Genomic DNA, 72,089 nt, shown 5'->3' with positions numbered 1-72,089 from the left:
ATAATTTAGAGTAATTATAGTAAAAAAGATCTCAGAAAAAGAATGGAGGCACAGACTGAGAAGTTATGAGAGATGTTTAACAAAGAGATAGAAGATTTAAAGAACAATCAGAGATGAACAATACAATAACTGGAATGAAAAATACACTAGAAGGAATCAATAGCAGAATAACTGCCAGAATGAATATAACTGCTAGATAGAAGAATGAATAAGTGAGTTGGAAGTCAGAATGGTGGAAATCACTGCCATGGAACAGAATAAATAAAAAAGAATGAAAAGAAATAAGGACAGTCTCAGAGACCTCTGAAACAATATTAAACACACTGACATTCACAATATAGGGGTCCCAGAAGGAGAAGAGAGAGAGAAAGAGCCTGAAATATTTGAAGAGACTACAGTTGAAAAATTCCCTAACATGAGAAAGGAAACACTCACTCTAGTACAGAAAGCACAGAGAATCCCATACAAGATAAATCCAAGGGGGAATACAATGAGACACATTAATCAAACTGACAAAAATTAAAGACCAAGAAAAAATATTTTAAAAAACAAGGGAAAAGCAACAAATAACATACAAGGGAACCCCCATAAGGTTATCAGCTGATTTTTCAGCAGAAACTCTGCAGGCCAGAAGGGACTGGCATGATATAAAGTGAGAAAAGCGAAAAACCTACAACCAAGATTATTCTACCCATCAAGGCTTTCATTCAGATTTGAAGGAGAAATCAAAACTTTTACAGATCAGCAAAAGCTAAGAGAATTCAGCACCACAAAACCAGCATTGCAACAAATTCTAAAGGAATTTCTCTAGGCAGAAAAGTAAAGACCAAAAATAGAATCAAGAAAATTACAAATGGGGAAGCTTACTGGTACAGGCAAATATAAAGTAAAGGTAGGAATTCATCCACACACAGATACGACATCAAAACAAGCAATCATGGAAAGAGGAGAGTTCAAATGCAGGATATTGGAAATGCATTGGAAACTAAGAGACAAGCAACTTAAAATGATCTGATACATATAAAGACTGCTGTATTGGGGCTTCCCTGGTGGTGCAGTGGTTGAGAGTCTGCCTGCCAATGCAGGGGACACGGGTTTGTGCCCCAGTCTGGGAGGATCCCACATGCCGCAGAGCGGCTGGGCCCATGAGCCATGGCCACTGAGCCTGCACGTCTGGAGCCTGTGCTCTGCAATGGGAGAGGCCACAACAGTGAGAGGCCCGCGTGCCACAAAAAAAAAAAAAAAAAGACTGCTGTATTAAAACCTCATGGGAAATGCAAACACAAATCTACAATAGATACACACACAAAAAAGAAAAAACAACCCAAACACATCACGAAAAATAGACATCAAATCACAAGAGAAGAGACCAAAAGAGGAAGGGAAGAAAAAAGACCTACAAGAACAAATCCAAAACAATTAAGAAAATGGCAATAAGTACATTCATATTGATAATTACTTTAAATGTAAAAGGATTAAGTGCTCCAACCAAAAGACATAGATTGGCTGAATGGATACAGAAATAAGACCTATCTATATGCTGTCTACAAGAGACCCACTTCAGATCTAGGGACACACGCAGACTGAAAGTGAGGGGATGGAAAAAGTTATTCCATGCAAATGGAAATCTAAAGAAAGCTGGAGTAGCAATACTCATATCAGACAAAATGATTTTAAAAGAAAGATTGTTTCAAGAGACAGGGAAGGACACTACATAGTGATCAAGGGATCAATCTAGGAAGAAGATATAACAATTGTAACTACATATGAATCCAACAGATGTTCTCCTCAATATATAAGGCAAATGCTAACAACCATAAAAAGAGAAATTCACAATAATACGGTAATAGTGGGAGACTTTAATACTGCATTCTCATCAATGGACATGTCATCCAGACAGATCAGTAAGCAAACAGAGGCCTTAAATGATATATACAGAACATTCCATTGACACACAGGCAAATACACTTTCTTCTCAAGTGCACATGGAACATTCTCCAGGATAAATCATATCTTGGGCCACAAATCAAGCCTCAGTAAATATAAGAAAACTGAAATCATACCAAGCATCTTTTCTGACCACAACACTATGGGATTAGAAATAAATTACAGGAAAAAAAGAACTATAAAAATCACAAACACATAGATGCTAAACAATATGTTACTAAACAACCAATGGATTACTGAAGAAATCAAAGAGGAAATAAAAAAATACCTAGAACAAATGACAACAAAAACACTGCAGTCCAAAACCTTTGGGATGCCGCAAAAGCAGCTCTAAGAGGGAATTTAATAGCAATATAACCTTAATTGAGGAAACAAGGAAAATCTCAAATAAACAACTTAACCTTACACCTAAAACAACTAGATAAAGAAGAACAAACAGAACCTAAAGTTAGTAAAAGGAAATAAACCATAAAGGTCAGAACAGAAACAAATAGAGACAAAGAAAACAATAGCAAAGGTCAATGAAACTAAAAGCTGGTTCTTTGAGAAGATAAACAAAATTGATAAACCTTTAGCCAGATCCATCAAGAAAAAGAGGAAGAGGACTCAAATCAGTAAAATTAGAAATGATAAAGGAGAAGTTACAACTGACACCACAGAAATATAAAGGATCATAAGAAACTACTACAAGCAAATGTATGCCAATAAAATGGACACCCTAGAAGACATGGACAAATTCTTAAAAATGTACAATCTGCCAAGACTGAACCAAGAAGAAATAGAAAATATGATTAGAGCAATCACAAGTACTAAAATTGAAACTGTGATTTAAAAACTTCTAAGAAACAAAAGTTCAGGACCAGATGGCTTCATAGGTGAATTCTATCAAACTCTTAGAGAAGACTTAACACCTATCCTTCTGAAACTCTTCCAAAAACTTGAAGAGGTAGGAACACTCCCAAGCTCATTCTATGAGGCCAATATATCCCTGATTCCAAAAACACAAAGATACCATCAAAAAAGAAAATTACAGGCCAGTATCACTGATGAACATAGACACAAAAATCCTCAAGACAATACTAGTGAACTGAATCCAACAATACATTAAAAGGACCACACACCATGACCAAATGGGATTTATCTCAAAGATGCAAGGATTTTTCAATATCCACAAATCAGTCACTGTGATATACCACATTAACAAATTGAAGAATAAAAACCATATGATTATCTCAGTAGATGCAGAAAAAGCTTTTGTCAAAATTCAAGAACTATTTATGATAAAAACTCTCCAGAATGTGGGAAAGAGGGAACTTACCTAAACATAATAAAGGCAATATATGACAAACCCACAGCTAACATCATTCTCCTTGGTGAAAAGATGAAAGCATTGTCTCTAAAATCAGGAACAAGGTGAGGATGCCCATTGTCACCACTTTTATTCAACACAGTTTTGGAAGTTCTAGCCATGCAATCAGAGATGAAAAGGAAATAAAAGGAATCCAAATTGGAAAAGAAGTAATACTGTCACTGTTTGCAGATGACATGATACTCTACATAGAAAATCCTAAAGATGTCACAAGAAAATTACTAGAGTTCATCAATGATTTTGGTAAAGTTTCAGGATACAAAATTAATATACAAAATCTGTTGCATTTCTAGACACTTACAATGAAGTATAGGAAAGAAAAATTAAGGAAAAAATCCCATTTACCATTGCATCAAAAAGAATAAAATACCTAGGAATAATCCTACCCAAGGAGACAAAAGACTTCTATTCTGAAACCTATAAGATGCTGGTGAAAGAAATCAAGATAACACAAACAGATAGAAGGATATACCTTTGTTTGGAAGAATCAATATTGTCAAAGTGACTATATTACCCAAGATAATCTACAGATTCAATGCTATCCCTATCAAACTACCAATGGTCTTTTTCACAGAACTAGAGCAAAATATTTTTAAATTTATATGGAAAGAAAAAAGACCCTGAATAGCAAAAGCAATCTTTTTTTATGTGCATTATTTATTTATCTTTTAATAAATAAATTCCTAGAAATAGAACAATTCAGTCAAAAGATAGGACTATTTTTGATGCAAAGGCCTTTTGATGCATATTACCAAATTATCTTCTGGAAAAGGTATATAAATCACTGTCAAGATAGGCTGTAAAAGGTATCTTGTTTGTGTCTAGTGTGTTTCTTAAATTACCTACAAGTGAATTGGGAAATTTCATTGGGGGTTTTAAATTTAAGAGGTGATCTAGAGGAGAGTGCAGTATGGCTATTAAGAGAAGAAAAAAGAAGAGAGAGAATGGAAGAACAAACAACAAGATCTCAAGTTTTACCCTTTTCAAAAGGTGTGTAGGCTCTGATGCACTGATTTGCAGACTGTGTCCTGGGCACTCCTAGGACTCTGCTGCAGGAGGTGGAGGCCTGAGAACAGCTTGGTTTCTTTTTATGTATTTTTAATGTTTATACTTTTGGGTAAGATTTCTTTCAAATTAATGGTTCAAAACGTAAAAAGTTTGAAAGCTACAGATTAGTAGACCTCTAAGTTCACTAGTACTATTTTCAGACAAGTGATTCAAAATGAATCTTGTTCCTGCCTCTGCTTTTTTATTTGAGAAGTAAGTGTCCTGATTCACTGCTGCTTTCTTAAAAGAACCATCTTGCTAGCCTAAATGAGAGAATGAGTAACCTCCTGAGTTAGGGTCCCTCCTGCGCTTCACGGCTCTCCCGATTCCTGGTTGACATCTGTGTGGTTAAGGCCATGTGGCGTCAGATCACTTTCTGGTTCCAGCTCCAGAGGAGGAGCTGGTAAATAGCTGTTTTAGACAAGGAAGAGGTTGAGGCACCTTAAGGTCAATGACTTCTTATCTTGCTTTTATTAGCAGTGGTGTCAACATGCACTAAAATGTTTAGCAAAAGCAATCTTGAGAAAGAAAAATGGAGCTGGAGGAATCAGACTCCATGACTTCAAACTATACTACAAAGTTACAGTAATTAAAACAGTATGGTACTGGCACAAATACAGAAACATAGATCAATAGAATTGGATAGAAAGCCCAGAAATAAACTCACACATCTATTGTCAATTAATCTATGACAAGAGAGGCAAGAATATAAAATAGAGAAAAGACAGTCTCTTCAATAAGTGGTGCTGGGAAAACTGGTCAGCTACATGTAAAAGAATGGAATTAGAACATTCTGTAACACCATACACAAAAATAAACTCAAAATGGATCAAAGATCTAAATGCAATGCTAGACATTATAAATCTCTAAGAGGAAAACATAAGTAGAACACATAAATCACAGTAAGATGTTTTTTGATGCACCTCCTAGAGTAATGAAAATAAAAATAAACAAATGGGACCTAATTAAACTTTAATACTTCTGCACAACAAAGGAAACCATCAACAAAATGAAAAGGCAACCCACAGAATGGGAGATGATATTTTCAAATGATGTGGCTGACAAGAGATTAACCCCCCAAATATACAAACAGCTTATGCAGTTCCATGTCAAGAAACAAACAACCCGATGAAAAAATGGGCAGAAGATCTAAATAGACAGTTTTTCAAAGACATACAGATGGCCAAAAAGCACATGAAAAGATGATTAACATCAATACTTATCAGAGAAATGTCAATCAAAACCACAATGATGTGTCACCTGGCACTATTCAGAATGGCTATCATCATCATCAAAAATTCTACAAACAATAACTGCTGGAAAGTTTGTGTAGAAAAAGGAACCCTCTACACTCTTGGTGGGAATGTAAATTGGTACAGTCACTATGGAGAACAGTATGAAGGTTCCTTAAAAAACTTAAAATAGAACTACCATGTGATCCAGCAATCCAACTCCTAGACATATATCCAGAGAAAGCCATGGTTCAAAAGGATATATGCACCCCAATATTCATTGCAACACTATTTACAATAGCTTAGACATGGAAAAAATATAAATATTCATCGATAGAAGAATGGATAAAGAAGATGTTGTACATATATATATAATGGAATATTACTCAGCCATAAAAAAGAATGAAATAATGCCATTTGCAGCAACATGGATGGACCTAGATATTATCGTACTAAGTCAAGTAAGAAAGACAAATATCATATGATATCACTCATATGTGGAATCTAATTTAAAAAAAGATACAAATGAACTTATTTACAAAACAGAAGCAAACATAGATATTGAAAACAAACTTATGGTTATCAAAGGGTAAATGTCAGGGGAGGGACAAATCAGGAGTTTGGGATGAACACATGCACACTACTATATATAAGAAAGATAACCAACAGGAACCTACTGTATAGCCCAGGGAACTCTACCCAATATTCTCTGATAACCTATATGAGAAAAGAATTTTAAAAAGAATGAATATATGTATGACTGAATCACTTTGATGTACACCTGAAACTAACACAACATTGTAAATCAACTATATGCCAATAAAATTAAAATATTTTTTAAAACTAATAAATAAATAAATAAGAAGATTTAAAATGTCCTTGACCATATATCCAAAGAGAAGCGTGCAGGTGATGAAAGTTACAAGGATAAATTTGTGGAAATAACATCATTGATCTGTGGTCTGGCTGGAGATACAGATAATCCAAGTGTGGGAGGCTTGTGGTCAGGGTCTTGGGATCTACTTCCTAGGACAATGAAACTATCAGTCAAAACAAAAGTCAGTGTGAGGAACTTGGTTTCTTTAGATTTGCAATAGGTCCTCAGTTACCAAAAATTGGTTCTCAAAGCCACTTCCTGGAGAAATTAAATAGAGGGCATAGATAAATTTACTGGAAACCTAGGTGAATAGTTTAAACCAAAATGAACAGCTGGACTAACTGAATGAAGAGAGAAAGATTTGCACTTTCACTCCTCTTGGCCTAGACAGGGAGATGAAGCAGGTCCCACGAAATAGCCTGAGACCCCCAGAAATAAGGACCAAAAAGATTTTATAGCACATATGGAAACCTTCCAGTTATAATTTTACCACCTAAGTTTTCATCTAAGTTTTGTTACTTCTGACCATAGGACATTTATGCTACCAAACTAAATAAGTAAAGGACACACTTATTTTAATATTTAATTTTGTTATGAATTCTCATCACTTAACAGACCTGCCAATCTCACCTTTCCATTAATATTTCTCAAAATTCTCAATATTATCGACTGTAGACAAAGAAAGAACAAAATATACAAAAATCAAGCTCAAACAGAGAAATAAAAGAAACAGATGACAAAACAAGATTTATTGTGCAAGGATTTTCTTGGGGATGCCTCTATGATGGAAAATAGGGAAAGACCCAGGAAAGGCTGCAAGTGCTGTAAAACTATGATACAAATCAGATGCCAAGTGAAGTATAGAGGAAGGAAATACTGGGTGGAAATATGTTAGACTGTTATGCCAATCTTTCTTTGCCACAAAGAAATTGTGGCAAAAGCATCAGGGAATTCCCAAGCCAAAGCCAGTTATCAGGAGGGTCCCAAGTTTCCAAGGAACAGGTCAGCCTCAGTATAGTCCTTTTGAGGTGCGGTCTTTTAGCAACTGCAGACATAGATTCCAGAATGAAACAGCTGCGGCTCTTGGTCAGTTATACTCCATAGAGTTGGAAGTCAGTGAAGAAGGAGAGTGAATTCTCAGGGCTCCCACATAATGGTTTATTTATATATAAGTTTCCCTGTGCAAAGTTTTCAGACTTTAAAGGATCCTTTTTGAGATCATAGGGACGTCAGAGGTTCTTCATCACTAAATTCCATCTTCAACAAAGGAAAGAACTACGGTTGAAAGATGTTACTTAATTTTCTCAACAGCACACCATGAGCTAGTTTTAAACCTAGGACATGAACCTCATGCCTGGCTTCCCATGTTGCCTCATTTCCATGCCAGCTGCCTCACTTTATACCTGACACATGAAATTCTGATTTCTGGATTAAAACGTATACACCCTTCACTCCTACTCTTTAGCAGAGTAATCAAGCTCGACATCATTAACCATTAACCTTTTCTGTTTGCCTGGTAGAGCAGGTGAGAGAGGGTAGCAGGCAATGAGCTCCTAGGATGCTGGATAGGTGCCAATACAATTATGCTCCTCTGGCTCTCTGAACCGGCAGCTGTGTCTGAGGTTGACAAGAAGTGTAGGTGAGGCATCCCTGGGCACCAAGCTGCATGAAGACTTCACTCATCTCCTGGTTAGCCGGGGCTGGCAACCTGACAATCAGCACAGTGAGTTCAGCCTGTTATCCTTTTGTGTAGAGGACAGACTTATTGGGAAGCCCCAGTCAGATGAGAGCTACCTTCCTGAATCCTACATTTGGAGTGTTGTCCTCCAGCTGTCTCTCTTCTTATTATTGCGAGGAGTATTGTGGGGATGATTAAATAGTGATTCAAGGCTGCCACTTCCATAATCACATCTTCTGACCTCTTGATGAGACGGCAATGATTGCAGATAGATTCCCACAAACACAAACAATGTGATAAGATATTTTTAAATGTGATATTGTCTTTCATGAATATATAGATTAATCATATTATTTTTTCTATTATATAAATTTTAGCTGAAAATTAGAATAACTTGCCTATTCTACTATTCTATTTCCACATACTGAAATAAATATCTCTGTACTAAATGCAGTCTTGTGATAGACTCAAATCCACACAAATAATGATATGCTGAGAGTTCTGACCTGTTCTAGGAGCAGGTTGGTTTTAATGTACCATATATTTGTCTGCACTTAACATGTATAAAACCTAACTGAGATGTTAGAGCACAAATGATAGGAAAAAATGAAGTAGAATATCATAAAGTATTAAACTAAATATACAGATCCAAAATATATAGTAATAACCACTAAGATAATGTTATAATAATAGTATTATTTGTCATATGTATAATGCTTAGGAATGTCATGGCCATTTCACATAATTTTCTTCACTAGAGCTTTTGGAAATGAATAGAGCAAGAATTATTATTTTTACACTAAAGATAAATTAACCTGCTCTTAATACAGGTTAAGAGATAAATAATTTTGTGAAATTTCATATAACTACAACATAAGAGACTTTGGACAAGAACTTTGATTCCTATTCTAATAATATATTTCATGGTCAATCATACAGTTACTACTGGATGGAGTTATCAGAATTTTTCATGTCAATGTTAGGAGTTGAGAAAGTAAAATCAATCAAAAAATATTACAGAACACTTTTACTCTGGGTCATTTCTGTACAAAGAACACTACAAAACACAAGAGAAAGAGAACATAGAGAGGATCTCCATTGGCTGTCACTGAGGTGGCTTCCCATAGAAAGCACACCTAAGAGTCATTTTCCTAGAGGTAGTAGGTTATTATTTGCCCTAACTTCCTAATAGGCTTGTTCACAATGCTATTTCTTGACAATTCCACAAGTTCCTGATAGGATATTTTAAAGGTATAAAAATCTGAGTTTCCTAGAATTCTAGTGAGACTTTAACTAAATTCCATAAAATAATTAGAAAAAAAAGGAGAAAACATGGTTTATTCTTAAATCTTAAGTTTGTAGTCAGGAATGTGGAGCTATAGAAATCTAGATAATCCATTGTTTTGTATTCAATAAATGCCTCATAAGAGATGTGATGTCGATTTAACCTTAAACAATAGGTAAAATTTAGACAGGGAGGAAAAAAAAAGGTATTCATGAGAGAAAGCTGTGTTCATGAGATGTGTTTGGTACCTGGTGTGTGCTGGGTTTAGGAGATTATTTAAGTTAGAAAATTTTAGAGAAAGTCATCTTCTGAGGGGGGAACATCAATTCTTACTACTAATCTTAGAAATACAACTTTTTCTTCCTTTAAAATATTCTATTGAAATCCTGGGCAATTGTCAAAGAATATCTCTGTGGTTGGCCTATCAGAAAATTAGGACCAATAATCAACTCACCACCTCTAGGAGAATGACCTAAATGTATATGCTCTGCCTGTGTGGGGAGTTACCTCAGCAAAGGCCAATTGAGAGAGAAAACCTCAATACTAAGAGCATTCCTCTTTCATATTTCTGTACATGATTATTTTTTCCAAAATAAAGGAGAAAAAACAAAAAAGGGAAGGATAGAGTACTAGCCCCATTAGTTAATACTAAATATAATAATTGTGTAATAGCCATATGTTTGATTCAAAAGCATCCCACTTGCACTGGTCACTAACTTACCACTCTAGACTAGATGCTTAATGTGTTCTACATAGCTCTTCTCCCAACTGCAGAAGTCATGGTCTCCTTTTATATCTTGTAAAGAATCTGATAAACAAATTACTCCATAGGTAGCTCTGTAAGGTTGTGGGAAAAAGTTACTGGAGTTAAAAATCAAAGGTATAAGATCCAGTATTACTAACTACTTATAAGATTGTGAAAGAAGAACAAAGAGCATTGCTCATCACTCAGTTCTGCAAGGGTTAAGTCACTACCCACTGACAGTACACCTTGAGAGGAATTCAGAATGAAAAACAAGATGAAGCACTTTGTGCTTTGGATAAATGGACCCCTAGGTAGTTAAATGCATATCTCAGGAAGAATTTTAATGACTCCAGATTGTTGCATCTTCCCATACATAGAAAAGCACTAAAATAATTAAATTAAGATGTCAGTTCATTGTGATTAGCAGTAATCTTTTACCAAGATGTATGCTAGACTACATGTATTTCCCAGCCAAAAAAAAAAAATATACATAAACTCTCCCTTATCTCTTCAGAGCAGCTCTTTGGGGCTGAGTGCCTGTTTCCCAATCTATAGTCCTCCATAAGAGCCTGAATAAAACTTAAATTCACAACCCTTATATTGTGTGTTTTTCTTTAAGTCAACAGGATTTTAGCTAAACTAAGATCTCTTTGGATCTTAGTAAATGCAGGTGTTGAAGAAATGATCTCTAAGTAATTTTCCAACTCTAATATTTTATGATATTTACTTAGAGATGTAAGTTCCAAATGAGTGAATAAATATAGAAGTGCTCTGAATAGTAAACTGTATTCAATAAATTAATATTATGAAAATTATCCCATGAAGTGTACTTGCTATATTCTGAGAGGAACAGAACCCTGGGAAAAGAATGGTCAGATATTTTGTTGCTTGTTGGCATCGTTTGCTCTTTGGTTTTTTGCATTCCACCTGCCCAGCTGTGCATATTTCTTATTTCACCCATTTCTGCCTTCTGAACTTGGGGTGTTAATCCCCATGTTAAGGTCTCATGTGGCCACAGAGCTCTACCTCCAAAGAGACTAAAGCAGGAGTTTTTGACAAACTACCACCAGCCATGGAGATTATAGAGCAATCCTCAGACTGATTTGCTTTTCAATACAAAAATGGAAATTCAAGCATCATGTTACAAGCACTATGTCTCCACACCACCACATACACTACCTCCTTCCTTGTTATCTGTCTCTGTCTTGCCTGTTACTTCCATCATAATTAATCAAGGTTAACAATGCAGGCATAGTGCCAGCTCTCATCACTGTCAGGTGTTCTAATGGGCTTGGATGTATGCACATGTTGAGGGGATATTTAAATGATGTTTGTGTGCTGCACAGTCAGAATAAACATTTCTGCACTGGCTTCTTTGGTCTCCTAAAGGCCAGCTATCACAGTACAAGAATATTTTTTAAGTGGATATAAATAAATCCAGGTGGTTCCACCCTATCCCACAAGGCCTCATGTGTCTCAATGGCTCATCTCAGTTTGTCTTTCAACAGATTTTAGTGGGCACAGTTATCACATTTCAAATAAGCTTGGGTTCCAACCACAGAATTAAAAACAAAAATGAAACCCTTTCTAAAAGTATTGTAAGGGGTTATTGCTAGAGTTGGGGAAAAAGAAAGAAAGGGGAATCAGTTTCTCCCATCAGAAAAGTCAAGGAGAGATTTCTGTGTCATGCATTATTAGCAACTTTAGGGTAAAACAATAGATGTTCTTGACTTTAGTTTGAACCTGGTGTCAGTGTCAAAATGCAGATAGAACAAGTTGTAAATACTTGCAAATTGCCAAATTTATTTGAAGCAAATTGGAAGTGGGGGTAATTCAGAAGGGAGTTAGAATTAGAAAAGACTTCTCAAACAAGGCATTTGACATGGAGGAAAAGAACATTTTAACATAGGAGAATCCATATAAGAAAAGGAAAGCAAACAAATCCACAACATATTCTGGGAATTGTGAAAAGATAATATGCTGGAGCACATATTGCATGAGGTGGGGGTGAATAAAGAAGAGGTAAAAGAAACTAGTAGGAATATATGGAGTCAGACTGAGAAATGATGAGGACCTTCAATAAAGATGTCCTTGAGAATGTAGATGACAGAAGAGTAAATCATTTGATATTTCTGTGAGGAGTAGGATCAGTGGAACCCAAGTTACAAATAAATATAAAAACTCTAGCTGGAGTTATTGCATGAAAGATAAGATCAAAATTACAAAAGAAAGTGATTTGATGAAAAGTTAAGTTTCATGTATACTGCATCATATATACCCATAAGACATAGATATAGAATATCTAAGCAGTTGTTGGAAATACAGGCCTGGATGTGAGGAGAGAGAAAGGAGATGAAAATTTGGTGACAAGAGAAATACAAGGATTGGAATTTAAAATTTTTATAGTTTGGAAAGTGTTGGGAAGTCCCAAGTATAGATTAGGAAAGTGATCAGTGTGGTAGGAAATAAGTCAGAAATAAGTAAAAACCAGAGTGTGTAGGGCTTGAAACCTAAGACAAGAGTTCATGTTGTGTACTGGACATTGCAAAAGTCAAAAGGATTACAGTATGAGAAATAAAGAGGATTGTTGGAGTCGGCAATTAAGTACAAGTGTAAGTAATTTCAGAAGAGAAGGAAAAGCAAAATCCCAGAGGGAGAGTAGACGAAAGGTTAACTATGGATTTAGAGTGTAACTAATCGAAAAAAAAAAGTTTCAAAGTAAAGAGGACAGCAGTAGGATGATAATTCTGTGGTTTGAGAAGATTACAGGTGAGGGTAAGTGAAAGGTAAAATTGAAGTATATCACAAGTGTCAGTTCCAACCGTCAAGTCTGATCACCTCTATGCCGATATTTTGGAAGAGAAGGTGTCTCAAGGGTTCTAGGTTATCACCTGGCTCCCATTTATCAATTGACCCTTTTAGCAGTTAGAAACTACCTAGAACTCTTGAGCACATTTCCCCTCTATATTATGCTGCAACTTTGGCCCAACACTTAAGGGGGGAATGATGCAATTTTTCTACATGGCCAGAGGCTAAATGGGTGAACCAGTCTCCATTAAGATGTTGGAGTAACAAAAACAAAAAGCAAAAACCAAAAAAACGCCACTAAAAACAGGGAAACAAGGAGGGAAATCAGAATCTCAGCTGATGGGAGCAAGTAACATGACTGCTAAGAAAATTAATGTTACATCTGAGTTGCCACGGTGTACTCAATAAAAACAGAATGGAAGAGAAGAAGAGAAGATATATAGAATGTAGGGTTTGGGATTGAATTAGGATCCTAGAGCCAGAGAGAGGATTAAAAACCAAGATGTCTGGCAAAGAGAGAGACAGACAGGCAAGACTGGAACAAGCAGGTAGAAGACTGATTTTGAATCAAACAAGTGGGTTTATTAGGAAAGGGTACAAAATCTCTATGGGTACCAACCCAAATGAGGAAATAAGTAGCAATTAACACAGGTATCCAATACATTTTCTTCTGTAGAACTGTGGTTGGTCAAAACATCAAGAAATCATTTAAAGTTGCAATCATGGAGTCTCTAATTATAACTCTAGAAGCAAGTCCAATATACCCAAAGTAAGTTAGGAAAAGCTGGTAGTGGAGACAAATACAGGCAAGATGGGAATTAAGATGGATGAACTTTGAATACAAATACTTCTGTGCTTTTCAAGAGTGGTGACACAGACATGACCAGTGGTGGGGTTTTTGTAATAACATCACCTTTAATTTGTACACATTTTATTTAGTTAAGCTTTCCTCTCAATTGATCCACACAACAACATTAGCAAAAGCAAGGTTAGAAATAAGAATCACCACTTGTAGATAAGAAGCATATTAAAGTAATTATCTCAAGGTCTTGAAATTACTGGCAAAGTCAAACCGAGAACTGGTGAGTCTTAGTCCAGTATCTTTGTGTGTGTGTGTGTGTGTGTGTGTGTGTGTGTCCTATTTCTTTATAAATTCCAATAATTTTTTAAATTTCAGATTAAAACAAAATGATTAAGGAGGCTGATGATAATTCTAATAATTCTTTTAATTCCTTTTTTCTTGGCTCCTTTCTTTCTCAGGTTCAAGACGTGAATGTGAGAGATAATTCTACATTTTGAAAAAAGTGAAAAACAATTTCCTTTCTTTTGCTATCTAAGCTTCTTAATGAAGGCCTATGGGATCAGGATATAGTTGAAAAACTGAAACAAACCTCATGAGAGTAAGATTTGACTGCTTTTCTCCCTGAACACTCTCTCCTTGATCTACAAGCATTCCACACACAAGGACAGCAACTAAGCCACATTTCTCCCTTGTTCAGCCTCACTCCCTCCTTATTTTTTTAGAGTCTTTTGTCATTTAGGAAATTAGACTAAAATAATGAAGCATTCCTTTGTGAATAATCTTGTAAAGCTGTTGGTCTAGTTGCTTAGGGTAATAGCTCTTCATCTCTGTGGAAAAAATAAAGAGTGAGTTGAACAGGTGTTGAGGAGACAATGAAAGTGACCAGTTAAATCTCAGAATTTTTTTTCATTACCAAAAAGAAAAGAAAAAAATAAGATTAACTGTTCTCTGGATGGTGGAGTTTTCCAGGAGACCAAGTAAGTCTTCTATAGACTGTTTTATCTTCCTGACTGTGATTTACCAGACAGATACCAAATTTGTTCTGAGCACCATTGATGCCTCAGACACAATGGTGGATGACAGTCCACATAACCTCTCTTTCAGCTTTCATCTCATATATTCCATTTGAAGTTGAGTCCTGACAAGAGAAAGGCATGGAATTAATATTACCTTGTATCAGCTCAGTCTCCAGAGGGAACAGCAAGGTTTTTCTGGAAACAATAAACCCTTTAAATATGACAGGGGAAATGGAACCTTAGGAGGTCTCTAAAAGTATCCATTATTAAAGAAAAGGGAGAAAAAGTCCTCATGGTGACTTTGATTCTTTTTTTCTTTTCAACAAAAACAGTGAACTAGTGCCAGTTTTACATACAAATTTAAAGATGTGGGATGATTTATGTTAAAAATCTCTCTTTCCCCTCCCCTATAGCACATGCAGTGGAGAGAAAGAATTCATTATGCCTGTATTTCTTATGACATTGATATTCCTTTCTTTTTTAAACTTTACCAAATAAAATTAAAATAAAACTGATGACAACTTTGAAAAATAAAGTCCAGAGGAAAAACATTATATCTGATCACATATATAAAGGTCAGATTTAATAGCCCAAATATGCAGGCAAGAACATATGTGTCCATCTCAAGCACTAGAAAAATTGTTAAATGAAACTTAAATGTGTGGATTTCCACAAGATTTAAACAGGGAAAAAGAAATTAGATACATGCACACACAATTGCATATGTGTATGTACATATGTGTATATTAATACAATATCTTACTGTAATAATTTATTACAATTAAAAATACATATGTGAACTGTATCTCACTAAATTTTTTTAAAAAATGAAAGTACTTAAAAATAAGAACATTCCATCTGTATGCAGCAGAATACACATTCTTCTAATGTACACATGGAATATTTTCCAGAATAGATCACATGCTATGCCATCAAAGAAGTCTCAATAAATTTAAGAAGATTGAAATCATAGCAGGCAACTTTTCCAAACACAAGGCTATGAGCTAGAAATCACCTACAAGAACAAAACTGAAAGAAACCACAAATATGTGTGAGGCTAAAGAGTATTCTGTAAACAAATCAAAGAGTAAATTTAAAAATACCTGGAGACAAATGAAAACAAGAACACAATGATCCAAAACCTATGGAATGTGGAAAAAGCAATTTTAAGAGGGAAATTTATGGTGGTGTACGGCTACCTCAGGAAACAAAAATATCTCAAATAAGCAACTTAAACTTACACCTAAAGGAACTAGGAAAAGTAGAACAAAGCCCAAAATTAGTAGAAGGAAGTACTGTAAATAATAAAGATCAGAGCAGAGACAAAAGATATGGAGACTATAAAAACAGTAGAAAATATTATTGAAACTAAGAGCTGGTTCTTTGACAAGATAAACAAAATTGATAAATCTTCAGCCAGACTCATCAAGTGAAAAAAAGGGAGAGGTTTAAAATCAATAAAATCAGAAATTAAATAGAAATTACAGCCAACAAACAAAAATACGAATTTAATAAGAAATTACTATGGTAATTTTATGCCAATAAAATGGACAACCTAGAAGAAATGAACAAATTCCTAGAAATATGCCCTCTCCCAAGACTGAATCAGGAAGAAATAGAAAATAGGAACAGGCCAATTACCAACAATAAAACTAAATTTGTAATAAATAAATTTCCAACAAACAAAATTTGAGGACCTGATGCCTTCACAGGTGAATTCACCAAACATTTAAAGAGTAAACACCCATCTTTCTCAAACTGTGCCAAAAAAATTAAGGAGGAGGGAACACACCCAAACTCATTCTACAAGGCCAGAATCACCCTGATAATAAAATCTAATACATTACAAAATGAAAATCACAGGCCAATATTACTGATGAACATACATGCAAAACTTCTCAACAAAATATTGGCAAACAAAATTCAAGAATACATTAAAAGGATCTTACACCATGATTAGGTGGGATTTATCCCAAGAATGAAGGGATGTTTCAATATCCACAAAGCAATCAATGTGATACACCACATTAAAAAACTGAATAATAAAAATCATGCAAACATATCAACAGATGCAGACAAAGATTTTGACAAGATTCAACATCCATTTATGATAAAAACTCTCAACAAAGTGGGTATAGAGGAAACATACTTCAACAAAATAAAGGTCATATATGACAAGCCCACAGCTAACATCATACTCAATGGTAAAAAGCTGAAAGCGTTTCTTTTGAGATCAGGAACAAGGCAAGGATGCCATATCATTCCACTTTTATTTAACATAGTATTGGAAGTCCTAGCCACAGCCATCAGACAAGAAAAATAAAAATGATCCAGGTTGGAAAGGAAGAAGTCAAACTGTCACAGTTTGCAGATGATGTGATACTATACACAGAAAATCCTAAAGATACCACCCAAAAACTATTAGAAATTATCAATGAATTCAGTAAAACTGCAGGATACAAAATGTACAGAAATCTGGTGCATTTCTATACACTAACAATGAACTCTCAGAAAAAGAAATTTAAAAAAAGTCTCATTTACAATCACATCAATATAATAAAATATCTAGAAATAAATCTAACTATGGAGGTATACAACCTATACTTGGAAAACTATAAGACACTGATGAAAGAAATTAAGGACAACACCCAAAAATGGAAAGATATACTGTACTCATGGATTAGAACAATTAATATTGTTAAAATGACCATACTACCCAAGGCAACCTACAGATTCAGTGCAATCCCTATCACAATCCAATGGCATTTTTCACACAAGTAGAACAAATAATTTTAAAATTTGTATGGAAACACAAAAAACCCCAAATAGCCAAAATGATCTTGACAAAGAACAAAGCTGGATGTATCACACTTCCTGATTTCAAACTATACTACAAAGCTACAGTAATCAAAGCTATATGGTTCTGGCACAAAAGCAGACATGTAGATCAATCAAACAGAAGAGATCCCAGAAATAAATCCACACTTATATGGTCAATTACTCTATGTCAAAGGAGGAAAGACTATACAATGGGGAAAAGATAGCCTCTTCAATATGTCGTGTTGGGAAAACTGGACAGCTACATGCAAAAAAATAAAACTGGGTTACTTTTTTACATCATGTAGAAAAAATTAACATGAAATGGATTAAAGACTTAAATATAAAATTTGAAACCATAAAACTTCTAGAAGAAAACATAGGCAGTATGCTCATTGACATTAGTCTAGCAATGTGTTTTTTGTATCTGTTTCCTCAGGCAAAGTAAACAAAAGCAAAAATAAATGACATAGATACATCAAACTAAAAATCTTTTACACAGCAAAGGATACTATTGGGTTAGCCAAAAATTTTGTTCAGGGGCTTCTCTTGTGGTGCAGTGGTTGAGAATCTGCCTGCTAATGCAGGGGACATGGGTTCGAGCCCTGGTCTGGGAGGATCCCACATGCCACGGAGCAACTAGGCCCGTGAGCCACAACTATTGAGCCTGCACGTCTGGAGCCTGTGCTCCGCAACAAGAGAGGTCGCAATAGTGAGAGGTCTGTGCACCGCAATGAAGCATGGCCCCTGCTTACCACAACTAGAGAAAGCCCTTGCACAGAAACGAAGACCCAACACAGCAAAAATTAATTAATTAATTAATAAACTCCTACCCCAAAATCTTAAAAAAAATTCGTTCAGGTATTTCCATAAGATGTTACAAAAAACTTAATGAACTTTTTGGCCAACCCAATGTCAACAAAATGAAAAGTTTACCTACTGAATGGAAGAATATATTTGCAAATGATATATCTGATAAGGGGTTGATATCCAAAATATATAGAAAATTCATACAATTTAACATCAAAACAAACAACTTGATTAAAAAATGGACAGAGGAGCTTAATAGGTATTTTTCCAAAGAAGACATACAGATGGCCAACAGGCACACAGAAAGATGCTCAAGATCACTAATCATCAGGGAAATGCAAATCAAAACCACAATGAACTCTCATCTCACACAAGACTGAACTCTCATCTCACACCTGTCAGAATGGCAATTATCAAAAAGTCAACAAATAAAAAGTGCTGGCCAAGATGTGGAGAAAAGGGAACCCTCATGCAATGTTGGTGAAAATGTAAATTGATGCAGTCTCTATGGCATAAATTGATGCAGCCACTATGGAAAACAATATGGAGGTTCCTCAAAAACATTAAAAATAGTACTACCATGCAGTCTATCCAAAGAAAACAAAAACACTAATTCCAAAGGATACATGTATTACTATGTTCATTGCAGCATTATTTACAGTAAGCAAGATATGGAAGCAATCTAAGTGTCTATTAATAGATGAATGGATAAAGAAGATGTAATATATACATGTAAAACCCTTCCAAAGTCCATACAACACAGGTGGACCTTGGAAGAATTATGCTAAGTGAAATAAGTCTGAAAAAGAAAGACAAATACTGTATGATTTCACTTGTATGTTGAATCTAAAAAACAAAAGAAATGAGCAAATATAACAAAACAAAAACTGAGTCATAGCTGAGTCATACAGAGAATAAACAGACGGTTGTCAGAGGGGAGGAGGGATAGAAGAGGAGAGAAATAAGTGAGGGAGATTAAGAGGTATAAACTTCCAGTTACAAAATAAATGAGTCATGGTTATGAAGTGTACAGTGTGGAAATATAGTCAATAATTATGCAATATCTTTTTATGGTGACAGATGGTAACTAGGTTTATCTTGGCTATCATTTTAAAATATATCAAAATATTTAATCACTATGTTGTGTACCAGGAACTAACATAGTGCTATAGGTGAACTATACTTCAAAAACAAACAAACAAGCAAACAGAGAAAGAGATCAGATTTGTGGTTATCAGAGCCAGAGTGTTGGGGAGAGCGAGAACCAGATAAAGGTAGTCAAAATGTACAAACTTCTCTTTATAAGATAAATAAATACTAGGAATGTAATGTATAACATGATAAATATAATTAACACTGTTGTATGTTACATATGAAAGTTAAGAGAGTAAATCCTAAGAGTTTCCATCACAAGGAAAAAATAATATTTTTATATTTCTTTAATCTATATGAGATGATTGATGGTCACTAAACTTATTGTGGTAATCATTTCATGATATATGTAAGTCAAGTTATCATGCTGTACACTTTAAATTATACATTGCTTTATGTCAATTATATCTCAATAAAACAGGAAAAAAGAGAAAAAAGTACATTTACTCACTTGGCATTTAGCAAAGATGGTCTGATATTTTTCAAATCTCTTTTTGTTGAGTAACTTGTAATATCTTCTCTAACTAGATATTGAAGAAAATAAATCTGAGGCAACACTGTATGTTGAATCTGGAGTCCAAAATACTAAACTTCCTACTTGTAAAAGTAGCTTATTTTTTCTGTGTGATAAAACCATTATCTGTAAAATGGGTATAATAATATTTATCTCACAACATTCTTTGGAGGGCCAATCAAGTGGAATCATTTACATGAGTAGTTATAAATAATAAAAATCCCTTCTGGGAATGCTGAGAAGCACTGGGACTCCAGTTTAGGATGTTTACAGAATAAGGCTGAGCATGGGATTGACTAGGACTAAAAGAGAGAACAAGTAAGTCTTGAATTCCAGGTTCATTGGTGCTCATCTAGGATTGTAAGGATGAGGGCCAGCACTGGTGTCCCACTGGAATTAGGGAGACTGTTTTAATTATCTATTGTAGTATCACAATTTACCTCAAAATTCTTTGGCTTACTATCTCACAATTTTTGTGGGTCAGGAATCCAAGCAGTATGTTGCTGGGAGCCTCTAACTCAGGATCTCTCATAGTCTGTAATCAAGGTAATGGCCTGGGCTGAAGTCATCTCAAGGCTGGGATGGGAAGGATATGTTTCTAAGCTCTTTCATTTGGATGGCGGCAGGCCTCAGAAGATTCTCTTCCAAGTTCATTCAGGTGACTGTTGACCTGCTTTAGGAGCGCTGCAAACAAGAAACATCTGTTCCTAGCTACATGGGGCTCTCCATAGGGCTGCATAACATGGTAGCTTGTTTACGAAGAGCAATAGCTCAGAGAAGAAGCCAGTCTTTTTGTAACTTAATCTCCAAATTGACATCCATAACTTCTTATGTATTCTATTTCACAGAAGGGAATCACTAGGTCCAGCCTATACCCAAGAGAAAGGAGTTACCCAGGGCCATAAATACCAGGGACAGGGATCTATGGGGTCCACTTTAGAGGCTGCCTGCCAAACTGGGAGAAAGATCTGGAAAGATCTGTAAGAACCTGATGGAAAGCACCCTAGAAACCCCAGGAAAGGTCTACTCACAAAAGAAATGGAAAGGTTCAGAAGTTAGGGCTTGGGAAATCCCCTGTCACCATGGTACACAAAGGAAGAAGGGTGTTTTGAGCCCCTGGAACTCAGAAGGACATATTAACAATTTTACATTTCCAGGGTCCCTCGCTCTAACTAGAAGACTTGATGTTTGGGGATCTTTTTAAATTTGATATTTAAGTTAAGTCATGGAGATATGTATTCCCTAATTGAAAGCTGAGGAGAGAGTCTCTGAGTTATCCAAACACTGGCATACGGCCCTGGTCAGTGGTTAAACCAGGTCTGGAACGAAGTGTTATGATTTCCAACCTGTATTCTTCTGAGGTTGCCACATTCTCCTTGGTGTAAAAGACACATGACAGTACAGAGCAGAATATTCCATGGCACGTGTGTCTGTGCTGGTGATTGGTGTTTATTCATCAAGCAAAGGGGATCATAGCAAAGATGCTTTTAAGATCTCACGTATCTCGTTTTCCCCATGGGACAGGTAATTTAATACAAAGAGTTGCTCCAAGAAAAGCATTGCAATTTACCTTCACTTACCAGGTGCAAGGAAACTGCAATGAACAGGAACACAGCTGAACTCAATTAAGCACTCTTTTCCCCCCCCCCCTCCCACCGCCAACCACCACCACCACCAGAATGTTCCTTTAAGAGGGAAGAGGCGAGCTACGGTAAGTGACCTAATGTTTGTTAGCAATTTCTCTAAAAATGCCACATCCTAAGTATGTCCTGGGTCAGAACACACTAATCTGAAATTTGTATACATTGTTAATTGATGTCCCTGAGGGATCACAAACTTATTTATTCGAGGAAGATTCAGTGATATTCATCAGACAGGAATTAATGAGGTAAGCACATAGAACCACACATTAAGAAAATTTTCCACAGCCAAATGGGATTAAAAGTAACTGGGATCTGGGGGTAGATCTTTGTGTCCCAGAATAAAGTGAAATAAAATAACCGGAGACTACTATAACAAATGGCCTGTATGTAAAAGTTTGATCTCTTAAATATATTTAATAGTTTAATTTCTATAGGTTAAAAGTGATATCATTAAGAATTAAAACTTTAGTTAAATTAAATTAATGACTTTTTTTTAAAACCACACCTTCCATTTTATAAAACATTTTCACACACATTATCTCCAGCTAACTTCAATCATTTGTATTTGCTCATTGCAAAAAACTGCCCCAGGTGAAAAGCTTTATCTAGATTTCCCTTTCTCAATACTATATGTTGTTGTTGTTGTCAACAACAATACTAATGTTTTTACTACCTAACAACATTCCTCCCAACACATCAATAAGCACACTTCACCTGACCAACTCCTCCTTATCTCCTCCTTTGATCTCAATTTAACCTTCACTTCCTCTAGGGTCATTACCATCCTAGACTGAATTTTATAATCCATTGAAGGCCATACCCACACCAATTACTTCAAGATCACTTGAGACAGGGCCAAGTATCCATATAGTTTTAAAGCACTCCAGGTGATTCAAATGTAATCATGAATTTGAGAAAATAAACCAGAGTTAAAAGGTTTTGCATGGGAACAGTGTTGGTTTTAGTCAGACCCAGGCAAACAAGAATTCAAATATACTCTATGTTGTGACAAGTATCCAGAGTCATTTATCTGGACTGTGAATAGCGAGAAGATAAGGATTTACTGTAAGCCTTTTTGTTTTTAATATCCCTATAGCATGTAGCTCCTACATAGCTATGCAGTGAGCAATAGTAGACCTTAACAAAACTATCTGTACATCAGAATCTCTAGGGAAGTTTATGAAATGTGGAAATTCTTAGGTCTGACTCCACACCTATAGAATCAAAGTTTGTGGATTTAGATAATTCTGATACCATAGATTGAGGAGACATTAGTCTAAAGTGAAGGGACCTTGGAATTCATTTTCTTTGAAAATATACCCAAGAGCAGTAATCGCAAGTAAAACCTCACGACAGATGCTTGAACATTTCTAGTGACATGATGTTCGCTATTTCTCCTTCAAGTCCACTTCACTGTTAGACCACTATGGTATTAGCCCATTCTTGCTGATCGATATCTTTCAAAGTCTTTTTCTTTATAATGAATATTTGTTAGTCCTTGCTGTCTCTTTCAAAAATGTTAAGGAGTATGAGGTTATAGTAGTAAACATAATAAATTGCCTGGCCATAGAAACTGAGGGGTATAAACAAGTAAAAATAAATTAAGATAGTATGTTAAGTACTACCAAAGGAGTTCCAAACAGGATGATGACCTGAACTTGTACAACAGGCATATAAGTCAGTCTTGCGGGAGTCCAGGAAGGTTTCCTAGAAAAAATGTGGACTAAGATGAGGCCTGGAAAGTTAGTAGGGATTATCTAGGGGAAATGTGTGACTAGAAGGGGAAGGGCAGAACACTATATAAGAGTATTGTAGAGCCGTATTCTAGGCAAATACTTTTTCCAGGGATTAAGGTGACCAACTATCCTGGTTTGTCCAGGACTTTCCTAGTTTTAGCACTGAACGTTTCATGTTTTGGTAAACCTATTAGTCTCAGGTTAGTAACCACAGGGGTTTAATGGACATTGCTGTGGTGAGATGGCCAAAATGATTTCATTTAAAAGAAGATGGTTAATAAAGTTTATCACTGATGCTCAGTCTCCAGTGTGCATGCAGAGTTTAAGGAAGGACTTCAGAAAGTATGGAAAAGATTATTAAAGAGATTATAGAATGATAATAAAGACACATAACCAATTTTACAATTTTTCTTGCATTATCCTGTTCATATTTTCAAAATGACTCTGTGTGTCATCTCTAATACATGTGTGATAGATACAGACCTGACTCCTATGCTAGATAGTTATGTCAGGCCTTAGTCTTTGGACAGATCTTAGAGAAATACTCATCATATAGGAACTTATCAAGTCCAGAAATTGGTTTCACCAATATCAACTGATAAGAAAAGAGTTTTTTAAATTGCTTGGTCAATTTGAAGATTTAAGAGAAAAGATTACCAGGAAAAGAATACTCTGATCTCAGACTTAGAAAGAAGGCAGATATGATGTAAGAAAGAAGACAGATATGAAATGATGTCCTAGAATTTCTTGGAACAGAGTTTAAGGCAAAGTTCTCTTTTAAGTGAACATGCTAGTGGAATTTTTTAAGTTAACTAGTTGACAAGACTACTTAGCATATTAGAACATTGTATACTCCAAAGTTAAAAGATTAAAAATAATTTTTTCTCCTACTGTCTCACAATCAATTGCTTTCTGCAGCTTGCCTGAAACAGCTGTTTCCTTATTCTTTCTTAATGAGGCTTGACCACTGGCATGTAATATTCAATGCCAGTTTTCAAATGTGATTCGTGGAAAATTAAAAATCCCCTTTTCTATATTTTTTTTCTGGTTTGCATGAGGAATTTGGAGATATTAGTCCAAGAGGAAACATTAGGAACTCACACTTACCTGGGAGCTCCATGCCCTAAGAGAAAATGAGAATCTCTTTGTACAGCTTAGCATTAAAGCAAGAGGGACTTATTCTTTTATTCCTTTAATGGATATTTGCATTTTAAATGAGACTTACAGACTTCAACAGTGTTTAATCTAAAGGAATTGTTTTCATACTCTAGCAAGTTGGGAAGCGCTGAAGAAACTATTTCAGGTGTGGGGGCTACATTATGTCATAACAATATGGTATGACTAAAGAAGAGGTAAACTTAGAGTCCATTATATTTATGATCTTTGCTGTTACTAATGTATAATAATAATAATTGCTATTATCACTAACACTCAGCATTGGATATGAGCCAAGCACTATTCAAGGTACTAAGGATGCAACAGGAACAAAGTCCATGCACTCATGAAACTTTTAATCTAGCAGATAATTAATGAATGAACAAACCAATACTCAAACAAGAAAAATGCCAGTTGATGATAAATGTTAGTGATGGAGAGGGACTGGAATACTACTATTTTATTTATCGCCATAATTTTGTTGCCATAATCATAATTATGTTTACTCAGGATATCTGAAATCAGATAAACTGAGAATAAAGGAATACATTATCTCACCATTCAACAAATATTTGTAGAACTTTTTCCATATTGCAGGTAATGTATTAGATGCTAGAAACAACACTTTCTATTGAACTGTGCATCAATGATTCAGGTCCTCACCTCCTTTTGGGAACCAATTATTCTGGCAACATATGGAGGTGGTATGAGACTCTCCCTCACACTATCTCATGCTTGTTCCCTATATCCTTATTTTCTCTTTCTTTTTTTTTTCTTTAACATCTTTATTGGGGTATAATTGCTTTACAATGGTGTGTTAGTTTCTGCTTTATAACAAAGTGAATCAGTTATACATATACATATGTTCCCATATCTCTTCCCTCTTGTGTCTCCCTCCCTCCCACCCTCCCTATCCGACCACCCCAGGCTTTCACAAAGCACCGAGCCTATATCCCTGTGCCATGCGGCTGCTTCCCACTAGCTATCTACATTACGTTTGTTAGTGTGTACATGTCTGTGACTCTCTCTCACCCTGTCACAGCTCACTTTTCCCCCTCCCCATATCCTCAAGTCTGTTCTCCAGTAGGTCTGTGTCTTTATTCCTGTCTTACCCCTAGGTTCCTCATGACATTTTTTTTCTTCTTAAATTCCATATATATGTGTTAGCATACGGTATTTGTCTTTTTCTTTCTGACTTATTTCACTCTGTATGACAGACTCTAGGTTTATCCACCTCATTACAAATAGCTCAATTTCATTTCTTTTTATGGCTGAGTAATATTCCATTGTATATATGTGCCACATCTTCTTTATCCATTCATCCGATGATGGACAATTAGGTTGTTTCCATCTCCGGACTATTGTAAATAGAGCTGCAATGAACATTTTGGTGCATGACTCTTTTTGAATTTTGGTTTTCTCAGGGTATATGTCCAGTAGTGGGATTGCTGGGTCATATGGTAGTTCTATTTGTAGTTTTTTAAGGAACCTCCATACTGTTCTGCATAGTGGCTGTATCAATTCACATTCCCACCAGCAGTGCAAGAGTGTTCCCTTTTCTCCACACCCTCTCCAGCATTTATTGTTTCTAGATTTTTTCATGATGGCCATTCTGACTGGTGTGACATGATATCTCATTGTAGTTTTGATTTGCATTTCTCTAATGATTAATGATGTTGAGCATTCTTTCATGTGTTTGTTGGCAGTCTGTATATCTTCTTTGCAGAAATGTCTATTTAGGTCTTCTGCCCATTTTTGGATTGGGTTTTTTGTTTTTTTGTTATTGAGATGCATGAGCTGCTTGTAAATTTTGGAGATTAATCCTTTGCTTCATATGCAAATATTTTCTCCCATTCTGATGGCTGTCTTTTGGTCTTGTTTATGGTTTCCTTTGTTGTGCAAAAGCTTTGAAGTTTCATTAGGTCCCATTGTTTATTTTTGTTTTTATTTCCATTACTCTAGGAGGTGGGTCAGAAAGGATCTTGCTGTGATTTATGTCATAGAGTGTTCTGCCTATGTTTTCCTCTAAGAGTTTGATAGTTTCTGGTCTTACATTTAGTTCTTTAATCCATTTTGAGCTTATTTTTGTGTATGGTGTTAGGGAGTGATCTAATCTCATACTTTTACATGTATCTGTCCAGTTTTCCCAGCACCACTTATTGAAGAGGCAGTCCTTTCTCCACTGTACATTCCTGCCACCTTTATCAAAGATAAGGTGTCCATATGTGCGTGGGTTTATCTCTGGGCTTTCTATCCTGTTCCATTTATCTATCTGTCTGTTTTTGTGCCAGTACCATACTCTGTTGATTACTGTAGCTTTGTAGTATATTCTGAAGTCAGGAAGCCTCATTCCTTCAGCTCCATTTTTTGTTCTCAAGATTGCTTTTGATATTCGGGGTCTTTTGTGTTTCCATACAAATTGCGAATTTTTTTGTTCTAGTTCTGTGAAACATGGCAGTGGTAGTTTGATAGGGATTGCATTGAATATATAGATTGCTTTGGGTAGTAGAGTCATTTTCACGATGTTGATTCTTCCAATCCAAGAACATGGTATATCTCTCCATCTATTTGTATCATCTTTAATTTCTTTTATCAGTGTCTTATAATTTTCTGCATACAGGTCTTTTGTCTCCTTAGGTAGGTTTATTCCTAGATATTTTATTCTTTTTGTTGCAATGGTAAATGGGAGTGTTTTCTTGATTTCACTTTCAGATTTTTCATCATTAGTGTATAGGAATGCAAGAGATTTCTGTGCATTAATTTTGTATCCTGCTACTTTACCTGATTCATTGATTAGCTCTAATAGTTTTCTGGTAGCATCTTTAGGATTCTCTATGTATAGTATCATGTCATCTGCAAACAGTGACAGCTTTTCTTCTTCTTTTCTGATTTGGATTCCTTTTATTTCCTTTTCTTCTCTGATTGCTGTGGCTAAAACTTCCAAAACTATGTTGAATAAGAGTGGTGAGAGTGGGCAACCTTGTCTTGTTCCTGATCTTAGTGGAAATGCTTTCAATTTTTCACCATTGAGGATGATGTTGGCTGTGGGCTTGTCATATATGGGCTTTATTAAGTTGAGGAAAGTTCCCTCTATGCCTACTTTCTGCAGGGTTTTTATCATAAATGGGTGTTGAATTTTGTCAAAAGCTTTCTCTGCATCTATTGAGATGATCATATGGTTTTTCTCCTTCAATTTGTTAATATGGTTTATCACATTGATAGATTTGCATATATTGAAGAATCCTTGCATTCCTGGAATAAACCCCACTTGATCATGGTGTATGATCCTTTTAATGTGCTGTTGGATTCTGTTTGCTAGTATTTTGTTGAGGATTTTTGCATCTATGTTCATCAGGGATATTGGCTTGTAGTATTGTTTCTTTGTGACATCCTTGTCTGGTTTTGGTATCAAGGTAATGGTGGCCATGTAGAATGAATTTGGGAGTGTTCCTCCCTCTGCTATATTTTGGAAGAGTTTGAGAAGGATAGGTGTTAGCTCTTCTCTAAATGTTTGATAGAATTCACCTGTGAAGCCATCTGGTCCTGGGCTTTTGTTTGTTGGAAGATTTTTAATCACAGTTTCAATTTCAGTGCTTGTGATTGGTCTGTTCATATTTTCTATTTCTTCCTGATTCAGTCTTGGCAGGCTGTGCATTTCTAAGAATTTGTCCATTTCTTCCAGATTGTCCATTTTATTGGCATAGAGTTGCTTGTAGTAATCTCTCATGATCTTTTGTATTTCTGCAGTGTCAGTTGTTACTTCTCCTTTTTCATTTTTAATTCTATTGATTTGAGTCTTCTCCCTTTTTTCCTCGTGAGTCTGGCTAGTGGTTTATCTATTTTGTTTTTCTTCTCAAAGAACCAGCTTTTAGTTTTATTGATCTTTGCTATTGTTTCCTTCATTTCTTTTCCATTTATTTCTGATCTGATTTTTTATGATTTCTTTCCTTCTGCTAGCTTTGGTTTTTTTTGTTGTTGTTGTTGTTCTTCTTTCTCTAATTGCTTGAGGTGCAAGGTTAGGTTGTTTATTCAAGGTGTTTCCTGCTTCTTAAGGTGGGCTTGCATTGCTATAAACTTCCCCCTTAGATATTAAGTAGTGTATTGTTTAGCCTCCATGTGTTTGTATTTTTTACAGATCTTTTCCTGTAATTGATATCTAGTCTCATGGCATTGTGGTTGGAAAAGATACTTGATACAATTTCAATATTCTTAAATTTACCAAGGCTTGATTTGTGACCCAAGATATGATCTATCCTGGAGAATGTTCCATGAGCACTTGAGAAAAATGTGTATTCTGTTGTTTTTGGATGGAGTGTCCTATAAATATCAATTAAGTCCATCTTTTTTAATGTATCATTTAAAGCTTGTGTTTCCTTATTTATTTTCATTTTGGATGATCTGTCCATGGGTGAATGTGGTGTTTTAAAGTCCCCTACTATGAATGTGTTACTGTTGATTTCCCCTTTTATGGCTGTTAGTATTTGCCTTATGTATTGAGGTGCTCCTATGTTGGGTGCATAAATATTTACAATTGTTACATCTTCTTCTTGGATGAATCCCTTGATCATATGTAGTGTCCTTCTTTGTCTCTTCTAATAGTCCTTATTTTAAAGTCTATTTTGTCTGATATGAGAATTGCTACTCCAGCTTTCTCTTGGTTTCCATTTGCATGGAATATCTTTTTCCATCCCCTTACTTTCAGTCTGTATGTGTCTCTAGGTCTGAAGTGGGTCTCTTGTATAGAGCATATATAAGGGTCTTGTTTTTGTATCCATTCAGCCAATCTGTGTCTTTTGGTGGGAGCATTTAGTCCATTTACATTTAAGGTAATTATCGATATGTATGTTCCTATTCCCATTTTCTAAATTGTTTTGGGTCATTATTATAGGTCTTTTCCTTCGCTTGTGTTCCTTGTCTAGAGAAGTTCCTTTAGCATTTGTTGTAAAGCTGGTTTGGTGGTGCTGAGCTCTCTCAGGTTTTGCTTGTCTGTAAAGGTTTTAATTCCTCCATCAAATCTGAATGAGATCCTTGCTGGGTAGAGTAGTCTTGGTTGCAGGTTTTTCTCCTTCATCACTTTCAGTATGTCCTGCCACTCCCTTCTGGTTTGTAGGGTTTCTGCTGAGAGATCAGCTGTTAACCTTATGGGGATTCCCTTGTGTATTATTTGTTGTTTTTCCCTTGCTGCTTTTAATATGTTTTCTTTGTATTTAATTTTTGACAGTTTGATTAATATGTGTCTTGGCGTATTTCTCCTTGGATTTATCCTGTATGGGACTCTGTGTGCTTCCCGGACTTGATTAACTATTTCCTTTCCTATAATAGGGAAGTTTTCAACTATAATCTCTTCAAATATTTTCTCAGTCCCTTTCTTTTTCTCTTCTTCTTCTGGAACCCCTATAATTAAAATGTTGGTGTGTTTAATGTTGTCCCAGAGGTCTCTGAGACTGTCCTCAGTTCTTTTCATTCTTTTTTCTTTATTCTGCTCTGCAGTAGTTATTTCCACTATTTTATCTTCCAGGTCTCTTATCCGTTCTTCTCCCTCAGTTATTCTGCTATTGATCCCATCTAGAGTACTTTTAATTTCATTTATTGTGTTATTCATCATTGCTTGTTTCATCTTTATTTCTTCTAGGTCCTTGTTAACTTTTTCTTGTATTTTGTCCATTCTATTTCCAAGATTTTGGATCATCCTTACTATCATTATTCTGAATTCTTTTTCAGGTAGACTGCCTATTTCCTCTTCATTTGTTAGGTCTGGTGCATTTTTATCTTGCTCCTTTATCTGCTGTGTGTTTTTCTGTCTTCTCATTTTGCTTATCTTACTGTGTTTGGGGTCTCCTTTTTGCAGGCTGCAGGTTCGTAATTCCCACTGTTTTTGATGTCCATCTCCAGTGGCTAAGGTTTGTTCTGTGGGTTGTATAGGCTTCCTGGTGGAGGGGACTAGTGCCTGTGGTGTGGTGGATGAGTCTGGATCTTGTCTCTCTAGTGGGCAGGTTCACGTCTGGTGGTGTGTTTTGGGGTGTCTGTGGCCTTATTATGATTTTAGGCAGCCTCTCTGCTAATGGGTGGGGTTGTGTTCCTGTTTTGCTAGTTGTTTGACATAGGTTGTCCAGCACTGTAGCTTGCTGGTCGTTGAGTGAAGCTGGGTTCTGGTGTTAAGTTGGAGGTCTCTGGGAGATTTTCACCGTTTGATATTATGTGGAGCTGGGAGGTCTCTTGTTGACCAGTATCCTGAAGTTGGCTCTCCTACCTCAGAGGCAGAGCCCTGACTCCTGGCTGGAGCACCAAGAGCCTTTCATCCACATAGCTCAGAATAAAAGGGAGAAAAAGTAGAGAGAATTAGTTGAAGTATGAAGAAAGAAAGAAGGAAAGGAGGGAAGGAAGAAAGAAAGAAAGAAGCAAAGAAGGAAAGAAAGGAGGGAGGGAGGGAGGAAGGAAGGAAGGAGGGAAAGAAGGAAAAAAGACAGAAAGGAAGAAGATACTGTAAAATAAAATAAAGTATAATGAAGTTATTGAATTAAAAAGTACTTATTTAGAAAAAAAAATAAAAAAGGACAGATAGAACCTTAGGACAAATGTTGGAAGCAAAGCTATACAGAAAAAAATCTTACACAGAAGCATACACATACAACCTCACAAAAAGAGGAAAAGGGGAAAAAATCATAAATCTTGCTCTCAGAGATCACCTCCTCAATTTGGGATGATTCGTTGTCTAAAGGAGGGAAGGAAGGAAGGAAGGAAAGAAAGAAAGAAAGAAAGAAAGAAAGAAAGAAAGAAAGAAAGAAAGAAAGAAAGAAAGAAAGAAAGAAAGAAAGAAAGAAAAGTATAATAAAGTTATTAAAATTAAAATTAATTATTAAGAAAAAAATTAAAAAAAAAAACCATGGACGGATAGAACCCTAGGACAAATGGTGGAAGGAAAACTATACAGACAAGATCTCACACAGAAGCATACACATACACATTCACAAAAAGAGGAAAAGGGGAAAAAATCATAGATCTTGCTCTCGAAGCCCACCTCCTCAATTTGGGATGACTCATTGTCTATTCATGTATTCCACAGATGCAGGGTACATCAAGTTGATTGTGGAGCTTTAATCCGCTGTTTCTGAGGCTGCTGGGAGAGATTTCCCTTTCTCTTCTTTGTTCTCACAGCTCACAGGGGCTCAACTTTGGATCTGGCACTGCCTCTGTGTGTAGGTCGCTGGAGGGCGTCTGTTTTTTGCTCAGACAGGACGGGGTTAAAGGAGCCGTTGATTCGGGGACTCTGGCTCACTCAGTTGCGGGGGGAGGGAGGGACACTGCGTGCGGGGCGGGCCTGCAGCGGTAGAGGCCAGCGTGACGTTGCACCAGCCTGAGGTCCGCCGTGCGTTCTCCCGGGGAAGTTGTCCTTGGATCCCGGGAACCTGGCAGTGGCGAGCTGCACAGTCTCCGTGGAAAAGGGGTGTGGATAGTGACCTGTGCTCGCAAACAGGCCCCTTGGTGGCAGCAGCAGCAGCCTTAGCGTCTCCCGCCCATCCCTGGGGTCCGTGCTTTTAGCCACGGCTTGCGCCCCTCTCTGGGGTTCGCGCTTTTAGGCGCGGCTCGTGCCCGTCTCTGGTGTTCCTTTAAGCAGCGCTCTTAAACCCCTCTCCTCGCGCAGCAGGAAACAAAGAGGGAAGAAAAAGTCTCTTGCCTCTTTGGCAGGTGCAGACTTTTCCCCGTCCTACCTCCCGGCTAGCCGTGGTGCACTAACCCCTTCAGGCTTTGTTCAAGCCGCCAACCCCAGTCCTCTCCCCACACTCTGACTGAAACCGAAACCCGAGCCTCAGCTCACAGCCCCGCCCGCCCCGGCGGGTGAGCAGACAAGCCTCTCGGGCTGGTGAGTGCCCGTCGGCACCGATCCTCTGTGCGGGAATCTCCCTTCTTTGCCCTCCGCACCCATTGCTGTGCACTCCTCCACGGCTCCGAAGCTCCCCCCTCCGCCTCCTACAGTCTCCACCCACAAAGGGTCTTCCTAGTGTGTGGAAACTTTGCCTCCACAGCTCCCTCCCACTGGTGCAGGTGCCGTCCCTATTCTTTTGTCTCTGTTTTTTCTTTTTTCTTTTTCCCTACCCATGTACGTGGGGAGTTTCTTGCCTTTTGGGAGGTCTGAGGTCTTCTGCCAGCCTTCAGTAGGTGTTCTGTAGGAGTTGTTCCACGTGTAGACGTATTTCTGGTGTATCTGTGGGGAGGAAGGTGATCTCCGCATCTTACTCTTCCACCATCTTCAAGGTCCCCCCTATTTTCTCTTTCTTTTGGTTACTTTTTCCACAATCTCTAGGCCATAATCTTGATACCAACTGTCCTTTGGCTAAAGGTTTTATATTTTGACTTTCTTTACATATGTCTCTACTTCCTCTAAAATTTTAATTACTCAGAAGGACAGTGTTCTTCCCAAAATTAGAGGGAGTATCTTAACTGAAAATATCCTTCTAATCGTCTGTTCCATAATATGACCCCAAACTGGCCAGTTGCTCTGCCTGAGTTCTCAGAAGATGGTCAGTATCCTTGTTTAGTGACAGTTATTTTCATACTCTGGTTTGGGAAATATATATTTTCTAGTGATGAGAGTTCATGCAGATGCCTCGAACCATAAAATGTTTTCTTGACCATAGTTTTATGAAAACAAAAATCATAAAGGATTTATTCATGAAGGATTTATTCCTCCACCAAATACTTACGGTGTTGACTATATGCTAGAAACTGATCAAGGCACTTGGGATAAAACAATAAAACTAACCAAACAACCAACCAAGTCCCTGCCCTCATGGAGTTTACTGGTCTGCCAGTGAAATCTATATGGATGAAATATTTTTCTTAGTTTTAAAAGTGTTTGTAAAATTTATTTGCTTGCTTGTTTATTTTTTTTAAGATTCCCAGAGAAATCTGAGAGCACTTTGTAACAAAAAGGACGTTTCCCATAGTTTTGGTCAAAACCTCCTTCTTATTTTAATGCTAAAGGAACAAAACTGCAATATTTATGATGATATTAAAAGAAAGTTTCATTCAGTCCTCTTTCTAGACAAATGGTGGAGTTAAAAGAACTGGTGACTTCTTGTCTATGCATTAGACTATCTGTGTATGTATATACAAGCTTGTATTAGTATGCGTGTGTGTGTACAGATGTGCATATGTGTTTGTCTTCAACTGTCCCTTATTAAGTGTCCAGCCATTATACTATAGTCTTCTGAAAGCTAAAAGGAAACTCTCAAACTTACATGATTGTCTCCCAAACTCAGTTAACATAATCTCAGGACTAGAGTCTTGCAAGTGTTGTTAGTATTCCTGCTATGAGATGTGGTTTTATATATATTTCCAATGGTTGGTTTTTCAACACATATTTATTCTATATTTCAAGTACATTTATTCAGTTACAAAACTAAGGTACCTATGTACTATTTTACCATAAAGTAATTAAGTTGATGTAGCTGTTAAACAAGGAAATTCTTTTTCATGTGTGAGATATCTTTGATTAGAAATTTGGCATCTAGGATATCTCCTTATTTTTATCACCTGGGCACCATTGTTTCAGTATTATCTGGTTACATTCATTTGGAAGAGTGAGTATAACAGAGGAATATAAAGCTGATCTATGATTGCCTGTTGCCAAGAGCATATATTCAATTGCTAATTCATTGATGGTCAACAATCTGCTACTTATATTACCTTTATAGGTCCCTCAGTTTTAAAGCATTTACCTTAGTTTCCTCAGACAGAGTCAGTCTGATACTTATATAGAGTAAGAAGTTCCCTGAGGGAGAAGTTTTGAAAGCACTAGGATGACTGAGCCCTACATAAGGGCTCATCACCTTCTGGTGCATGAATGATGACTACAATTATTTTTAATAAAAATACAGTCTCTCTTTTCACCATTAGAAGTGAGTCTAAAATGAGTTCTTCCATGAGGGATAATGGAGTGACTCACATTCATTTTGAGGCACCAGGGCCCACATACCAGGTCTTTTCTTGACAGTGTATTTTTGTGTTTGAGAAGGCAGCAATAGTAAGATGAATACATATTTCCAAAACACCAAAATTTGAAAAAATATTCCTTAAAAGAGCAGAATTAGAGCATATGTGACTTCTTCACTAGTGTTTTATTGATATCTGGTTGATTGCCCAGACTCTTATGTGTGGCCTTAATGAGTAGGACAGAGACACAGAGAACTTGGCTGGAATTGGGGGTGGTTGGAGGACTATGAGGGAACCACTGTACTCACCAGTAAGGAAAAAGAAAAATGAGTGACTTCTGCCAGGTGACATTAGACTGTCAGTGGGATTTCTTAAATGTATAATGTCACACTTTCAATGATTTATTTATAAAAATAAACTGTTCCTTCACCTTCTGTTCATGACATGGACAGATTGACTCAGATATCATACACTCAGTGCTTTTAAAATGTAGGTCAATTAGGTTTTCTTTAGATTAATATACAAATAGCTGTTCATTTTAGAAAATCATTTAAAAATGGAAATAATAAAGAAAAATTAAACAAAATAAGTGGCTTTCTCTGGAGCCCAAGAACCTAAATATATACTGTGTCTACCCACCTGCCTAGAAGTAGATATAAATGTAAGCGAGAGAGCTGGGTCAGAATGGGGGAGTACTGAGAAGGGACCCAACTGTCTATTTCCCAAGCCTTAAGAAGTCCTGGAGGTAGTGTTTAGTGGAAACAATAGAGGAAGTGTGGGAGTGGAATAAAAGAGACCTAGAATACTCTTCCCTGATGTAGTGTTGGGAGATAGCAAATCTTGAGAGTTTCAGAAGCTATTCACAGTGAGGACCAGTAAACTAGGTGTGGCTATCGCTGGGCTGTCTTTTATTTTAGACTGGATTATTGGTCCCAGTTTGTTTCTCTCCTATAATACTATTTTATGTTTACATGATTCCCATGGTCTCATGGAGGTTGGAATATACTGAATTTGACCTTGGCTGTGAAAATTGCTTTTTCCAATGAGATGTTAGCAACTACAACCTGAACAAATGCTTGAAAATGAAACTTCTGGTTGAAAATATCCTCTTACCGTGCTTCCTTTTGCTATGAGAAGAAAATTCCTTGGGTAGATGCACAGAGATTCTCTGTACTCTGAAGCTAAACCCAGCCTCATCTGAATTCATTAAACCTCAGTGGACTCCCACACACATGCAAGAAATTAATGCTCATCATTGTAAGCCACTGAGTTTGCGGTGTTTGTTGTACAGCACTGTTGCAAAACTGACAAGTACAAATGTCCAGTCAGTTGAGCTGAAATCATCTCCAAGTTCTCTAGCCACTAGTGAGGTGAGGGAAGAACCACCCATATGTTTCCCTATAGCCAAGAAAGATAAATATGAGGAACAGGGGAATAAGGTTTATAATAAGAAAACAATGTAAGTCACTTTTTTGTGTGTGTGAACTGAGAAACCTAAAGGCTTCTTAACAACAAAATAATTACAGATTTGAATTAGCGCTCTAAAACAAATATAAAATTTGATATAATAGAAAAAGTTGGGGCAGACCAATTATATAAAATTAGGGTATACTAACCTTCAAAGTAAGCTGGTCCTCACATTTTCTGTCTTTGGAGTGTGAGAGTGTAGGAACCACTTTACTCCTATATTAATGCAATTCAGTCAATGCAGCAAACTGGAGCTAAAATTATGGCAAGCTGAGAGCCCTGATGAAGGTCAAAGTTGTGATGGAGCAAAAATAGTGAGTTGGCATAGATAGTTGGTTAGAAGGTATTTGAACACAGAAAAAACTCAGAGATGAAAAGAAGAAGAGATTTAATTATTAATCTGTACACCTACTTGGGTCCCTGTTAGTTTCATGTTATTTTTCTGAATCTTTTGATATTTATTCTGTCTATAAAAATCTCCATTACTTAAGTGAAGTTCACTGGTTCCTCATTATTAGAAACAACAACAAAAAAGTCTATTATTATGTAAGCACCTGAAACTTTAAAATAAGGCTAAAAACAATAACTTACACATTTCTATACTCAATAAGCTTTGATTATAAAACAAAACATTATATTACATAAGTGTTCTGCTCTGGGTAGCTGAGGGAACTCTTTATCTCATTATAAATGGCACCAATTTGTTCCAAGTGTCTCTCTTCATGAGTGGGTCTGTGTGAGTTTCTCCAAATTCCAATCTAACTCAGAATTGCAGTAATTTTATTTGGGCCTCGTCCAAGGACTGTATATCATTTCTAGGAGAAATGGCAAACCCATTTCTAGGAGATACTATGCTTAGAAAATTATCCTTAATTCAGTTCATGTTTTCCCACTCAGCAGACTGGAAATGCCCAAATCTATTTGCTAGTACCATTCACTCCTTAATCATGGGAGGCCTAATTGCCACTCCTCTGTGATATAACAGGCTTCTAAGTTCCCATTTCTAAGCCCAAAATGGGAACTTGACTGTGTAACTGAACTCATTTAATTGGAGTGGAATAGAAGGGGGGAAAAAGAGAGAGATTGCACAGACTGCCTATAGAATATAAGCAAGTCAGATTAATTTACATATGTAAATTGAGCCAATTTTAGGCTTCTAATAAGCTCTCTTCCTTCCTTTAAATCAGCACTTTAGGGGAGACCATCAATATGGCAGAAGAGTAAGATGTGGAGATCACCTTCTTCCTCACAAATACATCAGAAAGACATCTACCTGTGGGACAACTCCTACAGAACACCTACTGAACACTGACAGAAGATCTCAGACTTCCCAAAAGGCAAGAAATTCCCCATTTACCTGGGTAGGGCAAAAGAAAAAAGAAAACAGAGACAAAAGAATACGGATGGGACGTGCATCATTTGGAGGGAGCTGTGAAGGAGGAAAAGTTTCCACACATTAGGAAGCCCCTTCACTAGTGGAGATGGTGCGTGGCAGTGGAGAAGCTTCAGAGCCATGGAGGAGAGTGCAGCAATAATTGTGCAGAGGGCAAAGCAGAGAGATTCCCGCAAAGAGGATCGGTGCTGACCAGCACTCACAAGTCCAAGCGGCTTGTCTAATCACCCGCCGGGGCGGGTGGGGGCTGAGAGCTGAGGCTGGGTCTTCAGAGGTCAGATCCCAGGGAGAAGACTGGGGTTGGCTGCGTGAACACAGCCTGAAGGGGGCTAGTGCACCACAGCTAGCCATGACGGAGTCCGGGAGAAACTCTGGACCTGCCTAAGAGGCAAGAGACAATTGTTTTGGGGTGTGTGAAAAGAGGGGATTCAGAGCACCACCTAAATGAGCTCCAGAGATGGGCGCAAGCCACAGTTATCAGCACAATGAGACAGACATGAAATGCTAAGGCTGTTGCTGCAACCACCAAGAAGCCTGTTTGCAAGCACAGGTCACTAACCACACCTCCCCTCCTTGGAGCCTGTGCAGCCCACCAATGCCAGCATCCTGTGAACCAGGGACAACTTCCGTGGGAGAACACATGGTGAGCCTCAGGCTGGTGCAATGTCATGCAGGTCTCTGTCACAGCAGGATCTCCCGGTATTCCATACCCCTCCCTCCCCCAGGCCTGAGTGAGCCAGAGCTCCCTAATTAGCTGCTCCTTTAGCCCCGTCCTGTCTGAGCGAAGAACAGATGGCCTCAGGAGACCTACACGCAGAGGCAGGACCATATCCAAAGCTGAACCTCAGGAGCTGTGCTAACAAAGAAGAGAAAGGGAAATTTCTCCCAGCAGCCTCAGAAACAGTGGCTTAAATCTCCACAATCAACTTGATGTATACTGAATCTGTGGAATTACTGAATAGACAAAGAATCATCCCAAAATTGAGGTGGTGGACATTGGGAGCAATGATATAAATATTTTTGTGAGTGTGTATGTGTAGGCTTCTGTGTGTGATTTTGTCTGTATAGCTTTGCTTTTGCCATTTGTCCTAGGATTCTATCTTTCTTTTTAATTACTTTTTAATTTTTATTTTTAAAAATTAATTTTTATTTTTCATTTTAATAACTTTATTTTATTATATTTTCTTTCTTTCCTTCTTTCTTTCTTTCTTTCTTTCTTTCTTTCTTTCTTTCTTTCTTTCTTTCTTTCTTTCTTTCTTTCTTTCTTTCTTTCTTTCTTTCTCCCTTTTATTCTGAGCCATGTAGGTGACAGGATCCAGGTGCTCAGGCCAGGTGTCAAGCCTGTGCCTCTGAGGTGGGAGAGCCAAGTTCAGGACATTGGTCTACCAGAGACCTCCCAGCTCCACATAATATCAAATGGCAAAGCTTTCCCAGGGATCTCCATCTCAACGCTAAGACCCAGGTCCACTCAATGGGAGCAAGCTACAGTGCTGGACACCCTATGCCAAAAAACTAGCAAGACAAGAACACAACCTCACCCATTAGCAGAGAGGCTGCCTAAAATCATAATAAGCTCACAGAGAACCCAAAATGTATCACCGGACATAGACCAGTGTACGAGAAAAACAAGATCCAGACTCATCCACCAGAACACAGACACTAGTCCCCTCCATCAGGAAACCTACACAACCCACTGAACCAACCTTGGCCACTGGGGGCAGACAATAAAAACATTGGAACTGTGAACTGCAAACTGCAAAAAGGAGACCCCAAAAACAGTAGGGTAAGCAAAATGAGAAGACAGAAACATGCAGCAGATCAAGGAGCAAGGTAAAAACCCACCAGACCTAACAAATGAAGTGGAAATAGGCAGTATACCTGAAAAAGAATTCACAGTAATGATAGTAAAGATGATCCAAAATATTGGAAATAGAATGGAGAAAATACAAGAAATGTTTAACAATGACCTAGAAGAACTAAAGAGCAAACAAACAATGATGAAAAACACAATAAATGCAATTGAAAATTCTCTAGAAGGAATCAATATCAGAATAACTGAGACAGAAGAATGGATGTGACCTGGAAGATAAAATAGTGGAAATAACTACTGTAGAGCAGAATAAAGAAAAAAGAATGAAAAGACTTGAGGACCTCTGGGACAACATTAAAAACAACATTCAAATTATAGGGGTCCCAGAGAAGAAGAGAAAAAGAAAGGGACTGAGAAAATATTTGAAGAGATTAGAGTTGAAAACTTCCCTATTATAGGAAAGGAAATAGTTAATGAAGTCCAGGAAGCACAGAGAGTCCCATACAGGAAAAATCCAAGGAGAAACACATCAAGACACATATTAATCAAACTATCAAATATTAAGTACAAAGAAAAAAATATTAAAAGCAGCAAGGGAAAAACAACAAATAACATACAAGGGAACCCCCATAAGGTTAACCACTGATCTTTCAGCAGAAACTCTGCAAGCCAGATGGGATTGGCAGGACATATTTAAAGTGATGAAAGGGAAAAACCTACAACCAAGATTCGTCCAACCAGCAAGGATCTCATTCAGATTTGATGGAGAAATTAAAACCTTTACAGATAAGCAAAAGCTAAGAGAATTCAGCATCACCAAACCAGCTTTATAACAAATTCTAAAGGAACTTCTCTAGGTAGGAAACACAAGAGAAGGAAAAGATCTACAATAACAAACCCAAAACAATTAAGAAAATGGTAATAGGAGCATACATATCGATAATTACCTTAAATGTAAATGGATTAAATACTCGAACCAAAAGACATAGACTGGCTGAATGGATACAAAAACAAGACCTATATACATGTTGTCTACAAGAGACCCACTTCAGACCTAGGGACATATACAGACTGAAATTGAGGGGATGGAAAAAGATATTCCATGCAAATGGAAGTCAAAAGAAAGCTGGGGTAGCAATTCTCATATCAGACAAAATAGAGTTTAAAAAAAGAGTATTTCAAGAGACAAAAAAGGACATTACATTATGATGAAGGGATCAATCCAAGAAGAAAATATAACAATTGTAAATATATATGCACCCAACATAGGAGCACCTCAATACATAAAGCAAATGCTAACAGCCAGAAAAGGGGAAATTGACAGTAACAAGATAATCGTAGGGGACTTTAATACCCTACTTTCACCAATGGACAGATCATCCAAAATGAAAATAAATAAGGAAACACAAGCTTTAAATGATACATTAAACAAGATGGACTTAATTGATATTTATGAGACATTTCATCCAAAAACAACAGAATACACTTTCTTCTCAAGTGCTCAGGGAATATTCTCCAGGATAGATCATATCTTGGCTCACAAATCAAGCCTTGGTAAATTTAAGAAAATTGAAATCATATCAAGTATCTTTTCTGACCACAATGCTATGAGACTAAATATCAATTACAGGAAAATATCTGTAAAAAATACAAACACATTGAGGCTAAACAATAGACTACTTAATAACCAAGAAATCACTGAAGAAATCAAAGAGGAAATTTAAAAAATACCTAGATACAGCCACTATGGAGAAGAATATGGAGGTTCCTTAAAAAACTAAAAATAGAACTACAATAAGACCTAGCAATCCCACTACTGGGTATATACCCTGAGAAAACCATAAATCAGAAAAGAGTCATGTACCACAATGTTCATTGCAGCACTATTTACAACAGCCAAGACATGGAAACACCCTAAGTGTCCATTGACAGATGAATGGATAACTGAGATATGGCACATACATACAATGGAATATTATTCAGCCATGAAAAGAAATGAAATTGAGTTATTTGTAGTGAGGTGGATGGACCTAGAGTCTGTCATACAGAGTGAGGTAAGTCAGAAAGAGAAAAACAAATACCATATGCTAACACATATATATCGAATCTAAAAGGAAAAAAAAAAGGGTTCTGAAGAACCAAGGGGCAGGAAAGGAATAAAGACACAGATGTAGAGAATGGACTTGAGGACGGGAGAGGGGGAAGGGTAAGCTGGGACAAAGTGAGAGAGTGACATGGACATATATACACTATCAAATGTAAAATCGATAGCTAGTGGGAAGCAGCCGCATAGAACAGGGAGATCAGCTCGGTGCTTTGTGACCACCTAGAGGGGTGAGATAGGAAGGGTTGGAGGCAGGGAGATGCTGAGGGAAGAGATATGGGGATATATGTATATGTATAGCTGTTTGTTATAAAGCAGAAACTAACACACCATTGTAGAGCAATTATACTCCAATAAAGACGATAAAAAATATTAAAATTAAAAAAAAGATAAATAAAAAAAAATCAGCACTTTAAAGGGATTTGCAAAGAGGTTCCCTGAAGTAAAATTGAACTTGAGAGTAAACAGTGAAATATGCTTATGTTTTCTCACTTGAATATTCTGAAGACATTTAGCATATACTTTTAATCTATAAAGTACACTTAATGATATTTTATTAGTTACATGAATTAATACAAGATTTTGAAATTAAATACTATTAGCCTCCAAGAATTATAGACACCATAAAGATTTATATCACTGGCATACAGGATATGGCTACGGCAGATAATTCAGATAAATTATGCCTTAAATCCTTCATATTCATATACTTAATGATATGAATATTTCAGTCAAAATGGCCTGTATTAGAACATCATGGGCATAATTCTTTTTTTTTTTTAGTGTTTTTGTTTTTGTTTTTGTTTTTTTTGTGGTACATGGGCCTCTCACTGTTGTGGCCTCTCACGTTGCGGAGCACAGGCTCCAGACACGCAGGCACAGCGGCCATGGCTCACGGGCCCAGCCGCTCCATGGCATATGGGATCTTCCTGGACCGGGGCACGAACCCGTGTCCCCTGCATCGGCAGGCAGACTGTCAACAACTGCACCACCAGGAAAGCCCAGGGACATAATTCTTGAAAGAAAAAATTGACAAGCTTAAATGCATTAAAATTAAAAATGTCTGCTTTGTGAAAGACACTGCCAGGAGAATAAAAAGACAAATCACTGCCAGGAGAATAAAAAGACAAATCACATTTGGATATCAAATATCCAAACATCCAAAGAAGTTTTAGAATTCAACAGTAACAAGACAGACAACCTGATTTTAAAAATGGGCCAAAGACCTTAACAGACATCTCACCATAGGGCCACAGATGTCAAATAAACATATGAAGAGATGCACCACATCATATGTCACCAGGAAAATGCAAATTTTTAAATGAGATACCACTACATACTTATTAATATCACTAAAATGTAAAATACTGACAACACCCAAGTCTGGTGAGGATGTAGAAAAATAGGAACTCTAATTTGTTGCTAGCAGAAATGTGAATTGTATATCCACTTTGGAAAACAGTTTGGTGATTTCTTAGAAAACTAAGCATACTCTTCCCTTATGATCCAGCAATTGTGCTCCTTGGTATTTAGACAAATGAGTTGAAACTCCTTTAGTTTCAGACAGACTTATGAACTTCATACAAAAGTCTCATGGATGCTTATAGCCCACATCTGTAAACACACAGTTGTTTATAGCAGATTTATTCATAATTGCCAAAACTCAGAAACATCCAAGATGGCCCTCAGTAGATGAACAGATAGGTAAGTTGTGGCACATCCAGACAGTGGGACATTATTCAGTTCTAAAAAGACATGAATTATCAAGTCACAGAAAGACATGGAAGAAACTTAGATATTTATTTCTAAGTGAAAGGAGCCAATCTGAAAAGACTACAAACTGCATGATTCCAACTGTATGATATTTTGAAAAAGACAAAATTATGGAGACAGTCAAAAGATAATTCGTTTCCAGGGAATAGAGACTGAGGAGGGGGGAAGGATGAATAGATGGAGGACAGAGGAATTTTAAGGCAACTAGATTTTTCTGTCTGATACTATAATTGTGGAGACATGCCATTATACATTTGTCCAAACTCATAGAATGTACAGCACCAGTAGTGAACTCTAATGTAAACTATGGACTTTTGAGTTATGATGCATCAATGTTGGTTCATCAATTGTAACACAGGTTATCATGCTGCTCATGGATGTTGATAATGGGAGAAGCTATGCATATATGGTAATAAGGGGTAGGTGGGAAATATCTGATCCTTCCTCTCAGTTTTGCTGTGAATCTAAATCTTCTCGAACAATTAAAGTTTATTTTTTTAAAAATAGTGTGGATTAAGAAGGCACAAATTTATTTTTCAATTATGTATATATTTGACCAATATAAGTAGAATGCCTAAATATGCTTTGATTGTTGCTTATCTCTTCATTCACTGTTTGAGTGAATAGGCAGCTCATTCAAACATCATGAGTAGTCCGATCTTTGGAGAGAAAAGGCCAATGCAGAGAAGTCCTGTAAGTGGGAAGTTATCTGTTTAAATATTCTCTCATCATTATTATTCTTTTAATGAAGTGGAACTGGGGTGAATTTATTGCATGTAATAAACTCACCCACTCCCAGACTCTGTCCTTTGAGAGCATCTAAAGGCATTCCCTCCACAAAGTCATGAGAAGTGAACTGCTGAGAGGAGTCCTAACATCTTTGAAAGGTATTGTATTCATTCTCTGTAGGCTACAGATGAAAGTAAAAGAGGCTGCCATTGAGATAGGTTTCCTGATTGTGGGGCAGATGATGAAACTCCTAAGAGGTAGAAGGCAGTAGCACTTAGCTGCCAGAGACAAGGGTGGTAATCAGAATGTTTTGACACAAAGAAATCTTTGATGTTGTCTCATTGATCATGAGGTCCCTAGAAGAAAATCCTACTTAATATGATCAGAGTCATTCCTCCTCAACCAATTCTCCTCCACCAATATCTGTACCTGAAACAGTAAAGACCAGTTTCTCTTATGCTGGAGAGGCTTAAGGAAGACCCTTGCAATAATTTCCTGAGTATGTGCTCAAATTTTCCTCTGTGGTCCTCTCCAAAGTAATTGCTATTACATGGTGCATGTTACAGGCATAATGAGATGGCTATAGACTGGGGAAAGAGAAATACCCAGAATTTTTTGAAATAATTGAATCCTGAATCTGAGATACTGCTAATCTTTGGGGACCTGGAAAGCCCTAGTAGTCCACTGGTCAGAGTGAGAATTTATGGGGTTAGGTGGTAAAATAGAATTTTGTCTCAAATTCACTTCAAAGTAAAATTACCACACGGTTATTCCCCAGTCCTTATGTATATGGTTAGACCAGATATACACAGAAAGTTGCAGAGTTCTTATATTGATTCTCTGACTCATTAGATTTAATCTTTGAAAAAGGCCAAGTTAAGAAACTAAATAAAACAAAACAAAAAACAAAAAAAACCCAGGAGTTCCCCTGATCTTTTGAAAAAGAGTAATACTTCATTGTACTTTCTTGGAAATTAGTGCCATAACAATTTAAAAGATATGGGTGGGCTTCCCTGGTGGCGCAGTGGTTGAGTCCACCTGCCGATGATGCAGGGGACAACGGGTTCGTGCCCCAGTCTGGGAAGACCCACATGCCGCGGAGCGGCTGGGCCCCTGAGCCATGGCCGCTGAGCCTGCGCATCCGGAGCCTGTGCTCCGCAGCGGGAGAGGCCACAACAGTGAAAGGCTGGTGTACTGCAATAAACAAATAAAAGATATGGAGAGGTTATCCTTATCACATCCCTTTTTAGCTTGCTAATCTGGACTGTGCAGAAAATAGATGGATATTGAAGAATGAGAAGGATTATCATAAATTTAGTCAGTTAGTGACATCAATTGCTGTTGAATCACATTGAGTGAGTTGAGTGAGTAATCTCCTCACCAGAGCAAACCAGCATGCTCAGAGAAATCTGATATTAAGCTATGGATATTTTGTGTGCATTTTCCTCTATATAAATAGGCATAATTTAGCACTCACCTGACTTCATTCTCTCATATCAGGGTTATATTAACTCTGTACTATAATTAGTCTGCAGGAAATTGGATTCTCTCACATCCCTCAGGACACATTGTTCTACTACATTGATTTTCTGATGCTGATAGGACCTTGTAAGCAGAATGTAGCAAGAAGTATCATGTCTTGATAATTTGCATTTTTTACATCCAGAGGTCAGAAAATAAACCCCATAAAAATTCAGGGGTCTGGACAATAAAAATCTGGTGAAAATTTTAGAAATCATTCAACTTTTAGATATTCCCGTTAAAAGGAAAGAACAATTGTATCATCTTGCAACCACAACTTCTAACAGTGTAAATTTTCTGGAAAGGATCTTAGAATTTTAGAGGCCACTTATAGAATATTAGGTTGTTCTACTCCTAGCTATTTATTTATTTATTTATTTTTAAACATCTTTATTGGAGTATAATTGCTTTACAATGGTGTGTTAGTTTCTGCTTTATAACCAAGTGAATCAGCTATATATATACATACATCCCCATATTTCCCTCCCTCCCACCCTCCCTATTCCACCCCTCTAGGTGGACACAAAGAACTGAGCTGACTTCCCTGTGCTATGGGGCTGCTTCCCAAATCTATCTTTTTTACATTTCAAAGTGTATATATGTCCATGCCACTCTCTCACTTTGTCCCAGCTTACCCTTCCCCCTCCCCAAGTCTTCAAGTTCATTCTCTAGTAGGTCTGTGTCTTTATTCCTGTCCTGCCCCTAGGTTCTTCATTACCTTTATTTTTTATTATTTTAGATTCCATATATATGTGTTAACGTACTGTATTTGTATTGCTCTTTCTGACTTACTTCACTCTGTATGACAAACTCTAGGTACATCCAACTGACTACAAATAACTCAATTTTGTTTCTTTTTATGGCTGAGTAGTAGTTCATTGTATATATGTGCCACATATTCTTTATCCATTCATCCAATGATGGACACATAGGTTGCTTCCATGTCCTGGCTATTGTAAATAGAGCTGCAATGAACATTGTTGTACATGACTATTTTTTGAATTATGGTTTTCTCAGGGTATATACCCAGTAGTGGGATTGCTGGGTCATATGGTAATTCTATTTTTAGTTTTTTAAGGAAGCTCCATAATGTTCTGCATAGTGGCTATATCATTTTACATTCCCACCAGTAGTGCAAGAGTGTTCCCTTTTCTCCATACCCTCTCCAGCATTTATTCTTTTTTTTTTGCACATCTTTATTGGGGTATAATTGCTTTACAATGGTGTGTTAGTTTCTAATTTATAACAAAGTAAATCAGTTATACATATACATATGTTTCCATATCTCTTCCCTCTTGCGTCTCCCTCCCGCCCTCCCTAGCCCACCCCTCCAGGCGGTCACAAAGCACAGAGCTGATATCCCTGTGCTATGCGGCTGCTTCCCACTAGCAATCTACCTTACATTTGGTAGTGTATATATGTACATGCCTCTCTCTTGCTTTGTCACAGCTCACACTTCCCCCTCCCCATATCCTCAAGTCTGTTCTCTAATAGGTCTGTGTCTTTATTCCTGTCTTACCCCTAGGTTCATCATGACATTTTTTCCCCTAAAATTCCATATATATGTGTTAACATACAGTATTTGGCTTTTTCTTTCTGACTTACTTCACTCTGTATGACAGACTCTAGGTCTATCCACCTCATTACAAATAGCTCAATTTCATTTCTTTTTATGGCTGAGTAATATTCCATTGTATATATGTGCCATATCTTCTTTATCCATTCATCCAATGATGGGCACTTAGGTTGTTTCCATCTCTGGGCTATTGTAAATAGAGCTGCAATGAACATTTTTGTACATGACTCTTTTTGAATTTTGGTTTTCTCAGGGTATATGCCCAGTAGTGGGATTGCTGGGACATGTGGTAGTTCTATTTGTAGTTTTTTTTTTTTTTTTTTTTTTTTTTTACCTTTCTCCATTTATTTAAGTCTTCTGTAATGGCTTTCAATTGAGTTTTTTTTTTTTTTAACATCTTTATTGGGGTATAATTTCTTTACAATGGTGTGTTAGTTTCTGCTTTATAACAAAGTGAATCAGTTATACATATACATATGTTCCCATATCTCTTCCCTCCTGCATCTCCCTCCCTCCCACCCTCCCCATCCCACCCCTCCAGGCTGTCACAAAGCACCGAGCCAATATCCCTGTGCCATGCGGCTGCTTCCCACTAGCTATCTACCTTACTATGTTTGTTAGTGTGTATATGTCCATGACTCTCTCTCGCCCTGTCACAGCTCACCCTTCCCCCTCCCCATAACCTCAAGTCCGTTCTCTAGTAGTTTTTTAAGGAACCTCCATACTGTTCTCTATAGTGGCTGAACCAATTCACATTCCAATCAGCAGTGTAAAAGTGTTTCCTTTTCTCCACACCTTCTCCAGAATTTATTGTTTCTAGACCTTTTGATGATGCCATTCTGACTTGTGTGAGATGATATCTCATTGTAGTTTTTATTTGCATTTCTCTAATGATTAATGATGTTGAGCATTCTTTCATGTGTTTGTTGGCAGTCTGTATATCTTCTTTTGAGAAATGTGTATTTAAGTTTTCTGCCCATTTTTGGATTGGGTTCTTTGTTTTTTTTGTTACTGAGCTGCATGAGCTGCTTGTAAATTTTGGAAATTAATCCTTTCCCAGTTGCTTCATTTGCAAATATTTTCTCCCATTCTGAGGGTTTTCTTTTGGTCTTCTTTATGGTTTCCTCTGCTGTGTAAAAACTTTGAAGTTTCATTAGGTCCCATTCGTTTATATTTGTTTTTATTTCCATTTCTCTAGGAGGTGGGTCAAAAAGGATCTTGCTGTAATTTATGTCATAGAGTGCTCTGCCTATGTTTTACTCTAAGAGTTTGATAGTTTCTGGCCTTACATTTAGGCCTTTAATCCATTTTGAGCTTAGTTTTGTGTATGGTGTTAGGGAGTGATCTAATCTCATACTTTTACATGTACCTGTCCAGTTTTCCCAGCACCACTTATTGAAGATGCTGACCTTTCTCCACTGTACATTTCTGCCTCCTTTATCAAAGATAAGGTGACCATATGTGCATGGCTTTATCTCTGGGCTTTCTATCCTGTTCCATTGATCTATCTTTCTGTTTTTGTGCCAGTACCATACTCTCTTGATTACTGTAGCTTTGTAGTATAGTCTGAAGTCAGAGATCCTGATTCCACCAGCTCCGTTTTTCGTTCTCAGGATTGCTTTGGCTATTCAGGGTCTTTTGTGATTCCATACAAATTGCAAAATTTTTTGTTCTAGTTCTGTGAAAAATGCCAGTGGTAGTTTGATAGGGATTGCATTGAATCTGTAGATTGCTTTGGGTAGAAGAGTCATTTTCACAATGTTGATTCTTCCAATCCAAGAACATGGTATATCTCTCCATCTATTTGTATCATCTTTAATTTCTTTCATCAGTGTTTTATAATTTTCTGCATACAGGTCTTTTGTCTCCTTAGGTAGGTTTATTCCTAGATATTTTATTCTTTCTGTTACAATGGTAAATGGGAGTGTTTTCTTGATTTCACTTTCAGATTTTTCATCATTAGTGTATAGGAATGCCAGAGATTTCTGTGCATTAATTTTGTATCCTGCAACTTTTCCAAATTCATTGATTATCTTTAGTAGTTTTCTGGTAGCATCTTTAGGATTCTCTATGCATAGTATCATGTCATCTGCAAACAGTGACAGCTTTACTTCTTTTCCGATTTGGATTCCTTTTATATCCTTTTCTTCTCTGATTGCTGTGGCTAAAACTTCCAAAACTATATTGAATAAGAGTGGTGAGGGTGGGCAACCTTGTCTTTTTCCTGATCTTAATGGAAGTGCTTTCAGTTTTTCACCATTGAGGATGATGTTGGCTGTGGGTTTTTCATATATGGTCTTTATTATGTTGAGGAAAGATCCCTCTATGCCTACTTTCTGCAGGGTTTTTTTCATAAATGGGTGTTGAATTTTGTCAAAAGCTTTCTCTGCATCTATTGAGACGATCATATGTTTTTTTCCTTCAATTTGTTAATATGGTTTATCACATTGATAGATTTGCTTATATTGAAGAACCCTTGCATTCCTGGGATAAACCCCACTTGATCATGGTGTATGATCCTTTTAATGTGCTGTTGGATTCTGTTTGCTAGTATTTTGTTGAGGATTTTTGCATCTATGTTCATCAGGGATATTGGCCTGTAGTATTGTTTCTTTGTGACATCCTTGTCTGGTTTTGGAATCAAGGTGATGGTGGCCTTGTAGAATGAATTTGGGAGTGTTCCTCCCTCTGCTATATTTTGGAAGAGTTTGAGAAGGGTAGGTGTTAGCTCTTCTCTAAATGTTTGATAGAATTCACCTGTGAGGCCATCTGGTCCTGGGCTTTTGTTTGTTGGAAGATTTTTAATTACAGTTTCAATTTCAGTGCTTGTGATTGGTCTGTTCATATTTTCTATTTCTTCCTGATTCAGTCTTGGCAGGTTGTGCATTTCTAAGAATTTGTCCATTTCTTCCAGGTTGTCCATTTTTTTGGCATAGAGTTGCTTGTAGTAATCTCTCATGATCTTTTGTATTTCTGCAGTGTCAGTTGTTACTTCTCCTTTTTCATTTCTAATTCTATTAATTTGATTCTTCTCTCTTTTTTTCTTGATGAGTCTGGCTAATGGTTTATCTATTTTGTTTATCTTCTCAAAGAACAAGCTGTTAGTTTTATTGATCTTTGCTATTGTTTCCTTCATTTCTTTTCCATTTATTTCTGATCTGATTTTTATGATTTCTTTTCTTCTGCTAACTTTGGGGTTTTTTTTGTTCTTCTTTCTCTAATTGCTTTAGGTTTAAGGTTAGGTTGTTTATTCGAGATGTTTCCTGTTTCTTAAGGTGGGCTTGTATTGCTATAAACTTCCCTCTTAGAACTGCTTTTGCTGCATCCCATAGGCTTTGGGTCGCCGTGTCTCCATTGTCATTTATTTCTAAGTATTTTTTTTATTTCCGCTTTGATTTCCTCAGTGATCACTTCGTTATTCAGTAGTGTATTGTTTAGCCTCCATGTGTTTGTAGTTTGTACAGATCTTTTCCTGTAATTGATATCTAGTCTCATGGTGCTGTGGTTGGAAAAGATACTTGGTACAATTTCAATTTGCTTATATTTACCAAGGCTTGATTTGTGACCCAAGATATGATCTATCCTGGAGAATGTTGCATGAGCAGTTGAGAAAAATGTGTATTCTGTTGTATTTGGATGGAGTGTCCTATAAATATCAATTAAGTCCATCTTGTTTAATGTATCATTTAAAGCTTTTGTTTCCTTATCTATTTTCATTTTGGATGATCTGTCCATTGGTAAACTTGGGGTGTTAAAGTCCCCTACTAAGAATGTGTTACTGTCAATTTCCCCTTTTATGGCTGTTAGTATTTGCCTTATGTATTGAGGTACTCCTATGTTGGGTGCATAAATATTTACAATTGTTATATCTTCTTCTTGGATCGATCCCTTGATCATTATGTAGTGTCCTTCTTTGTCTCTTCTACTAGTCTTTATTTTAAAGTCTATTTGTCTGATATGAGAATTGCTACTCCAGCTTTCTTTTGGTTTCCATTTGCATGGAATATCATTTTCCATCCCCTTACTTTCAGTCTGTATGTGTCTCTAGGTCTGAAGTGGGTCTCTTGTAGACAGCATATATATGGGTCTTATTTTTGTACCCATTAAGCCAATCTGTGTCTTTTGGTGGAAGCATTTAGTCCATTTACATTTAAGGTAATTATCGATATGTATGTTCCTATTCCCATTTTCTAAATTGCTTTGGGTTCTTTATTATAGGTGTTTTCCTTCTCTTGTGTTTCTTTCCTAGAGAAGTTCCTTTAGCATTTGTTGTAAAGCTGCTTTGGTGGTGCTGAACTCTCTCAGCTTTTGCCTGTCTGTAAACTTTTTAATTTCTCCATCAAATCTGAATGAGATCCTTGCTGGGTAGAGTAATCTTGATTGCAGGTTTTTCTCCTTCATCACTTTCAGTATGTCCTGCCACTACCTTCTGGCTTGCAGAGGTTCTGCTGAGAGATCAGCTCTTAACCTTATGGGGATTCCCTTGTGTGTTATTTTTCCCTTCCTGCTTTTAATATGCTTTCTTTGTGTTTAATTTTTGACACTTTGATAAATATGGGTATTGGTGTGTTTCTCCTTGGATTTATCCTGTATGGGACTCTGTGTGCTTCCTGGACTTGATTAAGTATTTCCTTTCCCATATTTGGGAAGTTTTAATCTATAATCTCTTCAAATATTTTCTCAGTCCCTTTCTTTTTCTCTTCTTCTGCTGAGACTCCTGTAATTCAAATATTGGTGTGTTTAATGTTGTTCCAGAGGTCTCTGAGACTGTCCTCAGTTCTTTTCATTCTTTTTTCTTTATTCTGCTCTGCAGTAGTTATTTCCACTATTTTATCTTCCACATCACTTATCCGTTCTTCTGCCTCAGTTATTCTGCTATTGATCCCATCTAGAGTCTTTCTCATTTCATTTATTGTGTTGTTAATCATTGTTTGTTTCACCTTTAGTTCTTCTAGGTCTTTGTTAACTGTTTCTTGCATTTTGTCTATTCCATTTCCAAGATTTTGGATCATCTTTACTATCATTATTCTGAATTCTTTTTCAGGTAGACTGCCTATTTCCTCTTCATTTGTTAGGTCTGCTGGGTTTTTATCTTGCTCCTTCATCTGCTGTGTGTTTTTCTGTCTTCTCATTTTGCTTATCTTACTGTGTTTGGGGTCTCCTTTTTGCAGGCTGCAGGTTCATAGTTCCCACTGTTTTGATGTCTGTCCCCAGTGGCTAAGGTTGGTTCAGTGGGTTGTGTAGCCTTCCTGGTAGAGGGGACTAGTGCCTGTGTTGTGGTGGATGAGGCTGGATCTTGTCTCTCTAGTGGGCAGGTTCACGTCTGGTGGTGTGTTTTGGGGTGTCTGTGGCCTTATTATGATTTTAGGCAGCCTCTCTGCTAATGGGTGGGGTTGTGTTCCTGTTTTGCTAGTTGTTTGGCATAGGTTGTCCAGCATGTAGCTTGCTGGTCATTGAATGAAGCTTGGTGCTGGTGTTGAGATGGAGATCTCTGGAAGATTTTTGCCATTTGATATTATGTGGAGCTGGGAGGTCTCTTGTTGACCAGTGTCCTGAAGTTGGCTCTCCCACCTCAGAGGCAGAGCCCTGACTCCTGGCTGGAGCACCAAGAGCCTTTCATCCACATGGCTCAGAATAAAAGGGAGAAAAAGTAGAGAGAAAAAATTAGTAGAAGTAGGAAGAAAGATAGAAGGAAAGAAAGAAAGAAAGGAGGAAAGGAAAGAATGAAGGAAGGAAGGAAGGAAGCAAAGAAGGACAGAATGAAGAAAGAGAGGAAGAAAAGAAGGAAAGAAGGAATGTGAGAAAAGAGGGAGGGAGGGAGGAAGGAAGGAATGAAGGAGGGAAGGATGTAAAAAAGATAGAAAGAAAGAAGATACAGTAAAATAAAATAAAGTAAAATAATAAAGTTATTAAATTAAAAAATAATTATTAAGAAAAAAAAATAGATGGATAGAACCTTAGGACAAATGGTGGAAGAAAAGCTATACAGACAAAATCTCACACAGAAGCATACACATACACCCTCACAAAAAGAGGAAAAGGGGAAAAAATAATAAATCTTGCTCTCAAAGTCCACCTCCTCAATTTGGGATGATATGTTGTCTAAAGGAGGGAAGGAAGGAAAGAAAGAAAGAAAGAAAGGAAGAAAGAAAGAAAGAAAGAAAGAAAGAAAGAAGGATGGATGGAAGGAAGGAAAGAAAAGAAGGAAGGAAGGAAGGAAGGATGGAAGGAAGGAAAGAAAGAAAGGAAGGAAGGAAGAAAGAAAGAAAGAAAGAATGAAAGAAAGAAAGATAGAAGCTAAAGTAAAATAAAGTTATTAAAATTAATTATTAAGAAAAAAAATGGACGGATAGAACCCTAGGACAAATGGTGGAAGCAAAGCTATACAGACAAAGTCTCACACAGAAGTATATACATACACACTCACAAAAAAAGGAAAAGGGGAGAAAATGATAAATCTTGCTCTCAAAGTCCACCTCCTCAATTTGGGATGATTTGCTGTCTATTCATGTATTCTACAGATGCAGGGTACATCAAGTTGATTGTGGAGCTTTAATCCGCTGCTTCTGAGGCTGCTGGTAGAGATTTCCCTTTCTCTTTGTTCTCACAGCTCCCAGGGGCTCAGCTTTGGATTTGGCACTGCCTCTGCGTGTAGGTTGCTGGAGTGCGTCTGTTTTTTGCTCAGACAGGATGGGGTTAAAGGAGCAGCTGATTCGGGGTCTCTGGCTCACTGAGGCCGGGGAGAGGGAGAGGCGCAGAGTGCGGGGTGAGCCTGCAGCAGTAGAAGCCAGCGTGGTGTTGCACCAGCCTGAGGCCCGCCGTGCGTTCTCCCGGGGAAGTTGTCCCTGGATCCTGGGAACCTGGCAGTGGTGGGCTGTGCAGGCTTTCCGGAAAAGGGGTGTGGATAGTGCCCTGTGCTCGCACACAGGTCCCTTTGTGGCGGCGGCAGCAGCCTTAGCGTCTCCTGCCCATTTTTGGGGTCCGCGCTTTTAGCTGCGGTTGACGCCCATCTCTGGGGTCTGCACTTTTAGCTGTGGCTTGTGTCCATCTCTGGGGTCCGCGCTTTTAGCCGCAGCTCATGCCTGTCTCTGGAGTTCCTTTAAGCAGCACTCTTAATCCCCTCTCCTCGAGCACCAGGAAACAAAGAGGGAAGAAAAAGTCTCTCGCATCTTCAGCAGCTCCAGACCTTTTCCTGGACTCCCTCTCAGCTAGCCCTGGTGCACTAACCTCTTCAGGCTATGTTCACGCAGCCAAGCCCAGTCCTCTCCCTGTGCTCCACCAAAGCCCGAGCCTCAGCTCACAGCCCCGCCCACCCTGGCGGGTGAGCAGACAAGCCTCTCGGGCTGGTGAGTGCCGGTCGGCACCGATCCTCTGTCCGGGAATCTCCCCGCTTTGCCCTCCGCACCCCTGTTGCTGTGCTCTCCTCCGTGGCTCTGAAGCTCCTCCCTCCACCTCCCGCAGTCTCTGCCCGTGAAGGGGCTTCCTAGTGTGTGGAATCCTTTCCTCCTTCACAGCTCCCTCTCACTGGTGCAGGTCCCATCCCTATTCTTTTGTCTCTGTTTTTTCTTTTTTTCTTTTGCCCTACCCAGGTACGTGGGGAGTTTCTTGCATTTGGGAGGTCTGAGGTCTTTTGCCAGCATTCAGTAGGTGTTCTGTAGGAGTTGTTCCACGTGTAGATGTATTTCCGGTGTATCTGTGGGGAGAAAGGTGATCTCTGCATCTTACTCTTCCGCCATCGTCCCCCAAGGTCTCCAGCATTTATTCTTTGTACATTTTTTGATGACGGCCATTCTGACCAGTGTGAGATGATATCTCATTGTAGTTTTGATTTGCATTTCTCTAATGATTAATGATGTTGAGCATTCTTTCATGTGTTTGTTGGCAATCTGTATATCTTCTTTGGAGAAATGTCTATTTAGGTTTCTGCCCATTTTGGATTGGGTCATTTGTTTTTGTGATATTGAGGTGCATGAGGTGCTTGTAAATTTTGGACATTAATCCTTTGTCAGTTGCTTCATTTGCAAATATTTTCTCCCATTCTGTGGGTCGGCTTTTTGTCTTTTTTATCATTTCCTTTGCTGTGCAAAAGCTTTTAAGTTTCATTAGGTCGCATTTGTTTATTATTCTTTTTATTTCCATTTCTCTAGGAGGTGGGTCAAAAAGGATCCTGCTGTTATTTATGTCATAGAGTGCTCTGCCTATGTTTTCCACTAAGAGTTTGATAGTGTCTGGCCTTACATTTAGGTCTTTAATCCATTTTGAGTTTATTTTTGTGTATGGTGATAAGGAGTGTTTTAATTTCATTCTTTTACATGTAGCTGTCCAATTTTCCCAGCACCACTTATTGAAGAGGCTGTCTTTTCTCCACTGTATATTCTTGATTCTTTATCAAGAATAAGGTGACCATTTGTGCATGGGTTTACTTCTGGGCTTTCTATCCTGTTCCATTGATCTATATTTCTGTTTTTGTGCCAGTACCATACTGTCTTTATTACTGTAGCTTTGTAGTATAGTCTGAAGTCAGGGAGCCTGACTCTGTTTTTGTTTCTCAAGATTTCTTTCACTATTCAGGGTCTTCTGTGTTTCCATACAAATTTGGACATTTTTTGTTCTCTTTCTGTGAAAAATGCTAGTGGTAGTTTGATAGGGATTGCATTGAATGTGTAGATTGCTTTGGGTAGTATAGTCGTTTTCACAATGTTGAATCTTCTAATCCAAAAACATGGTATATCACTCCATCTGTTTGTATCATCTTTATTTTCTTTCATCAGTGTCATATAGTTTTTGACATACACGTCTTTTTTCTCCTTAGGTACGTTTATTCTGAGGTATTTTATTCTTTTTATTGCAATGGTGAATGGGAGTGCTTCCTTAATTTCACTCTCAGATTTTTCATCAGTACTGTATAGGAATGCAAGAGATTTCTGTGCATTAATTTTGTATTCCACTACTTTACCAAATTCATTGATTAGCTCTCGTAGTTTTCTGGTAGCATCTTTAGGATTCTGTATGTGTAGTATCATGTCATCTGTAAACAGTGACAGCTTTACTTCTTCTTTTCTGATTTTGATTCCTTTTATTTCTTTTTCTTCTGATTGCTATGGTTTAAACTTCAAAAACAATATTGAATAATAGTGGTGAGAGTGGTCCACCTTGTCTTGTTCCTGATCTTAGTGGGAATGGTTTTAGTTTTTCACCATTGAGGACGATATTGGCTTTGGGTATGTCATATATGACCTTTATTATAAGTTCCCTCTCTGCCTACTTTCTGGAGAGTTTTTAACATAAATCAGTGTTGAATTTTCTCAAAAGCTTATTCTGCCTCTATTGAGAGGATCATATGGTTTTTATTTTTCAATTTGTTTATATGGTGTATCACAGTGATTGATTTGCTTATATTGAAGAATCCTTGCATTTCTGAGGTAAACCCCACTCGATCATGGTGTATGGTCCTTTTAATGTGCTGTTGGATTCTGTTTGCTAGTATTTTTTGAGGATTTTTGCATCTATGTTCATCAGTCATATTGGCCTGTAGTTTTTATTCTTGGTGACATCTTTGTCTGGTTTTGGTATCAGGGTGATGGTGGCCTCATAGAATGAGTTTAGGAGTGTTCCTCCCTCTGCTATATTTCGGAAGAATTTGAGAAGGACAGGTGTTAGCTCTTCTCTAAATGTTTGATAGAATTCACCTGTGAAGCCATCTTGTTTAGGCTTTTGTGTGCTGGAAGCTTTTTAATCACAGTTTCAATTTCAGTGCTTGTGAATGGACTATTTATATTTTCTGTTTCTTCCTGGTTCAGTCTTGGAAGGTAGTACTTTTCTAAGAATTTGTCCATTTCTTCCATGTTGTCCATTTTATTGGCATATAGTTGCTTTTTGTAATCTCTCATGTTCCTTTGTATTTCTGTATTGTCAGTTGCTACTACTTTTTCATTTCTAATTCTATTCATTTGAATATTCTCCCTTTTTTTCTTGATGTTTCTGGGTAATGGTTTATCAATTTTGTTTCTCTTGTCAAAGACCATCTTTTAATTTTATTGATCTTTGCTATTTTTTCCTTCATTTCTTTTTCATTTATTTCTGAACTGATCCCTATGATTTCTTTCCTTCTGCTAACTTTGTGGTTTTTTTGTTCTTCTTTCTCTGATTGCTTTAGGTGTAATGTTAGGTTGTTTACTTGAGATGTGTCTTGTTTCTTAAGGTAGGATTTTATTGCTATAAACTTCCCTCTTAGAACTGCTTTTGCTGCATCCCATAGGTTTAGGGTCATCGTGCTTTCATTTTCATTTGTTTGTAGGTATTTTTTGATTTCCTCTTTGATTTCTTCAGTGATCTCTTGGTTATTAAGTAGTCTATTGTTTAGTCTCCATGTATTTGTATGTTTTGCAGATTTTTTCCTGTAATCGATATCTAGTCTCATAGCATTGTGGTTGGAAAAGATACTTGATACGATTTCAATTTTCTTAAATTTACTAAGGCTTGTTTTGTGACCCAAGATATGATCTATCCTGGAGAATGTTCCATGAGTACTTGAGAAGAAAGCGTATTTTGTTGTTTTTAGGTGGAGTGTCCTATAAATATCAATTAAGTCCATCTTGTTTAATGTATCATTTAAAGCTTGTGTTTCCTTATTTATTTTCACTGTGGATGATCTTTCCATTGGTGAAAGTTGGGCGTTAATATTCTTTGCTATGATTGTGTTACTGTCAATTTCCCCTTTTATGGCTGTTAGTATTTGCCTTATGTATTGAGGTGCTCCTATGTTGGGTGCATAAATATTTACAATTGTTATATCTTCTTCTTGGTTTGATCCCTTGATCATTATGTAGTGTCCTTCTTTGTCTTTTGTAATAGCCTTCATTTTATAGTCTATATTTTCTGATATGAAAATTGCTAATCCAGCATTCTTTTGATTTCCATTTGATGGAATATCTTTTTCCATCCCCTCACTTTCAGTCTGTATGTGTCCCTGGGTCTGAAGTGTGTCTCTTGTAGAAAACATCTATATAGGTCTTGTTTTTGTATCCATTCAGCCAGTCTATATCTTTTGGTTGGAATATTTAATCCATTTACATTTAAGGTAATTATCGATATGTATGCTCCTATTACCATTTTCTTAATTGTTTTGGGTTTGTTATTGTAGATCTTTTCCTTCTCTTTTGTTTCCTGCCTATAGAAGTTCCTTTAGCATTTGTTGTAAAGCTAGTTTTGTGCTGCTGAACTCTCTTAACTTTTGCTTGTCTGTATAGGTTTTAATTTCTCTGTCAAATCTGAATGAGATCCTGGCTTGGTAGATGAATCTTTGTTGTAGGTTTTTCCGTTTCATCACTTTACTAAGTCCTGCCACTCCCGTCTGGCTTGCAGAGTTTCTGCTGAAAGATCAGCTTTTAACCTTATGGGCATTCCCTTCTATGTTATTTATTGTTTTCCCTTGATGTTTTTAATATTTTTCTTTGTAATTTAATTTTTGATCAATTGATTAGTATTTGTCTTAATATGTTTCTCCTTGGATTTTTCCTGTATTGGACTCTCTGTGCTTCCTGTACTTCATTTACTATTTCCTTTCCCATAATAGGGAAGTTTTCACCTATCATCTCTTCAAATATTTTCTCAGTCCATTTTAATTTCTCTTCTTTTTGGATCCCTATAATTCGAATGTTGCTGCATTTAACATTGTCCCAGAGATCTCTGACACTGTCCTCAAATCTTTTCATTCTTTTCTCTTTATTCTGCTCTGCAGTAGTTATTTCCACTATTTTATCTTCCCTGTCTCTTATCTGTTCTTCTGCCTTAGTTATTCTGCTATTGATTCATTCTAGAGAATTTGTAGTTGCATTTATTGTGTTGTTCATCATTGTTTGTTTGCTCTTTAGTTCTTCTAGGTCATTGTTAAACATTTCTTGTATTTTCTCCATTCTTTTTCCAAGATTTTGGATCATCTTTACTATCATTACTGTGAATTCTTTTTCAGGTATACTGCCTAGTTCCATCATTTTTTATGTCTGGTGGGTTTTTACCTTGCTCCTTCATCTGCTCTGTGTTTCTGTTTTCTCATTTTGCTTACCTTACTGTGTTTGGGGTCTCCTTTTCACAGGCTGCTCATTCGTAGTACTTGTTGTTATTGGTGTCTGCCCCCAGTGGCTAAGGTTGGTTCAGTGGGTTTTGTAGGCTTCCTAGTGGAAAGGACTAGTGCATGTATTGTGGTGGATGAAGCAGGATCTTGTCTTTCTGGAGGGCAGGTCAATGTCTGGTGGTGTGTTTTGGGGTGTCTGTGGCCTTATTATGATTTTAGGCAGCCTCTCTGCTAATGGATCAGGCTGTGTTCCTGTCTTGCTAGTTGTTTGGCATAGTGTATCCAGCACTGTAGCTTGCTGGCTGTTGAATGGAGCTGGGACTTGGTGTTGAGATGGAGATCTCTGGGAAATTTTCACCATTTGATATTACATGGAGCTGGGATGTCTCTTGTGGAGCAATGTTCTGAACTTGGTTCTCCCTCCACAGGCACAGCCCTAATGCCTGGCTGGAGCACCAAGACCCTGTCATCCACATGGTTCAGAATAAAAGGGAGAAGAAAAGAAAGAAGGAAAGAAAAAATGAAATAAAATAAAGTTATTAAAATAAAAAATTATTATTAAAATTTAAAAAGAGAGCAACGCAACCAAAAAGCAAATCTACCAAAGATAAGAAGCTCTAAAAACTATACATAAAAAAAAAGGACAGACAGAACCCTAGGAAAAATGGTAAAAGCAAAACTACAGAGACAAATTTACACAAAGAAGCATACACATGCACACTCACAAAATAAGAAAAAGGAAAAAAAATATATATCTTTCATCCCAAAATCCACCACCTCAATTTGGGATGATTCATTGTCTATTCAGTTATTCCACAGTTGCATTTTATATCTAGTTGATTTTGGAGATTTAATCCACTGTTCCTGAACCTGCTGGGAGAGATTTCCCATTCTCTTCTTTGTTTGCACAGCTCCTGGGGTTTAGCTTTTGATTGGCCCCCGCCTCTGCGTGTAGGTCGCCTGAGGGCAACTTTTCCCCCCCTCTCAGCCAGGATGAGGTTAAAGGAGCAGATGCTTCTGGGGCTCTGGCTCACTCAGGCCAGGGGGAGGGAGGGGTACAGTATGTGGGTCAAGCCTGTGGCAGCAGAGGGCCACATAATATTGTAACAGCCTGACGTGCCATGTGTTCTCCTGGGGACGTTGTCCCTGGATCATGGGACCCTGGCAGCGGCAGGCTGCACAGGCTCCCTGGAAGGGAGGCATGGACAGTGACCTGTGCCTGCACACAGTCCTCCTGGTGGCTGCAGCAGCAGCCCTAGCATCTCATGCTCATCTCTGGGGTCTGTGCTGACAGCCGTGGCCCACCCCCATCTCTAGAGCTCATTCAAATGGCACTCCTAAGACCCTCTCCTCTTACACCACAAAAGAGGGAGGCAAGAAAATGTCTCTTGCCTCTTTGGCAGCTCCAGACATTTTCCCGGACTCCCTCCCGGCTAGCTGTGGCTCACTAGCCTCCTTCAGGCTGTATTCACGTAGCCAACCCCAGTCCTTTCCCTGGGATCCGACCTCCGAAGCCGGAACCTCAGCTCCTAGCCACACCCGTCCTGACTGGTGAGCAGACAAGCCTCTCGGGCTGGTGAGTGCTGGTCGGCCCCAATCCTCTGTGCGGGAATCTCTCTGCTTTGCCCTCTGCATCCCTGTTGCTGCACTCTCCTCCTTGACTCCAAAGCTTCCCCACTTCGCCACCCACAGTCTCTGCCCATGAAGCGGCTTCCTAGTGTGTGGAAACTTTTCCTCCTTCACAGTTCCCTCCCATTCGTGCAGGTCCTGTCCCTATTCTTTTGTCTCTGTTTTTTTTTTTTTCTTCTGCCCTACCCACCCATGTACGTGGGGAGTTTCTTGCCTTTTGGGAGGTCTGAGGTCTTCTGTCAGTGCTCAGTAGGTGTTTTGTAGGGGTTGTTCCACATGTAGATGTATTTCTGATGTATTTGTGGGGCAGAAAGTGATCTCCATGTCTTACTCTTCTGCCATCTTGAAGCTCCTCCTAGCTATTTATTTTTAAAGTCACAGTCCCTAAACCAGCAACTTTGAGTATGATCCAGGGGAAAAATAAGCCTTTTCACCTGGTCCAAGATGCAATTCAAGCAGCTCTGCCGTTTGTCTCTTATGATGCCATGGAGATTAGAATGCTGTAAGCAGGCTCTGAAAAATCCTGGCAGGAGGATCACACTGTGGCCTCCTAGAGGTTTGGAGAAAGTTGTGTTGTCCTCAGTGGATAACCAGTGTTCTTTAGAGAGGCTGATCTCAAACTTTTACGTCTCAGGAGTCGTTTATGTTCTTAAAATTTTTTGAAAACCCCAAAGAGTTTTTGTTTCTGTAGATTGTATCTTCTGATACTTACTGTATTAGAAACTGAAGTTGCGAAAAAATTAAAATATTTATCTAATAATTTATTTAAAATAACAATAAACCCATTATATGATAACAAAAATGATGTATTTTTATGAACTGTTCACTGTTTTCTCAATAACATGATAAACAAGGTAACCCTTTCAGCCTTTATAGGAAAAACATTTCCTCCTGTGTGTTTCTTCTTTCCTGTCACCATACTACTACCCTCACAACACTTCTGACACCAGATGTGAGGGATTTTTTCCCCCACATCAAATAATTTTCTGTGATATCATCTGGGTGTCCTACAATTCAATTTAATTCTGACATAAGAAGAGTTAGTGCAGATTTTACAGATTAAGGGCTCAGTACCATGAGACTGTCCCCCACTTCAGAAGCCAATTGCAAGTAGCACGTTCCCAGGTTCTAAAACTTCTGTCCGACTTGACTACAAATCAGAGATTCCCATGATCTGCCTCTTGAATTTGTGTGTTTGCCAGAACAGAACTCAGGGAAACACTTACTTGCATTAACCAGTTTATTACATAATAAAGGATATGGTTTAGGATACACATGAATAGCCAGATGCAGAGGTACGTAGGGGAAGATCTTGGGAGTGTAGCAGCTTCTGTCCCCATGAAGTTAGGGTGCATCCTCTAGTACATGGATGTATCAACCTACCTGGAAGTTTCCCAAGCCCCATACTATTGGGATTTTTATGGAGGCTTAATTAGGTAAACATGATTAGATTATTAACTCTATTTCCAGCCCCTCTCCCTTTTCTGGAGAATTGGGGGGTGGGGCTGAAAATTCCAAGCTTTATTCATGGTTTGATATTTGGTGACCAGCCCCCATCCTGGAGCCATCTAGGATCTCACCCAGAGTCATCTCATTAGAATAAAAGACACTCTTATTACCCAGGAAATTTCAAGGAATTTTAGGAGCTCTGTGTCAGGAACTGGAGTCAAAGAACAAATATTAGAAAAAAAGATGCTTTTAGTGCTCTTATCACTTAGGAAATTGCAATAGTTTTAGGAGCTCTGTGTTGGGAACTGGTCAAAGACTAAATGTTAGAAAAAAAAAAACTATTCTCTTATTTACATGGGTTTAGGAGCCCTATTTCAAGAAACAGGGATATCTATCTATCTATCTATCATCTGCCAATTTTATTATTTCACTTCTGTGCTGGTTCATTTGGCTCCTGAAAAAGAGATAAATTGTTTGTGTGTTCAAAAACAAGTATGATCCTTAACAAGGTCAATCTTGATACTACTACTGAATACCCAATCTATCAACATATCTGGGGAGATCACCCAGTCATCTGTTGCCAGAACAGTTGTATTGGAAACCATCCATTATGGATTGGACAATGGTTTGTCCTCTTTTGGACTTTGCTTATATTGGATATGGATTTGAATTAACTTTCAAAGACATATCTGCCAGCAATAATATCTATGAACTGCCAGAATGCTTTATTCGCCACTGTAATATCTCAGACTACGTTGCTTCTGATTAAAAAAATACTTATTTGGCAGCAAAAATGTGTAGCAATGAGCTTATGTTGAAGACATTCACTGGCTTTACATCACTCAGAAAAAAATTGTACTAATACACAGTGGACTGACCTTTTGAAGAATCAGTTACAAAGCCCACTAGGAATTGATTTCCAATATACAATGCTCCTTTCCCATAACAAAAGTACAATGATAGAGAAACATAGGATGGAAATGTGATGTGCTCCTCTAAATATTAATACATAATGAACTATTCATGAAAAGCATGTTTACTAATAATTTGACTTTAGGCACTTCAGGCTTAGAGGTTTTGTACCCAAGAAAGAAGACGATACAATACTTCATTTTAAGTGGAAGTTTGGATTGCCACTTAGCTATTTTTGGCTCCTCATGATATTGAACAATCCAACATAAAAAGGACAACTCTTCTGTGCACTCTATGTTTGTTAGGGCACTCAATATTGACTATTAAACAGAAATTGATGTACTGGTACATATGGAAATAAGGAAGAATGGGTATGGAACACATGGGATACTCTAAAGTTTCTCCTAGTACAGCCATGTCCATCAAAAAGATTCAATGGAGTAATGTAGAAACCCACGTATACAGAGGGCAACCAAATGTCCGGGTTTGCCTGAGACTGTCTTCGTTTATACACCTTATACTAGCATAATTATTAATAACCCTCTCATACTCAAAACGGCCTCAGATTAAAATGCAAGGTATTTTAGTATCTATATCTATCTAACTAACTGTCTATCTATCTATCCATCTATCTATCTATCATCGATCATCTCTCTGGTGATTTTAATCACATTGTGAACCATCAGAGACTTAGATTATTCAGGGTTTATGACATGAATTGTCCCTCCAGTAGAATATTCCTGACAAACTAGATGCTGGTTAAGGGCAAGAGGAATATTGAAAGAGCAGTGGAGAAAATAAGTTAAATATAATAACCTAGCTTTGTGGCCAGCTGTGAAAATGAGAACTTTAGAACCTACTCATTTTCTTGCCTTGCTCTCTATTATCTGTATGTATGTATCTATCTATCAATCATCTATCTATCTAGATATATATCTATAGATACATATCTCCATCTATACCTATATATAGAGTGTGAGATATATACATATAATATCTAGATTTTATATATATATAATTTAAATATACAGATCTAGATATATAGATAAATCTAAATAATATCTATTTATCTAATATATATCTGTGTATAATTTATTTTTTCTTACCATTTTTATAGGGTAATAGTGATTATGATTAACTATAAATTAATGCAGATTTTATTGGCTTATAAAGATAAGCTTGAAGTTAATTCTAATTCCTGGAAAGAATAATAGATTTGACTTGGGTCATTTCATTTGTAGGAGAAGTTAAGTACCTTTTCATTTGTTTGAGGAAGATTTATGCTCTGTAAAAAAGCAGGTTCTTGCTGCTAATGTTCATTATCGAAAATAATGTATGGGAGAAGTGTGGGGGAAATTCTTAAACATGTAGATCCCTTGGTACACTTTCATACTGGATTCAGTAGGTCCCTCAGTAGGACCTGAGATTTTGGATATTTAACAATCTCTGCAAAAGATTGGAAAACAGGCAGTTCCCAGGTTACAAATTGAGGAACCCTATGTTAGAAGGAGAAAGCAAAGTTAAACAAAATTTGTCAAGGTTAGGATTCCTGATTCAGTGGAAAGCCAAATTTACAGGAGGGTTTTAGGATTCTCCCAACAGTGCTGAGAGTATAATAGGTATGTATCCTGGTGTCTACAAACCACTTCTCTTTCCTTCTGTGACATCTGATTTCCTGGGCTGAGATGTCATCTGCACAGAGGCTTTGATGACCCATCACGGAGGTATACTCAGTGCTTGGGGCTATACAGAACTCAGACTATACATTTTTCTCCCAGCAAAAGTTATCCTTTCTCATTGGGGGCAGCCCCATCAAGATTTTAAGTTTTTGCTACAAGAGTAGACCAGATCAAACCAGCTATGTGTCACCACTTAGGCTGTTTTTAATTCAAGCCTGGAGCATAATTGAGGCTCCAGGAAATAGTAGATCCATTTAATTTAGTTTTGCTCCTCTTTACTGCCTGCTGGAACAGAACCTTTGGTGAGAAAAAGATAAAGGAATCATAGGAAAAGAAAAAGTAATTCCTATATACGTAGCTGAATGAAGCTGTCATTTTGACTCTTCAGCAACCTGTTGAAACATTTAAGGACAGACTATTTATTGCGTAACCACTATTACCATTTCATATGTTGGCTTTGCTAGTTGAAATGCACTAGGGTTGGGAAGGAAGAGACAAAAAAGAGGAGCCTCTGATTGATTTGGATTACTTTGGTTAACTTCTTGCTTGTCACTGAGGTTTTTTGTAATTTATTTGGTTAAATTTTTTCATCCTATTTTATTGACCTATAATTGACACGTAACACTGTATAAGTTTAATCAGCATAATTATTTGACTTAAATACATCATGAAATGATTACCACAACTTTAGTGAACATCCATCATCTCATATAGACACAAAATAAAAGAAAAAAAATCTATTTTTCCTTGTGGTGAGAACTCTTAGGATTTACTCTTTTTATTAAATAAACATTATTTTTACAGTTTTATTAAGATATAATTGGTACATAATATTGTATTGATTTGATTTGATATATGTGTGTATTGCAAAATGATCAGAACAATAAGTTTAGTTAACATTCACCATCTCACATAGTTACAATTTTTTTCTTATAATGAGAAGGTTTAAGTTCTACTTTCTTAGAAACTTTTAAATATACAACACAGTATTTTAACTTTAGTCTCCATGCTGTACATTACATCTCCATAACTTATTTATCTTATAACTAGAAATTGGTGCCTTTTGACCACTGCCATCCACTTCTCCTACCCCCCACAAAATCATTGAGTTTAATGATTGCACCAAGTGGTTCAAGGTTAAAAAAAAAATCTCAGTAATCAAAACTAAGCAGACTTTGTAACAACAGGTGGTAAATTTTTCATCCAAAGTCCTTCTTTGATCATATAACAAGGACTTCAGTAAGGGAATGAGGGGTAACAATTATTTTTGCTCTTAGTTTCTCCCCCAATAAGCTAGACAATGTAGAATTGTAGAATCATAGTGCCCTATTTTCAGAACTAGGAGAGATATTTGAGAACATTTGCTCCAGGTTTTATTTCATTGGTGGGAAAATGAGGCCTAGAGTAAAAGACATCATTTGTCCAAAGTAAAATAGCTAGTTAGAATAAAGTAAAATGAGAAAAAAACTATGATAACTACTGATAATCTTGGTATTTCAATCATATTTTAAAGAATTCTTTTTCAGAAAGATATCATGTGTTAGTTTAAGTGAAAGTTCTTTGCTTTAACAAAAATAGTAATTCCATAGAAACTTTACTAGCATTGAAGCTTTGGGAAGATATGAAATATGTATATATGGAAATAGAAACGTGATCTTTTCTTCTCTCACAGTTACTTATAAACCAAATGAACTAAACAGAATTAACTAAAACAAAGATAATTATTATTAATGGCATACAGTTTTTATTCATCTTAACAAAGAATTTGCTAGTTCTTTTTTATTCTGTGGTAAGGCACATAAAAATGTGCATAAAAGATGTCATAAAAACTATGATGGATAAGGGAAGGAGTAAAAAAAGGAGACATACAAGTAACAATTTTTCTCTAATGGCTGAAGTTTCCACAAAAGAATTCAACTTCCATTATGGATTTAAAGTAATATAGAGATGGATATGGACTTAAAAGCAAATGTAACATCCTGTGTGATTCCAGTCACACTTAAGGTAAGCCCCAAAATGCTCCATTAGAATGTAATGTCTTTATTATTTATTGTTCTATGGAGTGAGGGATGAAACATAAAGAGTACTGTATCACTACAAACTTAGCTGGACATAGCTAAGGGGAAAGAAACTTGGTTTGAACGTTGATATCAGAACTCAGCTGGACTAAAATGAGATGCTGGGTAGGGTAGCATTCTGGTGAGTGCTGAAAGTAGAAGGCAGAGTATAGAGCTTAGAATTCTGAAACAAAAAACAGCGACTCTGAATTATACTTATGATTAGATAATAATATATTTTCCATAAAATCCAAAGAGTTAATATTATACAGAGTAGTTCTCTTGAGAAAGCAAAATTAAATGTTAAATTAATAAGAAGGGGATATCTGAAAAGTCCCCAAACATTTGGGGAAAAAACCCAAAATATTCCTAAATATACACTGGGTCAAAGACGACACTAACAAAAAAATATTCCAAAATATTTTCAACTGAATTACAGTGGAAAATTTCCTTTTATTTTTATTTTTATAATTCTTATTTTTGATAAAGAATGCTTATTTTATTTAAGCTATCTTGCATTTACATATAAAATGTCAGAATGAATGATGAAGGCTTTTTTGCTCACAGAAAATGCTCCAAATAAAAATGTATTTAACAAATACATTTTTGCATGCAGATGCACTTATAAATATGATATCATTGGTTTTGACCAATAGGCTCTATAACAAAGAGACACTGGGAATCTGTACCTGTAATTACTGTAAAAATATTGAGAACAAGGGCCACTACATCTATACCATCTTTGAGAAGCTCCATATGACACTCTTTTTTTTAATATTCTTTTTGTTTATTTTTTTAACAGCTTTACTATAGTATAATTGATCAATAATGTGTTAGATGAGACCCAGAGCAGTATTTCATGTTGGGTTAATTACTTTCCACTATTGATGCAAGGTCTTTCTGGGTTTTCTACCCAATGCCCTGTGAAGCATGAAAATTTCCAGAATAAGTTGTGGAAACAGGTATTATTTCCCCACCTGTGTCAGTGCCAACCAGTCTTACATCCCTGGGCTTGGATAGTTTTCTCACGCAATTCACTGAGCAGCTCTTTACTGAACACTTTAAGGAAGGCCCTTGCAGATCTCCAGAGTTTTCCCTTTGAGTTCTGTTTTCTTTGGTGTGCTGTGAACTTTATCCACCTTGGTCTCCCTGGACACTCAACTCTGTCTCTTCAACCCAAGGAATCCACTGGGTTTGGCCTGAGTTTCACTTCCTTGTGCTGTGTCCCAAAAACTCTCTTTAGTCAGTCAGGTAGGACAATCATAGGGTTTAGCTCATTTATTTTCTATTTCACAGGAATCATTGACCTTCATTGCTGATGTGTAGTGTTCTAAAATCTATTTTTAATATATTTAGTCCTTAGGATGGGGGCAGGTGCAGTTGTTTCAGTTGGTAAGATAAACACAGTCCCTGTTATATTACTTTAAGTTGGTCAGATGCAAAAGTCCACCTTCCATTAGTTTTAACTAAATAAAAAATGAATTGCTAACTACACATTCTGTATTATGTGCTTCTGATTCAAAAAAATATTTAAGATACATTTGAGGAGATTACTCTCTTGTAGGGAATGTAAAACATGAAGGTTAATCATTGCAATAAAAATGCAGAAAAGGATAAGCACCTAGTCAGTGGATAAAGGGCTGTGAAAGTCTGGATTTAAGGGCAGTGATAGCTTGCTCTCAGCTCACGATATTAAGGTAAGTTTAATAGAAGAAAAGACTTTTGAGTTGGATGGGAACTGTAGAATAACTGGGAGAGGTAGAATAGTACAAAGTGAAGGTAGAGTGGTATAAAGGCAGGAAGAATGTTGGTCACTAGACAAAAGAGCAGTAAATTCTATCAAACATTTATAAAAGAAGTAAAAATGTCTTTAAAAAACTCTTTTAGAAAATACAGGAGGAGGGAACCCTACCCAACTCATTTTTTATAAGTTGATCATAACTCTGATACCAAAACCTGACAGAGATATTGAAGGAAAAAAATAATATTACAAATCAATATATGTCATGGATAGTGATGCAAAGATCCTCAAAAGAATATTAGCAACTGAATCCAGTAACGTGTAAAAAGAATACTACTTGGTCAGAAATGCAAGACTTGTTAAATCTTTGAAAATCAATGAATATAATTCACTGCATTAATATAACATAAAGGAAAATTTTATTAGTATCTTGACAGATCCAGAAAAAGCAGTTGAGAAAATTCAACACATATTCATGATGAAAATCCTCAGCAAACTGTAAAAATACCTCAATCTAATAAATGGCATCTAAAACTCCTTTAGCATACAACATTCTAAGGAATATAAAACAGAACTCTTTACCCATATGAAAAGAAACAAGGAAAACATGAATGGTCATTAAACACATATAAATGTGTTCACTATTAATTGTTATCTGGGAAATCTAAATTAAAATCGCATTGAGGTACCATTACACATCTGCCAGCATAGCTAAAATTATAAAGAAACACAAACCCAAATTTATTGAAGATATGATGAAATAGGCACTCTACCTGTGATAGAGTTGAAACTCTATCAGTGGCAAAACCACTTTGAAAAAGAGTTTGCTAGTGTTGACTTTAAACAAATAGACTGCCAGTTATTTCTCCAGCAAAGATAGGTTTCCTCAGGATCAGCAAAGAATTGCAATTTGGGGTTGGACAACCAAGGTGAGCCAGGTGCAAGTTCCTATGCCACAAAGAGTGAACTCTTTATGGAGGAGAAAGGGAAATTGGGAGGGCTATAGTAAACAAAGAGTCCATTGGAGGAAGTGAAAGTTCAAAGTAAAGTGGCTTTCATTGACTGAGTTGTGACAGTCTCTCATTAGCTGAATCCCTGCCAAGAAAGGAATGGAATTCTTTCTTCTTCCTGTTGGGCTCTGCTATCATCATTGGGCATGGGAGGTCTCAGTTCTGGCCTCCCAACTCTATTTTAAGTGAAGTTTCTGTTTATTATATTTTACACTAGTTTCTTAAAAAGTTACACATACTATATGATTCAGCAATTTCATTCTCATGTATTTACCTATGAGAATTAAAAATGTTTGTTTATACAAAGATTTAATCACAGATGTTCACAGCAGCTTTATTTATAATAGACAGAAACTGAAAACAACTCAAATGTCCATCAATGGGGAATGGATAAACAAGTTACAGTATATTCATACAAGGGAATAATATTCAGCAATAAAAATAAATAACTTACTGATAACTGAAACACCAAGCTGAGTAAAAGCAGTGGGACACAAAAGGGTACATACTTTAGTAACCCTTTTGTATGAAGTTTAGAACAAGCAAAACTAATGTATGGTGACAGAATTCAGAGGAGTGGGGATCCTGGGAGGGGAATATAGGAACTTTCTGAGGTGATAGAAATGTTATCTTATTAGTGGTGTAGATTACACAGGTGTATGTATTTATCAAAATGCATTGAATTATACAGTTAAAACCTATGTATCTCATTTTGTAAACTGTATCTCAATTAAAAAAAAATAACTAACGGAAATAATGACACAAACTTTTTCATGACAGCAGTAATAAATATGATATTCCCAAGAAAGTAAGGAAGAAGTTCTATATTCAGCAGGAGTCTGTGACAGTACTTTCAGAAATAAGAACTGGAGGAATGGCACATTTTGTTGATAGAAATCCTTGAGAACCAAGCAGAAGATGTATATTATGATGCTTCATCAAAATAAGACCCACATATATGTGTAACTGATTCACTTTGTTGTAAAGCAGAAACTAACACACCATTGTAAAGCAATTATACTCCAATAAAGATGTTAAAAAAATAAGACCCACAGATGCTTTTTGAACAGCAAGTATCATGTTAAAGCAGTGTTTTTTTAGATAAGTATGTGCAAGGATGTGTGTAGAGACTAGAATTAGGTTGTTGTGGTAGAAAGAGCTCCCTGCTTTATAAAACCAAGCACATGATTGTCTCTAAAGGAAACCAGGCTGTTGGACCATCACAAGCTGCAAAGGGAAGGGAACAGGCCAAGGGAACAGTGCAATGTATAAGCATAAACAAGTCCAAAGACATTCTTTCAGTGAATGAAGGACTCTAATTCATTATTGGAATCTGGGAACAAGATGGATAATGGACTAAAGCCAGGAAGTATTCACATAGAAGCAGCCAGTCTATATCTTAACAGCATAAGCATTGAATTAGCCAGAAGGCACAGAGTCAACACCCAATTACTGAGGAAAGTGCAAAGAGAAGAGACATTGCAATGCATTGAATTTAAGTGCCTAACAAATAGAGATCCACTTGCCTTTCCTAAAGATGCAATTAAGGACCTTCAGTTCCAATAACCACATGATCTGGAATTAAAATGTTGCTTGGTATTTTTTCTGCAGATGGTAGATGTTCCAATACAAGTTTCAACACAAGTTTCATTCTAGTACATGGTAAAAAGATTCAGTTCACCGTTCATTCTATGTGTATACAGGAATAAGAGTGGTGATTAAAAAGGAAACTACTCAACGTTGTTTCTCCCTTAAAATACAGAGTTTATTTTTAGTTCAGGTGGCAACTAATACAATAATGTGTTTTTTTAAAACAAACCAGAACTTACATATCCAAATGAATTTGTCCTTCTAACAATCTCTTGCTGTGTATCTGTTTTATTATTGGCCCTTTATTGAACACTATTAATCATTGTGTTCAGAACCTATTATGTATGATTTTACTATGAATCCTAAAGAATGATAAATCTTTTCTCTTTGAAGGTGTATTCATTTTTTTTTAAGTTGAAAATTTCTTTGAAATATATGTTTCAAATAGAGGGTGGGAATACAAGGTAATTCCACTATGGTTTAAAAAAAAAAAGGAAAAAGAAGGTGTTGACAGAAACCAGTTTCTTTGTATGAAATATGCTCTGGCTCTGAAGAGAAATCTATTTAAAAAAATAGGAACTGTGCTATTAAATGTCTGGATATTTCCAAATACCCAGCTGTTTAGTATTATGCAGCTCCTTTATCCAGTTGATTGAACAGTGAATGTTTCACTTTACATCTGCCTGTTTGCTGCTGCATAAATACTATTAACTTTATCATCACTGCTGCAATCTGACCATGTAAAGCCTCTCTTATACAGTTCATTAATGTTTTATACTTTTCCAAGGATTACTTATCTTCTGGGTCCTACATTCTTATTAGGTAAGTATGTCAGGTATGACTTGACCCACTTTCCAAATGAGACACAGTCAGTGCCTTGATCTCACTCACTGGCAAGTTGTGCAGATTAGGAAAGAGGGCAACAGGGTTGATTTCTGTGCTGTGAGGAAGGAGGACCGCCTGTCTGCTAATTTTTGTATTTTTCCCTAGGACTCTCTGAGTGTGTCCTT

The sequence above is a fragment of the Stenella coeruleoalba genome (genome assembly GCF_951394435.1).
Source record: "Stenella coeruleoalba genome assembly, chromosome: 14".
NCBI lineage: Eukaryota > Metazoa > Chordata > Mammalia > Artiodactyla > Delphinidae > Stenella > Stenella coeruleoalba.
Note: the sequence above shows the minus strand (reverse complement) of the source record.